Here is a 72,089-nt window from a genome sequence, read left to right as displayed (position 1 = left end):
TCGTTGGATGATGAATCCGACACCTCCTAGCGTCGGGCACTCTTTCGAGTCCCCTTGGCCTTCTTCTTAGCCTACTTCTCCGGCACCACATAGGGTGCCGGAACCAGCAGCTTCGCCAAGCGAGCGTCCGCTGGGCCTTCGAGAAAGGAGCCGGACAGTTGATCTGTCCGGACGTCTCCTGCCAATCCTGTCAAAGGTAAGGGAGCTTAGATCCCGCATGGAGTCAAACTATGAAAAACTAATACCCTGTAAAAGGTGAAAACAGCTTACCACACGAGTGTGACGCTGCGTGCTGAATCCGCGATCCTCGGTAGCGGATGCGGGGGCCTCGGCGCCCTTGAAAAGCACCTTCCAGGCATCTTCGTACGTCATGTCGAAGAGCCTGCTCAGAGTTCGGAGCCACGCCGGGTTGAACTCCCACTGGTTTAAAGCCCGTTGTTGACACGGGAGGATCCAGCGGATGAGCATAATCTGGACTACGTTGACAAGTTTGAGCTTCCTGTCCACCAGGGTTTGGACGCATGTTTGGAGTCCGGTCAGCTCTCCTTTTTTACCCCACGACAGGCCCATCTCTTTCCAGGAGGCGAGCCGCGTAGGGGGTCCGGATCGGAACTCGGGGGCTGCGACCCATTCAGGGTCGCACGGCTCGGTGGTGTAAAACCACCCCGATTGCCATCCCTTTAGGGATTCCACGAAGGAGCCCTCGAACCATAGGATGTTGGGCATCTTGCCCACCATGGTGTCTCCGCACTCCGCTTGGGTGCCACGCACCAGCTTCGGCTTGACATTGAAAGTCTTGAGCCATAGGCCGAAATGGGGGCGGATGCGGAAGAAAGCCTCGCACACGACGATAAACGCCGAGATATTGAGGACAAAGTTTGTGGCCAGATCGTGGAAATCCAGGCCATAGTAGAACATGAGCCCCTAGAAAAATGGGTGGAGAGGGAAGCCCAGTCCACGGAGGAAATGGGGGAGGAACACCACCCTCTCATGGGGCCTAGGGGTGGGGATGAGCTGCCCCTCTTCGGGAAGCCGGTGCGCAATGTCGTTAGACAAGTATCCGGCCTTCCTCAGTCTTTTGATGTGTCCCTCTGTGACGGAGGAGACCATCCACTTGCCTCCCGCTCCGGACATGGCTGGAGAAGGTTGAGGTGGGGTGTGCAGACTTGGGCACTGGAGCTCGAGTGCGCGGAAATGGATAGGTAAAGGAGGAAGAAGGCGTGGATGAAAAGGTGGATCGTTATCCCCTTATATGGGCGGACGCGACTATGCGCCCCCACCAGCCGGGTAAAACTCGCTTATCTCCCAAGCGCCGTAGTCAATGGCGCGGTTGGGTTACCCACACCCGTATTGATGAGAATCCCGGAATAAGGGGACACGATCTCTGCTTTAACAAGACGTGCCAAGGAAACCGCCTCGCTAAACGCGCTGAGGGGGGACAGTAAAATGATTCGAATAAAGACTTGGTCGTGGTGTGATGTCACGCTACAGAATACGTCAGCAGATTAGATTTGTGTAAATATTATTCTCTCTATGGCAATATGTGGAAACTTATTTTGCAGAGCCAGACACTACCTTTGTGTTCAAAATCTTCTATGAAGTACTTGGAGGAGGAACCCGCCTTGCAATGCCGAAGACAATCAGCGCGACAGACTCGTCGTCATTGAAGCCTAGTTCAGGGGCTACTGAGGGAGTCCTGGATTAGGGGGTGTCTGGATGGCCGGACTATACCTTCGGCCGGACTCCTGGACTATGAAGATACAAGATTGAAGACTTCGTCCCGTGTCCGGAAGGGACTTTCCTTGGCGTGGAAGGCAAGCTTGGCGATACGGATATGTAGATCTCCTACCATTGTAACCGACTCTGTGTAACCCTAGCCCTCTCCGATGTCTATATAAACTGGAGAGTTTTAGTCCATAGGATGAACAACAATCATACCATAGGCTAGCTTCTAGGGTTTAGCCTCTCCGATCTCGTGGTAGATCTACTCTTGTACTACCCATATCATCAATATTAATCATGCAGGACGTAGGGTTTTACCTCCATCAAGAGGGCCGAACCTGGGTAAAACATCGTGTCCCCTGCCTCCTGTTACCATCCGGCCTAGACGCATAGTTCGGGACCCCCTACCCGAGATCCGCCGGTTTTGACACCGACAACAGTCATAAGAAAATTTTATTTATTTAATCTTGAATGCCATAAATAATTAAAGAAAATTACCATGCTGTTTTGTAGGACTCTAAAAATAATCTAAGTGAAGCATGAGAGAACAATGGTTTCTATAAAATAAATCCACCGACGCGCTCTAAAAGATATAAGTGAAGCACTAGAGCAAAAACTATATAATTCAAAAGATATAAGTGAAGCACATAGAGTATTATAATAATTTCTGAATCATGTGTGTCTCTCTCAAAAATATGTGTGCAGCAAGGATGATTGTGGAAATGTAACAAATAAAGACTCAAATAATACAAGATGCTCCAAGCAAAACACATATCATGTGGTAAATAAAAATATAGCCCCAAGTAAAGTTACCGATAGAAGTAGACGAAAGAGGGGATGCCTTCCGGGGCATCCCCAAGCTTTGGCTTTTAGGTTTCCTTAGATTATCTTGGGGGTGCCATGGGCATCCCCAATCTTAGGCTCTTGCCACTCCTTGTTCCATAATCCATCAAATCTTTACCCAAAACTTGAAAACTTTACAACACAAAACTTAAAGTAGAAAATCTCGTGAGCTCCGTTAGCAAAAGAAAACAAAACACCACTTCAAGGTACTATAATGAAATCATTATTTATTTATATTGGTGTTAAACCTACTGTATTCCAACTTCTCTATGGTTTATAAACTATTTTACTAGCCATAGATTCATCAATATAAGCAAACAATACACGAAAAACAGAATCTGTCAAAAACAGAACAGTCTGTAGTAATCTGTATCTAACGCAAGATCTGGAACCCCAAAAACTCTAAAATAAATTGCTGGACGTTAGGAATTTATCTATTAATCATCTGCAAAAAGAATTAACTAAACAGCACTTTCCAAATAAAAATGGCAGCAGTTCTCGTGAGCGCTAAAGTTTCTGTTTTTTACAGCAAGATTAACAAGACTTTCCCCAAGTCTTCCCAACGGTTCTACTTGGCAAAAACACTAATTAAACACAAAAAACACAAACAAAACAGAGGCTACATAAATTATTTATTACTAAGGCCTCCTTTGGTTTGTAGGATTTTTGTAGGAATTTTATAGGATAGGATTTGCAAAGGAAAAATTCGTTTGAAGCCCTTTGGTTTGTAGGAATGGATTCCTATTCCTATGTAGGATAGGAATAAATCCTTCACGTTTTGGAGGAAAAAAACATTAGCCTAGACTCAATGGAAAAATCCTATCCTATGCACCAAATGACATGTCTTTCTCTATAGGAATTGACATGCATGTCATCTCACTTCCTATGATTTTCCTATTCCTATAAAATCCATATCCAATGAACCAAAGAAGGCCTAAACAGGAGCAAAAAGCAAGGAATAAAAATAAAATTGGGTTGCCTCCCAACAAGCGCTATCATTTAACGCCCCTAGCTAGGCATAAAAAGCAAGGATAGATCTAGGTGTTGCCATCTTTGGTAGGCAATCCATAAGTGGCTCTCATAATAGATTCATAAGGTAATTTAATTTTCTTTCTAGGGAAGTTTTCCATGCCTTTCCTTAACGGAAATTGGAATCTGATATTTCCCTCCTTTATATCAATAATTGCATGAATCGTTCTAAGGAAAGGTCTACTAAGAATAATAGGACATGAAGGATTGCAATCTATGTCAAGAACAATAAAATCTACGGGCACATAATTCCTATTTACAAAAATAAGAACATCGTTAATTCTTCCCATAGGTTTATTAATAGTGGAATCCGCAAGGTACAAGTTTAAAGAGCAATCATCAAAATCACGGAAACCTAACAAATCACACGAAGTCTTTGGAATCGTGGAAACACTCGCACCCAAATCACACAAAGCATAGCATTCATGATTTTTAATTTTAATTTTAATAGTAGGTTCCCACTCATCATAAAGTTTTCTAGGGATAGAAAATTCCAACTCAAGTTTTTCTTCATAAGATTGCATCAAAGAATCGACAATATATTTAGTAAAAGCTTTATTTTGACTATAAGCATGAGGAGAATTTAACACGGATTGCAACAAGGAAATACAATCTATCAAAGAGCAATTGTCATAATTAAATTCCTTGAAATCCAAAATAGTGGGTTCATCAATATTTAAAGTTTTGACTTCTTCAATCCCACTTTCAACAATTTTAGCATCAAGATCTAAAGACTCCGAATTTTGGGAACGCCGTCTAGGTAAAGGTGGATCATATTCAGTCCGATCATTATCAAGATTCATATTGCAAAACAAAAATTTAATAGGGGACACATCAATAACTTTTAGATCTTCATGTTTATTATCATGGAAACTATAAGAACACGCTTTTATAAAGCAATCTTTCTTAGCACGCATCCTAGCGGTTCTTTCTTTGCACTCATCAATGGAAATTCTCATGGTTTTGAGAGACTCATTGATATCATGCTTAGGTGGAATAGATCTAAGTTTCAAAGAATCAACATCAAGAGAAATTCTATCAATGTTCCTAGCCAACTCATCAATCTTAAGCAATTTTTCTTCAATCAAAGCATTGAAATTATTTTGCGAAGTAATAAATTCTTTAATATTAGATTCAAAATCAGAGGGCATCTTATTATAATTTTCATAAGAATTGTTGTAGGAATTACCATAGTTGTTAGAGGAATTACTAGGATACGGCCTAGGGTTAAAGTTTCCTCTATATGCGTTGTTACCAAAATTATTCCTTCCAACAAAATTCACATCCATAGATTCATTATTATTCTCAATCAAAGTAGACAAAGGCATATCATTAGGATCAGAAGAAACACTTCTATTAGCAAATAATTTCATAAGTTCATCAATCTTTCCACTCAAAACATTAATTTCTTCTATCGCATGCACTTTCTTATTAGTAGATCTTTTAGTGTGCCATTGAGAATAATTAACCATAATATTATCTAGGAGTTTAGTAGCTTCTCCTAAAGGGATTTCCATAAAAGTGCCTCCCGCGGCTGAATCTAAAAGATTTCTAGAAGCAAAATTCAATCCGGCATAAAAATTTTGTATAATCATCCACAAATTCAAACCATGCGTAGGGCAATTACGTATCATTAATTTCATCCTCTCCCAAGCTTGTGGAACATGTTCATGATCAAGTTGCTTAAAATTCATAATATCGTTTCTAAGAGAGATGATCTTTGCGGGAGGAAAATACTTAGAGATAAAAGCATCTTTGCACTTATTCCACCAACCAATGCTATTTTTAGGCAAAGACGAAAACCAAGCTTTAGCACGATCTCTAAGCGAAAAAGGAAATAGCTTCAATTCAACAATATCATTATCCACATATTTCTTCTTTTGCATATCACACAAATCAACGAAGCTACTTAGATGGGTAGCGGCATCTTCACTAGGAAGGCCGGAAAACGGATCTTTCATGACAAGACTCAGCAAGGCAGCATTAATTTCACAAGATTCAGCATCGGTAAGAGGAGCAATCGGAGTGCTAATAAAATCATTGTTGTTGGTATTAGTAAAGTCACATAATTTAGTGTTATCTTGAGCCATCGTGACAAGTAAGCAATCCGACACACAAGCAAACGAGGAACGGGCAAAAAGAGGCAAATAGAGAAAGAGAGGGAGGATAGAGAGAGAGGGCGAACAAAACGGCAAGGGTGAAGTGGGGGAGAGGAAAATGAGAGGCAAATGGCAAATAATGAAATGCGGGAGATAAGGGTTGTGATGGGTACTTGGTATGTTGACTTTGGCGCAGACCTCCCTGGCAACGGCGTCAGAAATCCTTCTTGCTACCTCTTGAGCACTTGCGTTGGTTTTCCCCTGAAGAGGAAAGGGTGGTGCAGCAAAGTAGCGTAAGTATTTCCCTAAGTTTTTTGAGAACCAAGGTATCAATTCAGTAGGAGGCCATGCACGAGTCCCTCGTACCTACACAAACAAATAAATCCTCGCAACCAACGCGATAAGGGGTTGTCAATCCCTACACGGTCACTTACGAGAGTGAGATCTGATAGATATGATAAGATAATATTTTTGGTGTTTTTATGATAAAGATGCAAAGTAAAATAAAAGGCAATAAAAATAACTAAGTATTGGAAGATTAATATGATGGAAGATAGACCCGGGGGCCATAGGTTTCACTAGTGGCTTCTCTCCAGAGCATAAGTATTCACGGTGGGTAAAGAAATTACTGTTGAGCAATTGACAGAATTGAGCATAATTGTGAGAATATCTAGGTATGATCATGTATATAGGCATCACGTCCGAAACAAGTAGACCGACTCCTGCCTGCACCTACTACTATTACTCCACACATCGACCACTATCCAGCATGCATCTAGAGTATTAAGTTCAAGAGAATAGAGTAACGCTTTAAGCAAGATGACATGATGTAGAGGGATAAACTCATGCAATATGATGAAAACCCCATCTTGTTATCCTCGATGGCAACAATACAATACATGTCTTGCTACGCCTACTGTCACTGGGAAAGGACACCGCAAGATTGAACCCAAAGCTAAGCACTTCTCCCATTGCAAGAAAGATCAATCTAGTAGGCTAAAACAAAATGATAATTCGAAGAGACTTGCAAAGATAACCAATCATACATAAAAGAATTCAGATAATATTCAAATATTGTTCATAGATAAACTTGATCATAAACCCACAATTCATCGGTCTCAACAAACACACCGCAAAAGAAGATTATATCAAATACATCTCCACAAGAGAGGGGGCGAACTTTGTATTGAGATCCAAAAAGAGAGAAGAAGCCATCTAGCTAATAACTATGGACCCGTAGGTCTGTGGTAAACTACTCACACTTCATCGGAAGGGCTATGGTGTTGATGTAGAAGCCCTACATGATCGATGCCCCCTCCGGCGGACCTCCGAAACAGGCCCCAAGATGGGATCTCATGGATACAGAAAGTTATGGCGGTGGAATTAGGGTTTTGGCTCCATATCTGGTAGTTTGGGGGTACGTAGGTATATATAGGAGGAAGGAGTACGTCGGTGGAGCAACAGGGGGCCCACGAGGGTGGAGGGCGCACTGGGGGGGGGTCTCCTGGTTGATGTCTTGACATAGGGTGCAAGTCCTCTGGATCATGTTCATTCCGAAAATACGTTCCCGAAGGTTTCATTCCGTTTGGACTCTGTTTGATTTTTTTTTCTGCGAAACCCTAAAATAGGCAAAAAAACAGCAATTCTGGGCTGGGCCTTGGGTTAATAGTTTAGTCCCAAAAATAATATAAAAGTGTATAATAAAGCCCAATAATGTCCAAAACAGAATATAATATAGCATGGAACAATAAAAAATTATAGATACATTGGAGACGTATCAAGCACACCTGTCGGGACGATGTAGCGCAGACTAGTCCAATGGACGAGCTAACCCACGACTTCCTCGCCACCGACAACCGTTCATGTGGGTCGTGGGGGCCAACAACGTGGCACAGCTCCAGCACCGCCTCTGAACACGGCGACCGCGGTGAGCGACACGCTCATTGTTGCTAGACACGGTCGGTTTCAGTGTGCCGAGGGTGGCGTTAGTGCGGTGGCACGACCAATAGTATGTTTCATTTATGCCCAAGGTTTCCCAATCAAAGCATTGGGTAGCCAAAATTTTGGTTGAGGTTTTGGTTGCCGATGATTTGGCCGACATTGGCAAGAAAAATGAACTAGAGTTGGCTAGAGTTCATTGGCATACCAAAAAATGGCAACCATCCAAACAAAGAACACTCTTTGGGTCATGACCAAAATTTTGGTAAGGTGCACTTTGGCCACAATCCAAACACACCCCAACAACCGGCTCGTCGAGGATGCACGGGGCGCCGGGAGGCGTCCGCGGAGTGGTGTAGCGCGGCCAACTGCATCCTCAGGACCTGAGACCATGTCGGGTCTTCTTGCTTTTTCAATGACATGCGGGGATCGCATCTGAGAAAAGGGCATCTCCAACGTTTCCACGACCGCAGCTGACTACCCTGGCACACCAAAAACCCTCGTCCCTCACGTCGTCACGCGGTGCGTTCCCAGCCGGGACCAGTTGCCCGCATTCATGCTGTCTGTCCGTATGCCGTCGTTAAGAGGCTCGGTGCCCGAGGAACCAACTCCTGTGATTTAATGACGCACCAGGATGGTTGTCCTCACCGGAATGCGCTACTTAAAGTGGCAATGCCCAGCTAGCCTCCACACCATAGCGCATCGTCCTCCTACCTAGCACCACATCCACCGTGACCGCAAGCGCGAACGCTCTGCGAGAGAGCTTGTCTTCGGGGATGAAGCTCGAGGTCGCCGCCCTCACTCAAGTCGCCTCTTGCGACGCAATAGCGGTGTAGCCGGACGTGGACACGGCTACACAAGCGGTGGCCACGCTGGCGGCCGACGACGGGAGCACCGTCATCCACGCGTCCTACTTGCCGCGCTCCAACGTCCGGCACCGCTGAGGTCGGGGACTCCTTCGAGGATGAGTAGGGCATGGGAGGCGGCATGGCATGGTGTGCCAACTGGCCGGTCCGTATCCCGTGTTCTACTCTTCCTCGCCGGAGACCGCACCTTCACTTCACGGGTCTTGAACCCCGCCTCGTACATAGAGATCGCAGATGGACGACATTGGTCTCCGCCGTAGAATAGGTTTAGGGTCGGGTTTCTTTTATTTTTCTGTCCTATAAAAGTTCGAAATGTAATGAAAATCTACCGTGTTTGCATTAATCTCGGCCGGTGTATATGGACTTTCACAATAATATAGTATATAGTAGGAGTACTAGCAAGATGCCCGTGCGTTGCACGGAAGATCAAGATCTTGTGGGAGAAAAGGATGAACGAGGGAAGGCCTTATCTGCAAATGTGGAGAGGAGTGCGGGTAAATTGTCATAGTTTCCTTCCTATCCGTTAGATATAGATCGGGTGGCCTATATTGCAGGATGACAGGCACACCATCATCACCAACTCTGCTTTTTATTGAACCGATACAAAGCTAACTTGCGTAGTAAAATAAGCACATAGGGTCTATACATACACAATTTATCTTAGGCACTCCAATAGTACGTCCACTACACATTCACGCATTTCACATCTTTCTACATCTACGGGAACCTACGAAAGGGTTAACGTAAATTGCCTCTATCTCTCTTCCCCTGATTTTCATGGTGGTGGGCCCCTCCCTCCCCCCAATCTACAATCAATAGCTCACACGTTTCACATTACGTTAATTACATAACTGGGATTACGTAGGTGTAGCATTACTCGTCCTAAAAAACATAACTAAGCCAACCTCCCAGCATATTGCGCGGGAAAAGACCCGGTCGCGCCGTTTTAGTCGGGATTACCGGATTACTAGTAGTAGTATTGATGGATCACGCGAAGCAACACGTTTTTTTAGGGGGTGAAGCAACTAGTTTAAAACGAAAAAAGGCGGTACACTTACAGCACCCCTGTCGCGGTCGCATTGCACCCCACACACAGCTCACACAAACGGAACGCGCTTTTGGCTTGCCTCTGCAGTGACACGTGGGACTGCACTTGGAGAAACCGACCATGCACCAAATTCCCCCACCCACCGCGCGAAAATCCTCCCCCCCACCCAAAAATTCCCCCAAATCCTAGATTCAACCGCCCTTCGGCCAACTAGCCAATAATATTCCCAAAACCCCCTCCCCCCATCCCCCTTCACTCCATTCGCTCCGCCAAAGCCGCCCTCCCCGCCGCGCCGATACGCCGGTGCCGTGGTTCGTCGAGGGGATGCATGGCGATCCTCTCGCTCCCACAGTACGCTCTCATAGACTGCCGTTCTCTAGCCGCGCCGCCACCGCTGGCGACGTTCTTGTGGAGGCGCACGACGGTCAGCGCTGCCACCGCTGGCGACGTTCGTGTGGAGACGCACGGCGGTCAGCTTCTCCCACGGTACGCGCATTCTAGACTGAGGCACCGTGCATGTCAGTGTAGCGCTGAATATTAGCTGATAGACGTTGTTAATCTCACTGTTTGCCGAAGTAGTTTACAGTCAATATGCTCTACTTAAGAAGCTTCCTTGCCCTGTTATGCACTCAATCTGCTTAGCTGAGATGGCATGCCAAGGCTGATTAGTTGCTAAAATATCATGCCATATATTTATTGTGATGTAGATTTCCATGGTCTAGTAGCCAATCTGTTAGGTGAAATAGCTCTGCACCGTTTTATACTCGATCTTTGTTGCTGCGATGGCCTTCGATAGTTCGATGGCTGTGTGCTCGGCCTCATTGACTGCTGAAACAACCTGCCAAAATTTAGCACTCAAATCTGTTTGCTGAATTAGCTTTACATATATTTCGTTACTTAGATCTGCTCGTCGAAATATCTTGCCATAGCTCTAGACATCGACCTAGGTATTTTTTCTGGACTTCATAAAAAAGCATATATGTTTTTCCTGTAATATCTAGTAGAAGAACTAATTTGTATGTCTAACAGATGGACAGGACTTGGATAGCTTCTGCTCAAAGATTCTCTGCTGCATATGTCGAGGGGGTTGAAAACTTCATGAACTTTATCAGAGCAGAGTACGATGGTCCGAAATCAGATGTGCTCTGCCCGTGTAGCAGTTGTATGAATTCAGTTACAAGACCCCAGTCAACTGTGCAAAATCATCTACACTTGTATGGGATGTCGGTCACATATACTAGGTGGGTTCATCATGGTGAAGCTGTGAACGTCAATGTTATTGACTACGTGGAAGCAGTAGATCACCATCTTGATCTGCCTGATGCTCAGGTGGAAGAGAAGGAGGAGGAGGAGGAGGTGGCGGAGCCAATGATTTTGACCAACATTGGAACAATGCTACGAAATGCTCGTGCATTCCATGAACTTTCACCTGCAGAAGAAAAATGGTGGGCCCGCATGTTGGAACAATGCAACGTGGCTGTCACCCCAGGAAATAAGCTGTCAGTATTCTCAGCTATGGTCACCTTTCTTCAAGTGAAGACATGCGGATGACCAACAAATCATTCGATGCGATGTTGGCTTCTTTCCGCAAAACTTTCCTAGATGCGTCTAAGCTGCCACACACCTACAGTAAAATCAAGAATTTCCTTCGTGCAGTTGGAATTGGATATGATATGATCCATGTTTGTAAGAATAATTGTGTTCTGTTCCAGAAAGATTATGCCAACTTAAGTGAATGCACAAAATGCAAATCATCAAGATGGAAATATGGCGATGCTATGAAGAGGATTCCTCGTAATGTTCTGAGACATTTTACAATTACACCAAGATTGCAGAGGTTGTTTCATGATGCTGAAACAAGAGAGGATGTACTGTGGCATTCTAGGAACCAGGAGTACAGATATCAGAATGTAATGAGCCATCCATCACATGGTAGTGAGTGGAAAAGCTTCAATTAGAAACACAAAAAGTTTGCTGCTGACCCGAGAAACATTAGACTTGGCTTAGCTTTAGATGGATTTAACCCATTTGGCCACCAGAGCGCCACATATAGCATGTGGCCAGTGCTTGTTATCCCTTGCAACATGCCTCCAAATGTCTGCACCAAAGAATCAACTACATGATGGCCTTGCTCACCCCAGGTCCAAAAATTCATGGAAAGGATTTTGATTTGTTCATGGAGCCTCTTGTGGAGGAACTTCAACAGCTATGGAGGGGTGTTCTCACTCGAGACCTATATACCAGCCCACTAGCTGATTTCTTTCTGTGTGCTATTATAATTTGGTGCATCCATGATTATCCGGCTTTGGGCACTATGTCAGGGTGAACGACACATGGTTACCATGCATGTGTTCGCTGTGACAGGAATCCGCTGTCATACGCAATACTTAGCAAAATCTGTTACATTGGACACCATTGTTTCCTTGCCAAGGAGAAGCTGCATCCTAGAAAATACCGAAGACATGTGTTCAATGCAAAGCATGAAAACCGTGATGCGCCAAAGAGTCTCACCGCCGATGAGTTGCAAGTGGAATTAGAGAAGGTCATGCTTATTACACCAGGAAACCATCCTAGTAATGGTAGTGGGGAAAGGAAGCATGGCAGGGCAGAAGAGAGATTATTGTTTACCCGCAGGTTCACTTTGTGGGACTTGGAGTATTGGAAAGATTTGGATCTGCGGCATAATCTTGATGTGATGCACATCGAGAAAAATATATGTGACAGCATTATCGGCACACTTCTTAATATTGAAGGCAAGACGAAAGATACCTTATAATCTAGGATTGATTTGACACACCTGGGTATCAGACAGGATTTGCAGGTGCAAGATGAAGGTAAACCACGGGATATGCCACCAGCTGTGTACGTCTTGGACAAGGTAAAAAGAAAAGAAATCTGCGAGGTCCTATCACGTGTGAGATTCCCACATGGATTAGCTTCCAACCCTGAAAGGAGAGTTAGTGCAGATGGAAACATGGTACAAGGGTTGAAAACTCATGACTGCCACGTCCTACTTCAATGGGTTTTACCTGTTATCCTTAGAGGCTTGGGCTGCCCTGACTTATACAGAGCAGTTACAGAGTTGGGACAATTCTTCAAGGAACTCTGCAGTAGAAATATCAGGATAGATGCTTTGGAGCGTCTTAGAGACAAGATACCAACTATCCTATGCGACCATAAGAAGATATATCCTCTAGCCTTGTTTGATGTGATGGTGCATTTGGCTGTTCATCTACCTGATGAGGCACTACTTAGAGGTCCAGTACAGTATGGCTGGATGTACCCTATTGAAAGGCAGCTAGGCACTTTCAAGAGCTATGTTAGGAACAGAGCTAGACCCGAGGGTTCCATTGCAGAGGACTACATTGCAACAGAAGTGTTGACATTCTGCTCAAAATACATTGAAATAGTTGATCAACTTAGCAAAGAGGTGGGTGAAGACAATCTCGGGCTCAATATTTTCGATTATTCTGTTCGAGTTACAGGGAAGAGTCGACAAGAGGACAAACCTAAAGATTTGGACAAAATGGTTTGGTATGTGTTGAATAACTGTCCTGAGATACTACCTTATATCAAGTAAGTGCTAAGTACTGCATCTTATACATCGTAATCTACTAAACTTGCAACACATTCTTATATATTTAGATGTTTGACGCGATCACTATGTTGTGCAGCATCTACAAAAAGGAGTTACTGCCGCAAAATCCAAGAAACATTGACAAACTTGTTATGGCAGGATTTCCGATACGGTTCAAGAGCCATGTAAGATTTTGAATTGCACTGTTAGTTTTTTTTAATATATTGAGTACATAAGATGATTAGCTTGTCTATTTTCTAACCATAGGTTAAGAAGATGCGGGAGGATGGGTAGGCAGTTGATGATGCCCTTTACTCACTAGCAATGGGTCCTGATACTCGGGTAAGACATTATGAATCTTGCGTTATTGGAGATGTGCGCTACAACACCCTTGCACGAGACGAAGGTAGGAAGACACAGAATAGTGCCATCATGAGCACGGATACGTATGACAAAGAGATAACTGAAATGTATGCTAACATAACAGACATTGTTCAGTTGTAGTATATCTCCAGTTTCGAGGATCATCGGTGTGTGGTTCTGTTGTGCTGTCGTTGGTATAACCTGTTTTCCAAGATCGCAAAACCCAGAGCTGATGATTATTTCAAATCCATCAATGTCAAGGCGGCGTACCAGACCAACGAGCCTTTTATTTTGGCAAATCAAGCAACACATATATTTTTCTTGTAGGACTCATTTGCTCGTAGCGATGACTGGAGAGTATTGCAAAGGTTTGAGCAGAGGAATTCGTTTAATGAAGTTGCACAACAAGATGATGCTTACACTACTCCTGATGTACAAGACAACACAGATGTTCCTAATATCTTTGAGAACTATGGACGCCGGCGAAAAGATTGCCTGTCGTGCTATGGACATACAAGAGTTGACCAAGAAGAAGCCAACGTTCGAGGATGTTGAGGACGAAGAAAAAGATGACACCATGGGGAATTATGATTCAGACTTATACACATGGCGAAGATGTTGACGCTGCTGCTACGGATGATGAATACATTGCTTTTGTCGTATTTGCCTGTCAGAAGACGTTTTTTATCTACTATGTGAAATTGTGTTTGCCATGACAACTGAAACCTGATGAACATGTTGTTTAGTATTTTCCTGTGAGAACATCACTTGTTATGTATGCTGATTTGTGTTAGGTGATTGTATGACAACTAAAACATGATGACATTGTTATTTAGTTGTACTCATATTTGGCTGTGAAACTTGAATTTGATGACATAGTTTGATGTTGGACTGCAATTTGCTCGACGTCTTCGAATGAGAACAAAGCTGACCCGGCAGGGCCTCTGCTAATTTATTTATTTATTACCAAAAGGGCCTCTGCTATTTATTTATTTATGAGCAAAAGGGGATACCCCCTGATTTCCGTTAATAGAAATCATTAGATGTTCAGAACACTACGCCCAGCCTGCTACACAGGTTTCATTCATTACTAGTTTCAACAAAGTGCTCATTTCATAGCCACTGAATACATCACGAGTGCTACATACACTGCAAATAAAGAGACAATACTCCTACAGAGCACATCAATTTTTCCCATTATCTTCACAAGCTCTTTCATCTCCTCATTGTTGTCAAGGTCGTTCAGCAGATGTTGCTTGGCCATGATCAAAGGAACTGCATCTTTAACCTTCTGCTCTGCATCTTCCTCTTCTGTCGTTCCTTCAGTTACTTGTCCAACACCCCTACCTGCTGGTATTGGGATTCCTCGGCTAACCAAATAATCCGCGTAGTTGCGCTCCCCCACATCAGCAACTTCCCAAAAATACAAATCACACGAATCTTCCCTTTTCTGCATGAATAAAATTGGAAGATCATCAACCAAACTATTAAAAAAATCAGCAACTGAAAGCAGCAGAACAACACTTAAGCATATTATTACCCCATGATTCGGGCATTTGTAGAAGACTCGACCAGGGTTGAGGATTGTGGTTGAGACGCGATGGATGACTCTGCGTGATTTGCAGCAGTGGCACCACACCAACGGCAGCGGGTTGCGATGAGCAACCGGCCGCTGCGGTGCGCGTGCCAGCGGGGTGTGATGAGACCCACAGGTGATGGTACGGGTGGCGACTTGGCGCATATTTGGTTGTTGCCTGCTGAAGAGGAGGTGGACGAGCAGCCAGCGGACATGGTTGCTGCGGCCAGAGCTTCTGATGCTAAGCAGAGTAAGTAGAGAAGAGGAGAAGTGAACGTTGGATATGTCAGTTTCATTACTTGTAGAGTAGCATAGCACCATATATAGTCATAGTCTAGGTTTGGATTCGAACCAGCTACAGGAGCACGTCTCTCTTTTTTCTAAAACTCAGCAACCTCTCTTTACGGGTACACTATCTTGTTCTATACGCCTTCTCAAGCCTTTAATTCCTCTAGCTAACATCTGGGACCCACCAGAAGGGCCTCTATATTTTGCGAAAAAAACATGCCCCCCGCTGACAGGTCGGACCCACCAGCTACCTTCGCACGCAAGGAAGTGCCTCATTATTACGCACAAAAAATGAATACACCCCCTGCCAGCTGGGACGCGTGCATCCTGTCCACCTCACAGGCTCGACGGGACACGTGCGAGTAGCAAGGCCGCCTATGCTCACCGGGAAGCGAGCTCTTTGACCTCCATGTACCAGCCGCCGCCCGCCTCGTTCACAACTTCTCCATTAATGGGTTAATTAAAGCACCTGGATGGAGAGGGTTTGCTTGTGATCCCATGGCAACATCTGCTTTCTTCGTGTTTTCAACTCGTATTCCGCCCTAATTTAAATTGCCACATAGGGCAACGGATAATATGACCACAAATAAAATGGCAACAGATAATACGACGACAAATTTACAATGGCGAAGATAATAATTGTCTTACATATTCCGGATAATTTAAAATGCCACATGTGGAAAAGCCCGGAAGACACGGGGGCAAGAGAAGAAGGAAATTGTAGACAATGATCTGGGTCACTACTGTCTCTACTCGTCGGTGGATCACCGGACGATGAAATCCTTTAGCTCCTTCTTCAATTCCTCACGACTTTGCTTGAAAGCAGTCACGGATTCCTCCACCTCCTACTCGCGCTCGATCCGGAGCTTCCTCAAGCCACCCATCAGCTCCTCGACGACCGCTTTCAGCGTCATCTCCGAGGCACTGCTTTGCTCATGAAGCATCTTCCAGCCGGCGGCCTCCTCCTCCTTCTCTGCGACCAACTTGAGGAGCTTCGCATTGTCATCCATGAGTTGCTCGACGAGGCCGATCGCCTTGTCAATCGAGGCATCGCTGATCTTGAGCAGCTTCATCAAGCCGTCGACCAGCTCCTACTGCGTATTGACGCCAGCGAGAAGGTCGTCGTCGCTGGTGAAGGACTTCAGGAATGCTGGCTCGTCGCGATGGCCGACGCCGCGAAAGCGCTTGTGAGAGCCCTCGCGTGCCTGTGAGAGCTCTTTCGAGGGCTCCGCAGCACACCGGGACATCTCTGTTGCGGCTGCGGCTTCGCAGCGGGACCTCTCTAGTGCTTCCGCGGCCTTGGTCTTTGTTGCATGGTTACATGTCCACCCTAAACTCCTCCTACCGGTTATGGCGAAATGACTTGACAGGAAAGACCAGTTTTGTGGGTGATAAGGAGAGGAACTGTCAAGTAATTTTTGAGTGGGCAGTTTCTATAGCCCGGTGCTAAGTGTGAACACATATTAGTTTGATAGGTGTGAACAGATTTGCAATTACTTATTGTGTCGTAATCTGTAATGTGACGAGAAACAAGGTCAAAATTTATTGATGGCACAAGGTTGACCATGTGGTTGCTCGCCGTTGAGGCGGCCGCGGCACGCTCTGCTCACGTCCGTCTGCGCGTTTTGCTCACAATTGAGGCGGCCACGGCGCGCTCCGCTCTGGCGTCCCGTCACGCGCTCTACTTGCTGTTGAGGCAAATTTACAATGGCAATGGTTAATAATTCTTAATAATTATCTTACATATTCAGGATAATTCAAAATGCCACATGCGGCAAGGCCCAGAACACTCACGACCTACACATGCATGCAATTATAATAAAATATAAGCTAAAAGGCTGAGTTGGCGGCCTTCCGACGATGGTCTTCTCGGACTCCAAGCATAGCACCCTTGCGGTCGTTCACTCCAAGTGTCCCGACCTGCCTCCGCCTACGGAGCTGCTGGCGCTGGGAGGCTCTTGGGGCTGCTGGGCCTCTTCCACAAGAGCTTGACAGAGTGCAATCACATGCATGACAACTCCACGGAACCGCTCCATTTCCATGTCTCTGGCCTAGTAGCAAATTCCTGCCTTCACCTGCATCCTCAAGATATCACGTTGGCGATGTTCTACTTCATCGGGGACGTCAACTCCGCTAAGGATGCGCTCAAGCCTAGCCACCACATCATCGGGATCGAGGTTGACACGGCTGCCGCAGGCAATGATGAAGCCGCAGGCTGCCTGTGTCTTGACTGAATCACAGAGGTCCTCTGCCCATTCCTTATGGGGCGTCAGGCTCTCGTTGAGCACCGGTGACGGCGGCTCTTCGGGTTGGTCATCGACCATCCTGCCGAGGAGCTCTGGATCTTTTGCACGATGGATAGCAAACTGCTCATCACACCTCCTCTGCAATATGTCGATTGTGCTCCCAAGGACTGTCACGCCGATATCGCTGCCGATGGGCCATGGTGCCTGCACCGGCCGATGAAGCTCTTCCTCCCCGACCTACTCCAGCTTGTTCTCCTAGTCGAAGATGTAATGCAGGTAGGCGTTGACGTCGAAGCTTTGGTCGTTGCCTGGCATGTTTGGAATAACTAATGGTAGATGGGTGAGGACTAGATCTGCACAGAGTGTCACGATGGTGCGTTGCCGCCTAGGTTATATGCAGCAAGCCGTTAGCTGGTGGAGGCAAACCGGCGAGGGAAGAGGCGTGGATTTTACAATTCACCCATGTGAAGCGCGGGAAGCATTTGCTGGAGTGCGGGAAGACTAAGTGGAGCACACACACAACCCGAATATCATATCTGGTGCCACGTGTTATTTATCACACAAGTGTTAACATAAGGAAACGTATGTGTAACTTACTAATCATCACACACGAGTACTCATAGACGCATCGTGTGCGATACTCCTAGCCACCGCAAGCAACTAGTTTGCATTTTTCAATTTTTTATACACACAGAATCGCACATGAACAAACTATATTAACCGTCTGTGTTGTAATTTCTCATCGCAAATAGTTCATCCGAGTCGGCTGTTTGCCACGTATCACACACATCTTGTTAAGTTGAACCTTTCTGTTTTGTTCGCTAATCGAAAATAGTTCGTCCGAGTGAACTGTATGCCCTATATCACACACACCTTGATCTGGCTAACCGTTTCTGTTGCACTGCCTAATAGCAAACAGTTCATCGGAGCAAACTGTATGTTGTATATCGCACACACATTGATATGGATGCCCGTTTCTGTTGTTCTACCTCAACGAAAACAATTCGAATGGGTTAACCGTGTGCCCTGAATCGCACACGCAACTATAATCTAAACCGTGTTTGATGCATCCTCCATCGCAAACGTTTTGCACCTTTTTGACGGGTTTTTTACACCACCTTTTGCGGTTAATGCATCACACATAGTTTTTTCGAAGGGTCTCTAATTGTAGTGTCGCGTTAGCAGCAACCTGCAGTAGTGAACTACAACCAAAAGAAAGAACAAATGCAGCCTTTGTGATTCAATTGACCACAATGCTCAAAGGTGCACTGAGAAATTGAAGTGACGTGGAACAGAGGAAATGACCCCCCCCCCCCTTGGTCTAGGTGACATACACTGGAAGCAACTAGTGAGCTTATTTTTGAGCAGATGATCAGGAAATTTAAAGCAACTGTGCCACTGGTTTTAGGTCAAAAAGTTGTCGATCAATTTGGAGAAGCTTGTAATAATCTATATCTGTTTCTATCTTCGCTATAAATTCATAATTGCAGACATATCCCCCAAATGGTGTTTGGTTGAAACAACATGTGCCAATCTATATGCTTATCATTCTGTGGTTTTGATTCTTCTTGCCAAATAGTTATAAGCAGTGGTGAATAAAAAAAGCAACTGGTGAGCAGTTTTTGGGAAAACAATGGGGCAATATGAAGCAACTTGTGAGCTGATTTTGGGCAGGTGATGTGAAATAATTAATACCTACTTCTTTGCTTTAAGTTCATAACTAGATCCATGTAGCTCAATGATAATAAATCAAAAATTGATTGATTCACAGAAAGAAAAACAAGTTCACTACACTTATTTCATTTCCATTTCACACATCTGATGTTAGGTTGTTTCACTTGATGTACTGGAAAAAAGAAGAAGTATGTACCGCTCTCCTTTCACTTTTTGACTGGTTTGAGAATCTCCTGCCACAACTCCTTGTTCAGGTGACACTTGATCATGGAGATGGTCATTCGCTTACTGATATTCTGTATGTCAGCTTGTCTGTAGTTTGGAAGCCATGTCCCATTCCACAATAGTATGTTCATCAGCGCAAAAATCCCACAGTCACCTCTGCATAACAAATAAAAAACAAAAAGAGAATCCTTTATGCCAGAAGAACACTTGAAAAAAAACATATCTCCTATAAACAAACATCTCTGCAAGTAAGTAGTTCTTTAAGTAGTGCTTATGCTATGATTTGCTTTGGTGCATCAATATCAACTAGTGGGAATTTCTCCATCAATTTTGCCTGCCCTAGATAATGTGTATCCCACAATGTCCGAACATATGCTACAATGCACCTTGCTACCGCATCCAACCTTTTGCTTTTCTTGATGAGTCTCAGCGAGTCAAACACCTCAAACATTTCATCCCTCAAATTTATGTTGAAAACCCAGTAGTGGCCTATGCCATTAGGTTTCTCTGGTTCTAGGTTTTCAAGCACAGGGATCATGACCTGTAGAAAAAAATGGTTATAATCAACAAAACTTGAGGCAACTCTGAGACTGGTTATAGGCAACTTTAATATTAAAAAGAGCAAGTGATAAACAAAAAATGCAGCAAATCCTATGAAACTTACATTGATTGTGCTTAGAATTTGAGTGTGGTTATAAGCAACTAGCAAAAAATCTTTTGAGTGTGGTTGTAAGCAACTCTAGAGGTAGCTGTGGCCAGTTACTAATTTTCTTTGAGTCTAGTTTTGAGCAACTCTGCCTGTGGGTGTAGGCAACTGTAACATCCCAAATTTTCAATTTGGAATGTTATACATTAGATCATCATTGCATATCATATATTTTTTAATTTTATTTGCATTTTGGTTAATCCTAGAAGTTCTACGCAACTCAATGACCCACGGAGAGAGTTGGGGATTTCGTTATTTTCATATTTGAGTTTTCTCAAATTTTGAGAATAGGATCATTTGATTTTATTTATTTTATCATCAATTATTTCTATTACAAAAATATGAGAGAGGGAATAAAATAACTTTCACAAAATAAATAAATATTGAGGATCAAATAATAAAATCAATTAAGATTTTATTTCGGAGTTTTTTGGTGTTTTATTTGAATTTAGGAAAAATGTGCGTTTTTCAAAATTGCATTTAGGTCCCAAATAAATGTTCACATTGTGCGGCTTGATTTTAGAAGCCCGTGAAAATTTATTTTGGAATTTTTGGAGTCCGTTTAGTATTTCTTCTTATTTTTCTTCTGCGCATAATAATAATAATTAAAAAAACGCGCACCGACCTAACCAGGCCGTGTCTGACTAGGACTCCGGCCCGGCAGGCTTTATAAGCTGGGGCAGCCCACCCGGGGCAAACCCTAGCTGCCAGCCCCGCCTCGAGCCCCGTGCCCCGACGCCACCCGCGCTGCCGCCGCACGCTCGCCGAGGTTCGCCGCCGCCTCGATTTTCGTGCCGCCATTTTTTTCGAAAAAACCGTTCGGTTTTTCCGCCGGTTTTTAGTTTCGGTTATTTAAAATAGATCGGTTTTTCCGGTCTATTTAAATAGCGAGCGTTCATCCATTCATTCGTTCTAGCGAACGTTCGTCGTTTTTCTTTTTCTCGGATTAAATCCGCGATTTTTCTGATTGCGATTCCTGATCCGATTTTCGTTTTAGTATAACTTTTTGCTCGTTTATCGGAATCAGGTGATTCAAGCGCCTAGAGTTTCGTCTCGAAACCCTATATCCGTTTAATCAACTTAAACAAGATTTTGCTACTGTAAAATTTTCCCTAGATCCAGATTAGTAGAACAAAGTTGTTTTCTTTCGCCGTTTGACTTTCGTTGCTTCGTTCGGTTTGATTCTTTTTGCTAACCGGAGTTCTTAAGTTGAACCTTTTGGTTAGATCTCTTATTTGAGTTTTACCTGTGCATTAGATGAGTACTTATTGTATGATTGTTTGTTTGTTTGCGATAGAATACCCGGAGTGCGCCGCCTGTTACTTCATATCGCTAGGTTTCCTGGATCATCAGCAAGGCAAGTAACACTTTGATCATACCTTTTCTACTACCCAGTTTTATTGCATTAGATCAATCCACACACATTGCATGATTAGAATGTAATTAAATTGTGGGATGGGAAGTAGGTGAGGTAGTACCTATTACCTGTTTAGTATCAAACCTTTGGGAGTTACTTCTACGTTTGCTTATTATGCCATGCTATGCCAGTAGACGTGGATTGGGTGAGTGATATCCATGACAGATGTGAGTTTGTTAATTAATGGTTTATCTAAGGTGGCAACTTAAACACACATCTGGGTGGATTGAGGCACCTGGGTATTCCAGGACTTGCCTGTTTTCTTTTGGACCACCACCCAGGCTCAAAGGGATCATGAGACTATTCATACTAGAAACTTCCGTGTGCAGCCACAAGCTATTATGGGCTCTAGCATAGTTGACTAAGTCGTGCGAACTCTTAAAGTGGTAGACTAGCAGATGTAGGGGATGTAGGAGGTACGGTCTACCCGATCGTAAGGTGCTAGCGCTTCTGAAAGACTATGTCTCGGTCATCCGTCTTCTCAAACACCTTGTAGTGCGAGAAACCAAACAGAGGCGACCGAGTCTTGTGGGGAAAAGTGCGCAAACCTCTACAGAGTGTAATAAACTAATCATGGTTAGCCGTGTCCCCGGTTATGGACATCTTGAGTATCTAGTACCTGTATTATCATGTGAATCTCGACATGTTACTCTAAATTAATTTTGTTGGGTTATGTTTAATGATGATTCTTAATTGGGATTGAGAATGCTGTCAACCATTCTCAATATTTAACAACTACCATGATAGTTAAATAAAATTTATTCCTTTGAAGTAGGGAAAAATTGGCTTTACGCAAAACTGTAACCATAGAGCTTTCCACCAGCCAAATATGCATATAGTATAGTTGTTTCATTCCATTACTCTCTATGTGTTACCTTGCCAGCATATTCCATGTGCTGACCCGTTTCGGGCTGCAACGTTAATGTTGCAGACTTTTCAGACGACGATTAAGGAGTTTTTAGGTCGTGGTTCTATACTCAGTGATGCCGTTGGACTTGATGGACTCACTTATCTTCCAAGCCTTCCGCTGTTATCGTTATTAGATGGCCTTAAGCCATATTTATTGTAATAAGTTCTCTTTTGAGACACTCGATGTAATAAGTGTGTGATTTCTACTCTTCTATAAATCCTCCGAGTACTGTGTGGTGTCAGCATTACTGATCCAGGGATGACACCGGAGCACAGAGATCAGACTTTTTGAGGTCTGGTTGCTACAGCAACTTAGGTACTCCCTCCGTCCCAAAATTCTTGTCTTAGATTTGTCTAGATACGGATGTATCAATTCACGTTTTAGTATTAGATACATCCGTATCTAGACAAATCTAAGACAAGAATTTTGGGATAGAGGGAGTATTTAACAAAAGCAATGCTAGATATAGTTGAAATAAACTTAGATATCTAAAAAATAGTAGTTGTTGTTGTGGTGGTAAGCAACTCTATGTGGAAACATACCATGTCTTGCTCATCCAGAAGGTTTTCTGCCTTAAACCTGTTCGTCAACTCAGCCCCGCTCAAATTAGCATTTTGAAGCGCAATCTGGGTAGAACAAGGAGCAATAAAATATCAGTGCCAAAATAAAAAAATCAAAGAAAAACAATTTGAAAAAATATACTAGAAGTTTATTATTCTTACCGCTTGGACCCCAGCCGTCTGTTAAACATGATTGCCTCGATCGCTAACTCGAAGACATGGGTCTTCAGCCACCCATTCCTCCTCATTGATTGAGCTAGCTCTTCATTATGCAAAAATAGTCACGGTAATTTATGATATGTGTTATGTAGAAACAGAAAAAGGTTGTATTTCAGAAAGACCAACAGAGAAGATAGTGTGATGCCAAAACATGTTGTTACTGAAAAAAGGAAAACGTATGTTTTATCCTCCCCACTTGATGTCCTTGTTGTCCCCGTTCCTGCTCCTTCAAGCAACAGAACCAATGATACAACATGTTTACTTCTGCTGAACAATTGAAGTCCTTTTTTACTTCTAAGTTCACATATGGTGACCTTTGTGATGGAGGTGGTTTTAGTATTCTCCTCTCAGGCTTCTGGACAATGGGCTCACCATGGTTGCTGGCACCACCTTGGCTAGACTCCCCTTCACTAGAATTTTTTGCCTCCGGTTGGCGTGCAAAATCCGAAAGATGAAATGTGCCCCGACCCCTCATCTGCAACACTTTTCACTGCCCCTTCAACAACTCCATCAAAATCCAAGTTGGCCCAATCAATTCCCCACTCAAAGTCAGCAGTGGCAGGTTCGTTTGCCGCCCCTTTGTCCTTTGACATCTCCTTGTCCTCCTCCACTTTGTTTTCTGGCATTTCATCTATTCCAAGATCGAAAGGTGGGGTTGGGCAATAATTATCGCAAACAGCGCTTCCATACTTTGATATTTGGAGTGATTGTGGTGCTTCGCCTGAATCAGAAACTTCTTTGCTTGCTGCGTGATTAAGATCGGGAGACGCCTGTATTACTGGTATAGTGTTGGCAGACTTACTTCTCATGAGTGGTGGCCTTGACCCTGGAGTCACACACTTCTCCAGCAGGTCGTTGATGCCCCTGATATCAGCAAATGCTATTTCTTTCCTTTGTCCAAAGCACGCTTGCCTGGTGGGAACAACATGATGCTTCTTTGTTAACTGGGCTGCAACTTCCTCAGAAGTTGCCTGGTTTAATACAGGAGTTGCTTCCTTCAGCACATCAGTTGCTTCCCCCTTGATATCCTCTTCGGCACTGCCGGTGACTCCTGGTTGTTTTGACTGCTCACAAGTCTGTGTTGGCCATGTTTTGCCGGGTTCTGCTGGTTCCGAACCTTTCTCTCCATGCTTGTCTTGTCCAGATACAAGTGCACTCTTTGCCGCTGACTCTATATGTTGCTTGCGAGGGGCTTCTGCTTGCATGCTGACCATAGTTGCTTGAGATGTAGCTGTAGTTGCTTGCAAAGTGTCAACAGTTCCTTTTTTGCTTGTTTGCTGCTTTTTTCTGACACACCTTGTGTTTTGGAGCTGCCGTGACTGTCTGATTGTCTGAATCGGCTGCCAAGCTCTACACATGTGTGGAATCTTGCTGCTTAGTTGTATGGCTTGCTTCCGGGGATGCAACGCTAACCTTCACCGTCATGTGGGTTACTTTCTTGACCTTCTTCCCACCCCCCACCCCCCACAGCTCCTTTTGCAAACTGTGTGCAACTACCCTCTTTTGGGACATCGATAAAATGTTTCAACCCATCTTCCACAATCATTTCTTCACAGCAAAAGTTCGTACGTGGCAAGAAATCTTCATGTGGCAGCACGGGCAGTGGGAATAAAGGGATATCTCGCATCTCAGGCACTCTCTTCTTCATCTTGAAAGCTAAATCTCCAATTCGACCACCCCTGCAGCAGTCACAACGGGCGCGTTGTCTACCTCGAATGGTTCCTTTTGAATGTCCATCTTAACAAACTCGCTGCGAAAAAAATTACCAGCACTTTGCATGCTCCCCTGTGTTCCACTGGTGGACATGCACGGTTGTGATTGCTCCTGATCCTTGGCAGCACGCTTCAGCTTCTCCATGATAGTTCTCAGCGAGACCTCATCATCATCACTGCCATTTCGCCACCCCGGTATTTTTGCACCTCCATCGTGGCCGCTCCTCCCAGTGGTGTTGTGCTACCTCTTGAGCACTGCCTTGGATTTCCCCGAAGAGGAAAGGATGATGCAGCAAAGTAGCGTAAGTATTTCCCTCAGTTTTTGAGAACCAAGGTATCAGTCCAGTAGGGTCTACGCGCGAGTCCCTCGTACCTGCACAAAGCAAATAACTCCTCGCAAACAACATGATAAGGGGTTGTCAATCCCTTCACGGTCACTTACGAGAGTGAGATCTGATAGATATGATAAGATAATATTTTTGGTATTTTTATGATAAAGATGCAAAGTAAAATAAAAGCAAAGTAAAAGCAAAGGAAATAACTAAGTATTGGAAGATTAATATGATGAAGATAGACCCGGGGGCCATAGGTTTCACTAGTGGCTTCTCTCAAGCGCATAAGTATTTTATGGTGGGTGAATGAATTACTGTTGAGCAATTGACAGAATTGAGCATAGTTATGAGAATATCTAGGTATGATCATGTATATAGGCATCACGTCCAAGACAAGTAGACCGACCCCTGCCTGCATCTACTACTATTACTCCACTCATCGACCGCTATCCAGCATGCATCTAGAGTATTAAGTTCATGAAAACAGAGTAACGCCTTAAGCAAGATGACATGATGTAGAGGGATAAACTCATGCAATATGATGAAAACCCCATCTTGTTATCCTCGATGGCAACAATACAACACGTGCCTTGCTGCCCCTACTGTCACTGGGAAAGGACACCGCAAGATTGAACCCAAAGCTAAGCACTTCTCCCATTGCGAGAAAGATCAATCTAGTAGGCCAAACCAAACTGATAATTCGAAGAGACTTGCAAAGATAACCAATCATACATAAAAGAATTCAGAGAAGATTCAAATATTGTTCATAGATAGACTTGATCATAAATCCACTATTCATCGGTCTCAACAAACACACCGCAAAGAGAAGATTACATCGAATAGATCTCCACAAGAGAGGGGGAGAAAATTGTATTGAGATCCAAAAAGAGAGAAGAAGCCATCTAGCTAATAACTATGTGCCGGGGTTTTTGATCCACGGGCACCTATGGGACCGGCGAACCGGGTCCCGTTTGGTTCGGCGGGGGGCAGAGGTTGCGCAAAGAGCAGATCGAGGCGAAGCAAGCGGGCGGTTGGTCGTGCCAGGGGTAAATCGAGGCGAAGCACGCGAGCGATTTACCCAGGTTCGGGCCGCAAGGATGCGTAAAACCCTACTCCTGCTTTGTGGATTGGTATTGATTTCTAGCTCCGGAGCGAGCGTGGGTGTGTGGAATTGCTGAACCTCGCGAGAGCTCTCGAGGTGGCCGACCCCCTCTACGTTGCACACGGGCCTCCTTTTATACTCAAGGGGTTACCGACATAGAGCAACGGGGGCCAAGGGCAAAAATGGAAAGGGTGCCGTGGGTAGGCACAGCTAGGTGCTGTAGTAGGCACAGCTAGCTGCTACAGTGTTATCATACCTAACCCTGAAGGCAGGGGACAAGGGCATTAAATGCCCGTCTGTGTCGCCTAGACGGCACCGAAAGGGACCGCTAGGGACGCCACCGTCTCGCCACAATAGTTGTCTTGTCAGCGCCTGCGTGCCACCGCACACCCCTAGCTGCACAGCCTCCTGCCACGTGCGCTCGGGAGGGGCCCCGGAGCGACACGTGGGCGGATGTGCTGGAGCGCGGGCGTGGAGTGGGGGCTTGTCGCAGCAAGCGCCTTGCCGCGGCCGTCGGCTTGCCGCTTCCGGGAGCTTGTCGCTCACCGGGCCTTGTCGGGGCGCGTAGCGTGCCGCGGCAAGTTCCTTGGAATGCCTCGGACGGCCTTCCCGGCAAGCGCCTCTTGCCGGGGTCTTGGGACGCTTCTGATGGCCTTCCCGGCAAGCTCCTCTTGCCGGGGTCTTGCCTCCTTCCCGGCGAGCTCCTCTTGCCGGGGTCTTGCCTTGAGTACTTTGTTCTTGAATGGTCTTCCGAGGGACCACAAGGAATCTTGGCGGTGACCTGGCAGGCCTTGCCGCGGGACGCTGCGACTGCCCGTGCACAAGTTCGGGGTACAAGGGTACCCCTACTCTAGTACACCGATAGGAGCCCCCGGGCCTGGGCCAGACACGGTGCCGAGCGCTGTTGGGCCAGGCCCAAAACAGTGCACGGGCACGCGCGGCCTAGGTCGCGCCGTACCTTCCTCCGCTTCCATCGCGCACGCCCGTAACGGCGCGCGTCGAACGCAGCGTCGTGGGTGACGCGGGCGGCGCGCGCGCGTGGGGCTGAGCCCCGTGAGCATGCGTCAAGCCATGATGAAGGTGAACGGCCCACGCCCTCTTCTCCACACGGAGGTAGGCATGGGGGCGTGGCGCATTTACTGGACGGGGCCGGGACGCGATTTCCGAAGCGCCCACTCCCCGAGATCTCGGGGTAGGGTGAGGCCACCCCATCCATCGCCTCAGTTCTGCATCTCCGCCACGCGGCTCCCATGCATTTGGGATCGCGGACGGCGGGAGCGGGGACCTGGGCCGTTGCGAGCAGAGGGGACGGGTTGGCCCGCCTCCCTGCTCTTCCTGTGCCTTGATTCGCTGAGCGGGGCGGCTGGGCTCCCACTTCGCTCCTTTATAAGGAGCGGGAAGGGAGCACCGAAGCCTGCACTCTCCCGTCTCCTCCTTTCTTCAGCTTCTGCTCCCCTTTCTCTCATTCGCCATGGAGAAAGGGAATTCTGGGCCTTCATCGGTGGCGGCGAGGGTCGCCGCCAGACAGTGCACCCTCCCCTTTTCCTCGCTCGTGGTGGCAGAGCCAGCCGTAAGGGGGAGAGGGAGGGGGCGAGGTCGTGGACGAGGTCGAGGACGAGGTCGAGGCGCTCCGGGAAGAGGCGGACGGGGCGACGCGCTAGCTTCGCCCCCGCCGGCGGCTCCTCCCCCCGCGGCGGTCCATATAGGGGACAACCCTTGCGAGTTCTTCGTCAAGCTGCGCCGGGCGCCTCGTCGTCGCCTCCGGCTTCCGGCTCCGTTCGCGGGCGCGATGGAGTCGGACCCGCCCGAGACTCTGAGATTACACATGAGGGGTTGTGGGATCAGCGCCACGCGAGTCCGCGTGGCGTTCCCAGCCCCTGGTGTGATGTATCTCGATCGAGGGTGGAAGACGTTCGCCCGCATCCACAGCTTGACAGGGGGACTCACCCTCCATTTTAAGCTGGTGGAGGGCGATCTCCTTTCCGTCAAGGTCTTCGGGTGCTTCGGCACCCGGGCGAAGTGCTGCGTGGACAGCTCCTCCGATAGCGAAGGCTCCTCCTCGAGCGAGAGTGACGAGGAGGAGAGCGGCAGTGATGGTGAGGGTGGCGGGCGGCAGGACGACGGCTCCGACTAGGTGTCGGGCGCCGTCTCGTGCGGCACCGGCGACCCTATCATCCGCGGCGCCGGCTTCTTGAACTCCCCGGGGGCGTCTCCTTGGGCGGCTGGCGTAGGGAGGTCGCGGAAGGGGAAGAGGGTTGGCGACAAGGCCGTCAGGTCGGAGTACGAGGGCGTGGTGCCCTCGACAGCGTGCTGACGTCCTGCCGCCCCTCCTTCGCACCCTTCTCCCGGCGTCGCCATCACCGTCTGGCCCCCGGATGTTCTCTTGGTGTCTTCTGGCACCTGTAGCTCGCCTTGGCGCCCCTTTCCCCTTTTCGCCTGCTTGTTCTACCTCCTGAAGAGAGGGACAGGAAAAGGATTACGGGCACCTTATCTTTTTAATTGTAAGCCTTCGGGCCTTTAGCTGTATCTTGTAATCCTCTCTTTCATGTTTTTCATCCTCTATGGACTGTACCTGTATGGGATGTTTTTTGATGAAAAAAGGGGACGTTTGCCGGGTTATTTGCCTCGCGGGTCGAACCCACGCCAAGGAGCAAATCCTTGGTATCTCTCGGACAGGCATTCCATTCCCCGACAACAAGCCCCGCCGCCTTCCCACGCCGCTCGACCTTTCTCACGCCTTTGACGGAGGTGGGAACGAGGTGGGCGCGGCCTCCTCGTTTCATCCCTTCTGCTGCCGCGACTACGACCAAACTTGGCCCCGGGAACGCGCTCCAGGGCCTAGAGTCGGGGGAGCACGGCAGTTTCTGGGAAGAAACGAGGTTTCGCGTTCCCCAGTCCATAAGAGGATGCATGAAGTGGGATAAAAGACTTATCTGATATTGTAGCCACCTGCAACTCTGGCTTGCCGGGGGTGACATCTTGGCATTCGCAGCCCCCGGCGTTCTTGCCGGGGCCCAGATGCCGGCACGCCCTTCTTCTCCTTTTCGCCTCCAGGTGGCCTGGCCAGGACGTGCGAGCCCTGCGAACGAAGGAAAAGCAAAGGGACGGACACTCGACCTCTAAGCTAGGGGTTAGCCGCTGTTAGGGACTATCGACCCTAACCAAGGACGAGACTCAGACTCAATCTAGCATGCATGCTATAGCCCCTGGGGTATGCAGCGCTTCATTTTCTGGTGCCAGGGTCTGCCCCTGGCTCTGTACAGAGGTTTACATGCAACAGCGGCAAGACTCGCACAGAGAGGTGGTTGCCGGACGGGGTCCGACAACCGCGCCTTACGAACGAAACTTGCGAAGAGGCTCGATGTTCCAGGAGTTGCTCACTAGAAAGCCATCTTCGGTCTCAAGGTGGACAGCGCCAGGCCTTGTGACTCGTTTCACCCGGTAAGGGCCTTCCCACTTCGGCGTCGACTTGTTTGGATCTTGGCCGACTGAACGCGCCGAAGAACAAGGTCGCCTTCCTCGAAGCTTCTGGCACGGGCTGGGAGCGACGGCTCGCACAGCGGCCTGAAGACGATCTTCCTCGAGGAGCAGTGCGTCATCTTGCCGCAGCCGCTCTTGCTCAAGCTCATCATGAGCGAGCACTCGAGGTGACCCGTATACGAGTTCCGTGAGGATATCTGTTCCTGCGCCAGGGTCTGCGCCTGGCTCTGTACAAAGGATTACATGCAGCAGCGGCAAGACTTGCACAGAGAGGTGGTTGCCGGACGGGGTCCGACAACCGCGCCTTACGGGTAAAACTTGCGAAGATGCTCGATGTTCCAGGAGTTGCTCACTGGAATACCGTCTTCGGTCTCCAGGCGGACAGCGCCAGGCCTGGTGACTCGTCTCACCCGGTAAGGGCCTTCCCACTTCGGCGTCAACTTGTTGGAATTCTTGACTCTGCGGCTGTGGTAGCGGCGCAGAGCTTGCTGGTAGCGAGCAGCTCGCACAGCATCCTGGAGACGGTCTTCCTCAAGGAGCAGCGCGTCCTCTTGCCGCAGCCGCTCTTTCTCAAGCTCATCATAAGCGAGCACTTGAGGTGACCTGTATACAAGTTTCGTGGGGGTAACTGCCTCTGCTCCATAGACTAGAGCAAAGGGTGTCTGTCCAGTGGCTCGATTTGGCGTCGTTCTGATCGACCAAAGAACCACCGGTAGCTCCTCGATCCAGTTTCTTCCACACTTGTGCAGCCTGTCGAAAGTTCTGGTCTTGAGCCCGCGCAGCACCTCGGCGTTTGCCCTCTCCGCTTGACCATTGCTCCTTGGGTGAGCAACAGAGGCGAAGCAGACTTTGGCGCCGAGATCTTGGATGTATTGCATGAAGGCGCGGCTCGTGAACTGTGTGCCGTTGTCGGTGATTATCCGGTTAGGGATCCCGAAGCGGCAAACAATCGACCTGAAGAACTTGACGGCTGACTGTGCGGTCACCTTCCTCACTGGTTCCACTTCCGGCCACTTTGTGAACTTGTCGATTGCGACGTACAAGTACTCAAAGCCCCCGACAGCTCGGGGGAAGGGGCCGAGGATGTCGAGCCCCCAGACCGAAAATGGCCAGGATAAAGGGATCGTCTGGAGAGCTTGACCTGGCTGGTGTATCTGCTTGGAATGGAACTGGCACGCTTCACACTTGGTTACTTGTGCAGTTGCATCCTGGAGGGCTGTTGGCCAGAAGAAACCTTGCCGGAATGCTTTGCCGACGAGTGCTCTTGCGCCAATGTGGTGACCACATATGCCTCCGTGTATCTCTGCCAACAGCTTCTGTCCGTCTTCCCGGGAATGCACCTCAATTTCACACCGTTGAGTCTTCTTCTGTACAGCGTCTTGTCGACGAACTGGTACATACTTGACTGCCAGGCTACTCTTTCGGCTTCTTCTTGCTCTTCGGGAAGTTCTCCCGTCTGAAGGAAATGGACAATCTGCTGCGCCCATGCTGGAGCCTGTGGCTCGACAACAAGGACTAAAGGCAACTCTGCTGCTGCGGGAACGTCCGCTTCTACGGCGAGAAGCTGTGTCTCTGCCGGAGCTTGACGTTCCGCGACAAGCTTGCCGGGAGCTTCAGCTTCAACGGAACAAACCCTAGGGCTTGCCGGAGCATCTGGCTAACCGGTGCTCTTGGCGTTGATCCTGGAGGTTGCTGCGGGAATATCTGCTTCGACAGCGAGAAGCTGTGTCTCTGCCGGAGCGTGACATCCCGCGACAAGCTTGCCGGGAGCTTCAGCTTCAATGGAACAAACCCTAGGGCTTGTCGGAGCATCTGGCTCACCAGCGCCTTCGGTGTTGATCTTGGGGACCTTCTTGGTGGCGGCTTCGGGAAGCTCTGCGGGCAGGTAGTCACCAGGAATCAACTTCCTCTTCTTGCTTTGTCCAGTTGATGGTGTTACGGACGGTTGAGTTAGCTTGAGCACAAAGGTCCCTGGTTCCACAGGTAACTTAAGTGCGGCACACTTTGACAGGCCATCAGCAATGGCGTTCTGAGTTCTCGGAACGTGCTCCATTTGTAAGCCGTCAAAGCGCTCTTCTAGCTTTCTCACTTCGGTGACGTAAGCTTCCATCAACGGACTCTGATAATTCTTGTTTACTTGGCGGACGACAAGCTGTGAGTCACCCCTGACAATGAGCTTCTTAATCCCAAGGTCTGCCGCGATCCTGAGACCGGCAAGCAATCCTTCATACTCTGCAGTATTGTTTGTTGCTTGCTCCTTGGGAAAGTGCATCTGGACTATGTACTTGAGGTGCTCTCCGGTGGGCGCGATAAGCAGCACACCGGCGCCGGCGCCTTGCAGCGAGAAAGCACCATCAAAGTACATCAGCCACTCTTTGCTTGCTTCTTTGTCAGGGATGCTCGTCTCCGGGATTTCTTCGTCCGGAGTTGGCGTCCATTCCGCTATGAACTCTGCCAATGCTCTGCTCTAGATAGTTGAAGTGCTTTCAAACTTGAGACCAAAGCTTGACAGTTCCAGTGCCCACTCAACAATCCTGCCTGTCGCTTCAGGATTCTGCAGTATCCTCTTCAGCGGAAAGCGAGTGACCACTGTGATCTCATGTGCTTGGAAGTAATGGCGCAGCTTTCTCGAGGCCATGAGAAGGCCGAAAAGCAGTTTCTGCACACCAGAGTACCTTGACCTAGCCCCCTGCAAGAGGGAACTGACAAAGTAAACTGGGCGCTGCACCGTTTTCTTCCGTATCTCCTCGTGTATCAGCGCGGGTTCATCTTTGTCGGGACTAGAGCTTGTCGGGGAAGCCCCCTGCTTGTCGCTGGATGCGCTTGCCGCGGTTGCTGGCTCATCATCCGCCTCTCTCTCTGCTACTAACGCAGCACTAACCACTTGATTGGTTGCCGCTATGTACAGCAGCAACTTCTCTTGTGGCTTAGGCGCGACAAGTATTGGAAGGGAGGACAGGTATCTCTTCAGGTCTTGCAGCGCAGCCTCCGCGTCCGGAGTCCATTTCATTGGACCTGCCTTTTTCAATAGTTTGAAAAATGGCAGGGCGCGCTCAGCAGACCGAGAGATAAACCTGCTGAGAGCAGCCACGCAACCAGCAAGTTTCTGAACATCTTTGACGCGCTTCGGGGCTTCAATCTGCTCAACGGCCCTGATCTTGTCGGGGTTGGCTTCAATTCCCCGCCGAGACACGAAGAACCCGAGAAGCTTGCCGGAAGGAACTCCGAACACGCACTTCTCTGGGTTGAGCTTGAGGCTGATCTTGCGCAGATTTGCAAAAGTCTCGTCCAAGTCTTGGATCAGGGTTGCTCTGTCCTTGCTCTTGACCACTATATCATCCATGTAGGCTTCCACATTTCTGTGTATTTGTGGCTCAAGAGCAATATGGACTACTCTTGCAAATGTTGAACCGGCATTTTTTAATCCGAAAGGCATTCGTACAAAGCAGTACGTGCCACATGGAGTAATAAATGTGGTCTTCTCTTCATCCTCCTCTGCCATGAAGATCTGATGATACCCGGAGTATGCATTAAGAAATGAAAACAAATCACACCCAGCCGTGGAGTCAACAATCTGGTCAATGCGCGGCAAGGGAAATGGGTCTTTGGGACAAGCTTTGTTAACATCGGTGAAATCGATGCAAAGCCTCCATTTCCCGTTTGCCTTGCGCACGACTACAGGATTGGCCAACCACGTGGGATGGAGCACTCCTCTGACGAGGCCTGCTGCTTCCAGTTTCTTGATTTCCTCCGCAATGAATTCTTGGCGCTCCACCGCCTGCTTCCGGACTTTCTGCTTGACGGGCCGCGCATGAGGATAGACGGCAAGGTGGTGCTCAATCACTTTCCTGGGAACACCGGGGATGTCAGACGGTTGCCGTGCAAACACGTCGACGTTCGCCCGCAGGAAAGCAACGAGCGCCCTTTCCTATTTAGGGTCAAGCGTGGCACTGATGGTGAAGGTACCACCAGTGCCATCCTCCTTGGCGGACACCTTCTTCGTCTCTGGCGGAGCCGCCATCGTCTTCTTGTGCTCGCCGGCGGAGCTCGATGGTGCGTCCTCGACGGCAGCGCAGCACTCCGAAGAGGCGCGCTTTCCGGAGTGGGCACCAGAGCTTTTGCCGGACTCGGTCTTCTTGCCGGTGGAGCTCGATGGTGCGTCCTCGACGGCAGCGCAGCGCTCCGAAGAGGTGCGCTTGCCGGAGAGGGCACCAGAGTCCCTGCCGGACTTGGTCTTCTTGCCGGTGGAGCTCGATGGTGCGTCCTCGACGGCAGCGCAGCGCTCCGAAGAGGTGCGCGCACCGGAGTAGGCACCAGAACTCTTGCCGGACTTGGTCTTCTTGGTCCCGGGAGCTTCAGCGGCAAGTGGATCGCGGTCTGCCATGGCTGCTGCTTCCCGGTAGATCTTGTCGGCACAGACAAGAGCGTCCTTCTTGTCGCCAGGGACAGAAATGATGCTTATCGGGCCTGGCATCTTCAGCACGTTATACGCGTAGTGAGAGGCCGCCATGAACTTGGCGAGTGCTGGATGGCCAAGTATCCCGTTGTAAGGCAACGGGATATCGGCAACGTCGAACGTGACCCTCTCAGTCCTGAAGTTTAGCTCGCTGCCGAATGTTACCGGCAGCGTGACCTTCCCCTTCGGCTTGCTCCTTCCCGGATTGATTCCTTGGAATGTGCCGGTTTCTTCGAGCTCGCCGTCAGGGATCTGGAGTTTTCGGAGCACAGCGGAGGAGATCAGGTTTAAGCCGGCCCCGCCGTCGACTAGCATCTTGGTGACCTTGAGGTTGCGGATGGTTGGTGAAACCAACATCGGCAGACACCCGACCGCGGTTGTGCGATCAGGGTGGTCCTCAATGTCAAAGATGATAGGCGTGCTGGACCACTTCAGAAGCTTGCGCGATTCGATGGGTGGCTCCGCTGCATTGACTTCCCGCACCCACTGTTTGAGTTGGCGGTGCGAGGTATGCAGGGAAGCACCCCCGTCAACGCACAAGACCTCTGTGGCTTTCTGAAACTCCTGCTCACTGGTCTCAACGTCATCCATGTCTTCATCCTCGCCGTCGTCGTCGTCGTTGTCGCGACCGCGGGGAGGTCTGTCTGCTTGCCGCTGCTTGGCCTTTCCGCGGCATCCTTCCTGGCCGGTGCGCTTCTGGCCAGGTTTCTCGGCACCCCCTTGGGCTCTCTCTTTGTCACGCCGCTCGTACTCAGCCCTCTGTTGCTGGACGAGCTGCTCGACCTTCTTGCAGTTCTGGAGGTCATGGCCCTTGGTGCGGTGAATCTTACAGTACCTCTTGCTGGAGCCGTCCCGCTTGTCGGCGACCGCCACAGCCTGACAGTTGGTGCACGCGGCAACTTCCTTGCCGGAGCTACCAACTGTAGCCTTCGTGGCGTCACCTTCATTGCCGGACTGCTCAACGACCAGCACCTCGTTGTTCTGCTTCTTCCTGTTGTTGCGCCGCCGGCTTCTCTTTGCCGGGGCGGCATCCTCACTGTCAGATCCTCCTGCTCCAGTGCTTTCCCCAGGGAATTTCCTCCCCTCCTCAGCGCGTGCACATCTGTCGGCCAGGGCATAAAGCTCGCTGACGTCCCGAATCTTGCACATCGCCAGCTCCTCCCGCATCCTGCGGTTACGCATGTTCTGATGGAACGCGCTGATTACCGTGGTAGGGTGGATATTTGGGATGTTGTGGTGTACACGGCTGAACCTCTGGGTATACTGGCGCAGGGGCTCTCCTTCCTTCTGGACGAGCAGATGAAGATCGCTCTCTTGGCCATGAGGTTTGTGGCCGCCTATGAAGGCGCCAACAAACTGATGGCATAGCTCAGCCCAGGAGGATATGGAGTTGTCCGACAAGTGCATGAGCCAGGACCTGACGTTGGGCTTGAGTACCAACGGGAAGTAGTTGGCAAGGATCTTGTCGTCCCGCCCCCCAGCAGCCTGCACCGCGATGGTGTAGATGCTGAGGAACTCCGACGGATGCAACTTGCCGTCGTACTTCTCTGGTACGTCGGGCTTTAAGTTCTTCGTACTGGGCCACTGGACTTGCCGCAGCTCACGAGTGAACGCAGGGCAACCTACCGGGTACGGCAGGTCGCCTGGTTCCCCTGGCGCATGCACATCGACAGAGGGCCCAGCGCGCTGGTCTGACTGACGCCGCGCTTCTCTCTAGCGCTCGATGCGTGTACGAGCATCTTCCCGCTGCCGTTCTTGAAGAACTTGTCGTTGGTCGCGACGAGCTCGCGGATCCGACGACGCGGTGGAGTCGCTGTCGTGGCGGATCCGGTGGGTCGGCGATCTTGGCCTTCGGGGTGGGGAGTGCACGGTGGTTGCGCCCCCACCAGTCTTGTCTCCACCGGTTTGCGCCTGGCTGACTCGCTGCGGCTGCAACGTGCTCGGCTGTCGAGGAGTGTCGCCGTTGGTGAAGCGGATGAGACTTTGGATAGTGGCCCTCCAGTCGTCGATCTTGTCCGCCGCTGGAGGGTAGTCTAGGAGCAGCTGAGCTCGTGCCAGAGCTTCCGCTGCGGTGGCGGGCGGCGGTAGCGAACGTTGCGAGGAGCGGGATACGCTCAGACTCCTAACCACGTTAGAAGGAGCAGTATCCCGTCCAGGCGACCGTGTCTCGCTCGCTCCGGCTTGTTGACGCGCATGGTGGTCCTGGGCGCTCCGAGATCCACCACCTCGATCTTGATCCAGCGAGCGCATGGTACCGTGAGTACCATGACGCTGCCGGTCCCGCGCCTCCTGAGATGGGCGCGGTGCATGCACGGACGCCGAGGTCTTGGAGTGCGCCCGGTCGTTGTGGGAGCCGGCCACGCCGCCGATGGGCAGCGCAACCTTGCCCTGGGACCTGGCAGCACCAAGAGTTCCCTCGTCGATGCGTGCCCTTCCGCCGGCGCCTGCCCCACCGTCCGTTTGCTCCGGCGGTGGGTGGCTCGGCGCGGACGGAGCAGCTGCCTCCGAAACTTTCTTCTTCGGCGGCATGTTGATGAAGATGGTGAAGATCGATGAAGAAGATGAAGATCTAGCCCGCAAGAACGCCGGATCTGATTCGCACAACTTCGACGCCCCCTACCTGGCGCGCCAGAGATGCCGGGGTTTCTGATCCACGGGCACCTATGGGACCGGCGAACCGGGTCCTTTTTGGTTCGGCGGGGGGAGGAGGTTGCGCAAAGAGCAGATCGAGGCGAAGCAAGCGGGCAGTTGGTCGTGCCAGGGGTAAATCGAGGCGAAGCACGCGAGCGATTTACCCAGGTTCGGGCCGCAAGGATGCGTAAAACCCTACTCCTGCTTTGTGGATTGGTATTGATTTCTAGCTCCGGAGCGAGCGTGGGTGTGTGGAATTGCTGAACCTCGCGAGAGCTCTCGAGGTGGCCGACCCCCTCTACGTTGCACACGGGCCTCCTTTTATACTCAAGGGGTTACCGACATAGAGCAACGGGGGCCAAGGGCAAAAATGGAAAGGGTGCCGTGGGTAGGCACAGCTAGGTGCTGTAGTAGGCACAGCTAGCTGCTACAGTGTTATCATACCTAACCCTGATGGCAGGGGACAAGGGCATTAAATGCCCGTCTGTGTTGCCTAGACGGCACCGAAAGGGACCGCTAGGGACGCCACCGTCTTGCCACGATGGTTGTCTTGTCAGCGCCTGCGTGCCACCGCACGCCCCTAGCTGCACAGCCTCCTGCCACGTGCGCTCGGGAGGGGCCCCGGAGCGACACGTGGGCGGATGTGCTGGAGCGCGGGCGTGGAGTGGGGGCTTGTCGCAGCAAGCGCCTTGCCGCGGCCGTCGGCTTGCCGCTTCCAGGAGCTTGTCGCTCACCGGGCCTTGTCGGGGCGCGTAGCGTGCCGCGGCAAGTTCCTTGGAATGCCTCGGACGGCCTTCCCGGCAAGCGCCTCTTGCCGGGGTCTTGGGACGCTTCTAATGGCCTTCCCAGCAAGCTCCTCTTGCCGGGGTCTTGCCTCCTTCCTGGAGAGCTCCTCTTGCCGGGGTCTTGCCTTGAGTACTTTGTTCTTGAATGGTCTTCAGAGGGACCACAAGGAATCTTGGCGGTGACCTGGCAGGCCTTGCCGCGGGACGCTGCGACTGCCCGTGCACAAGTTCGGGGTACAAGGGTACCCCTACTCTAGTACACCGACACTATGGACCCGTAGGTCTGAGGTGAACTACTCACACTTCATCGGAGGGGCTATGGTGTTGATGTAGAAGCCCTCCGTGATGGATACCCCCTCCGGCGGAGCTCTGGAACAGGCCCCAAGATGGGATCTCGTGGATACAGAAAGTTGTAGTGGTGGAATTAGGGTTTTGGCTCCGTCTCTGATCGTTTGGGGGTACATAGGTATATATAGGAGGAAGGAGTATGTCGGTGGAGCAATAGGGGGCCCACGAGGGTGGAGGGCGGTCCTGGGGGGGTAGGCGCGCCCCCCTACCTCGTGGTATCCTCCTTTGTTTCTTGATGTAGGGTCCAAGTCTCCTGGATCATGTTCGGTGAGAAAATCACGTTCCCGAAGGTTTCATTCCGTTTGGACTCTGTTTGATATTCCTTTTCTTCGAAACCCTAAAATAGGCAAAAAAACAACAATTCTGGGCTGGGCCTCCGGTTAATAGGTTAGTCCAAAAAATAATATAAAATTGGATAATAAAGCCCAATAATGTCCAAAACAGTAGATAATATAGCATGGAACAATCAAAAATTATAGATACGTTGGAGACGTATCAAGCATCCCCAAGCTTAATTCCTGCTCGTCCTCAAGTAGGTAAATGATAAAAACAGAGTTTTTGATGCGGAGTGCTACTTGGCATAATTTTAGTGTAAGTCTTCTTAATTGTGGTATGAATATTCAGATCCGAAAGATTCAAGATAAAAGTTCATATTGACATAAAAATAATACTTCAAGCATACTAACTAAGCAATTATGTCTTCTCAAAATAACATGGCCAAAGAAAGTCCATCCCTACAAAATCATATAGTTTAGTCATGCTCCATTTTCGTCACACAAGAATGTTCTCATCGTGCACAACCCCAATGACAAGCCAAGCAATTGTTTCATACTTTAGTAATCTCAAACCTATAAACTTTCACGCAATATATGAGCGCGAGCCATGGATATAGCACTATGGGTGGAATAGAATATAATGAGGGGGTTATGTGGAGAAGACAAAAAAGGAGAAAGTCTCACATCAACGAGGCTAATCAATGGGCTATGGAGATGCCCATCGATTGATGTTAATGCAAGGAGTAGGGATTGCCATGCAACGGATGCACTAGAGCTATAACTGTATGAAAGCTCAACAAAAAAACTAAGTGGGTGTGCATCCAACTTGCTTGCTCACGAAGACCTAGGGCACTTGAGCAGGCCCATTGTTGGAATATACAAGCCAAGTTCTATAATGAAAATTTCCCACTAGTATATGAAAGTGACAAAACAAAAGACTCTCTATCATGAAGATTATGGTGCTACTTTGAAGCACAAGTGTGGCAAAGGATAGTAACATTGTCCCTTCTCTCTTTTTCTCTCATTTTTTCTTTTGGGCCTTTCTCTTTTTTATGGCATTTCTCCCTTTTTTCCTCACTTGGGACAATGCTCTAGAAAATGATGATCATCACACTTCTGTTGATTTGCAACTCAATGATTACAACTCGATGCTAGAACAAAAGATGACTATATGAATGCCTCCGGCGTTGTACCGGGATATGCAATGAACCAAGAGTGACATGTATGAAAGAATTATGATCGGTGGCTTTGCCACAAATACTATGTCAACTACATGATCATGCTAAGCAATATGACAATGATGAATGTGTCATGATAAACGAAATGGTGGAAAGTTGCATGGCAATATATCTCGGAATGGCTATGGAAATGCCATAATAGGTAGGTATGGTAGCTGTTTTGAGGAAGATATAAGGAGGTTTATGTGTGAAAGAGTGTATCATATCACGGGGTTTGGATGCACCGGCGAAGTTTGCACCAACTCTCAATGTGAGAAAGGGCAATGCACGGTACCAAAGAGGCTAGCAATGATGGAAGGGTGAGGGTGTGTATAATCCATGGACTCAACATTAGTCATAAAGAACTCACATACTTATTGCAAAAATCTACAAGTCATCAAAAACCAAGCACTACGCGCATGCTCCTAGGGGGATAGATTGGTAGGAAAAGACCATCGCTCGTCCCCGACTGCCACTCATAAGGAGGACAATCAAATAACACCTCATGTTTCAAATTTGCTACATAATGTTTACCATACGTGCATGCTACGGGACTTGCAAACTTCAACACAAGCATTTCTCAAATTCACAACTACTCAACTAGCACGACTTTGATATTATTACCTCCATATCTCAAAACAATCATCAAGCACCAAACTTCTCTTAGTATTCAAAACACTCATAAGAAAAAATTTACTAATCTTGAACACCTAGCATATTAGGATTATTTAAGCAAATTACCATGCTATTTAAGACTCTCAAAATAATCTAAGTGAAGCAGGATAGATCAATAGTTTCTATAAAACAAATCCACCACCGTGCTCTAAAAGATATAAGTGAAGTACTACAGCAAAATTATATTACTCAAAAAGATATAAGTGAAGCACATAGAGTATTCTAACAAATTCCAAATCATGTATGGCTCTCTCAAAAGTTTTGTACAGCAAGGATGATTGTGGTAAACTAAAAAGTAAAGACTCAAATCATACAAGACGCACCAAGCAAAACACATATCATGTGGTGAATAAAAATATAGCTCCAAGTAAAGTTACCGACAGAAGTAGACGAAAAGAGTTAGGTGTCCTTAGATTATCTTGGGGGTGCCATGGGCATCCCCAATCTTAGGCTCTTGCCACTCCTTGTTCCATAATCCATCAAATCTTTACCCAAAACTTGAAAACTTCACAACACAAAACTTAAAGTAGAAAATCTCGTAAGCTTCGTTAGCGAAAGAAAACAAAAGACCACGTCAAGTATTGTAATGAACTCATTCTTTATTTATATTGGTGTTAAACCTACTGTATTCCAACTTCTCTATGGTTTATAAACTATTTTACTAGCCATAGATTCATCAAAATAAGCAAACAACACACGGAAAACAGAATCTGTCAAAAACAGAACAGTCTGTAGTAATCTGTAGCTAGCGCAAGATATGGAACCCCAAAAATTCTAAAATAAAATTCTGGACGTGAGGAATTTATCTATTAATCACCTTCAAAAATAATTAACTAAATATCACTTTCCAAATAAAAATGGCAGCAGTTCTCGTGAGCGCTAAAGTTTCTGTTTTTTACAGCAAGATATTAAGACTTTCCCCAAGTCTTCCCAACGGTTCTACTTGGCACAAACACTAATTAAACACAAAAAACACAACTTAAATAGAGGCTAGATAAATTATTTATTACTAAACAGGAGCAAAAGGCAAGGAATAAAAAAATTGGGTTGCCTCCCAACAAGCGCTATCGTTTAACGCCCCTAGCTAGGAATAAAAAGCAAGGATAGATCTAGGTATTGCCATCTTTGGTTGGCAATTCTTCAATGAGGCATCTACCATTTTTAGGAATTTATTTCTTTTTAGTTATCAAACTTTTAGGCACAAGATTGAAAAATTCATTTGTAACAAATGGTTCCTTAATGATAGCAAAAAGATTGCGATGAATACTTACAGATTTGAGATCCACAGTATCCTTACTAGAGGATTCACCCTTATTTTTAGGAACATACATAAGTTTGGCAATTTTAGTGGGAGGACTTGGAGTATTCTTTACGGAAGAAAAAGAGGTTCCCAAGTTGGTAATAATATCCTCAAGTTTATCGATTCTAGTGGAATCGTGATTTATTTTCTCATTAACTATGGGTTCCTTCTCTCTAATATTTTTCAAAGTGACTCCTACTTTAGATCCATATTGAGAGATTCGGTTGTGGATCTTTTTATCCAAATTTTCAATTAACTCTACGGTGACAACCTTATTTTCAATGATTTCGAGCCTTTGCATTACATGCTCCAAAGTTAATACAGTCCCATTAACCAAAAGAGGGGGTGAGCCAAACAAATCTACCATAGCATTATAAGAATCAAAAGTATGGCTACCCAAGAAGTTCCCTCCGGTAATAGTATCAAGGACATATCTGTGCCAAGGAGTAGCGCCTACATAAAAATTGCGAAGAAGAACGGAAGTAGATTGCTTCCTGGTAGATCTATTTTGAGCATTGCAAATTCTATACCAGGCGTCTTTTAGAGTTTCTCCCTCCCTTTGCTTAAAATTTAGAATTTCATTCTCGGGAGACAACGGAGAAGATAAGGGACTAGCCATAACGACAAGCAAACGGAAAAGAGGCGAATAGAGCAAGAGAGGGAGGATAGAGAGAGAGCGAGGGCGAATAAAACGACAAGGGTGAAGTGGGGGAGAGGAAAACGAGAGGCAAATGGCAAATAATGTAATGCGGGAGATAAGGATTGTGATGGGTACTTGGTACATTGACTTTTGCGTAGACTCCCCGGCAACGGCGCCAGAAATCCTTCTTGCTACCTCTTGAGCAATACGTTGGATTTCCCCGAAGAGGAAAGGATGATGCAGCAACGTAGCGTAAGTATTTCCCTCAGTTTTTGAGAACCAAGGTATCAATCCAGTAGGAGGCTACGCGCGAGTCCCTCGTACCTGCACAAAGCAAATAACTCCTCGCAACCAACGCGATAAGGGGTTGTCAATCCCTTCAGGTCACTTACGAGAGTGAGATCTGATAGATATGATAAGATAATATTTTTGGTATTTTTATGATAAAGATGCAAAGTAAAATAAAAGCAAAGTAAAAGCAAAGGAAATAACTAAGTATTGGAAGATTAATATGATGAAGATAGACCCGGGGGCCATAGGTTTCACTAGTGGCTTCTCTCAAGAGCATAATTATTTTACGGTGGGTGAACGAATTACTTTTGAGCAATTGACATAATTGAGCATAGTTATGAGAATATCTAGGTATGATCATGTATATAGGCATCACGTCCAAGACAAGTAGACCGACTCCTGCCTGCATCTACTACTATTACTCCACTCATCGACCGCTATCCAGCATCCATCTAGAATATTAATTTCATGAAAACAGAGTAACGCCTTAAGCAAGATGACATGATGTAGAGGGATAAACTCATGCAATATGATGAAAACCCCATCTTGTTATCCTCGATGGCAACAATACAATACGTGCCTTGTTGCCCCTACTGTCACTGGGAAAGGACACCGCAAGGTTGAACCCAAAGCTAAGCACTTCTCCCATTACAAGAAAGATCAATCTAGTAGGCCAAACCAAACTGATAATTCGAAGAGACTTGCAAAGATAACCAATCATACATAAAAGAATTCATAGAAGATTCAAATATTGTTCATAGATAGACTTGATCATAAACCCATAATTCAACGGTCTCAACAAACACACCCCAAAAAGAAGATTACATCGAATAGATCTCCACAAGAGAGGGGCAGAACATTGTATTGAGATCCAAAAAGAGAGAAGAAGCCATCTAGCTAATAACTATGGACCCGTAGATCTGAGGTGAACTACTCACACTTCATCGGAGGGGCTATGGTGTTGATGTAGAAGCCCTCCGTGATGGATACCCCCTCCGGCGGAGCTCCGGAAAAGGCCCCAAGATGGGATCTCATGGATACAGAAAGTTGCAGTGGTAGAATTATGGTTTTGGCTCCATATCTGATCGTTTGGGGGTACATAGGTATATATAGGAGGAAGGAGTACGTCGGTGGAGCAACAGGGGGCCCACGAGGGTGGAGGGCGGTCCTGGGGGGGTAGGCGTGCCCCCCTACCTCGTGGCCTCCTCCTTTGTTTCTTAACGTAGGGTCCAAGTCTCCTGGATCATGTTCGGTGAGAAAATCGCGTTCCCGAAGGTTTCATTCCGTTTGATATTCCTTTTCTTCGAAACCCTAAAATAGGCAAAAAAAACAGCAATTCTGGGCTGGGCCTCCGGTTAATAGGTTAGTCTCAAAAATAATATAAAGGTGGATAATGAAGCCCAATAATGTCCAAAACAGTAGATAATATAGCATGGATCAATCAAAAATAATAGATACGTTAGAGACGTATCATGTTGTCAGCACTAGCATTGCCGCCCATCCCACCATCATCCTTGTCGTCTTCCCTCTTCTTCCCTCCCACACCACCTTCTTCCTCCTCATCCTTCTCTTCTTCATCTTCACATTCGTCCTTCTGAGCTCATCCTTCTCTTCCTTCTCGTCCTCCTTCTTTTCATCCTCCTATTTCTCCTCTTTTTCAACCTCTTCCTTCTCTTGTTCCTCATTTCCCTTATTGTGTTCCTCATTTTTGTCCTTGTCTTCATTATTTGCCTCTTCCTCCTCCTCCTCCTCCTCCTCCTCATCCTCCGCGTCATCCTCCTCTTCCTCCTCCTTGTCTTCCTCCTCTTCCTCCTCCTCCTCATCATCTTCTTCCTCCTCATCATCACCCCCCTCTTCCCCTTCCTCCTCAACCCCCTCTCCCTCCTTTTCATTCTCGTCGACATCCATGCGCTCATTGTCACCAGGTTCTGTTTTTGTTGGTGGGCTGCTCTACAAACTGTCATCATCATCATCTTCTTCAATGACGTTGTCATCATCACCTTCCCCATCAGATGCGTCCTCATCTCCAGATTTTTCGTCGTAATCTCCTTCCTCCTCTTCCTCTTCATCTGAAAGTCCTAGTTCCTCTTCCTCCATTTCCTCCTCATCATCATCAGACAACAAAAGCCTCTCCTCATCACGAGTTCTGTTGCCCTTTCCTTTCTTCTTCCTTGCAACATCTTTCACTTTAGGAGTTGCCACTGCTCTTCTATGCCTTTCCTTCATAATTGGTTGACGTGCATCTGGAACCCTGGAAGCACTCGTGGCCGCACATCATCCCCCTCATCCAGCTTGCCAACACCTAGCACAAACTTCCCCACTTGGGAAGATATTTCATAGCACGTGTTGTGTACCAACACCGGCCACTTCTTCTGTTTCTGCAAAACAACAAAACAAGAGCAGTAGAAATGATGAGTACATAGAAAAACATACATTTCATTATCAACTTCGCATAAAAAAGTGTCGGATACTAGAAAGCAAAAGAAAAGAACATACATTGATCTCGTAATTCTAGGGCAACTTGGCAGCAACAAACTTCTGGATATGATCCATGCTCCCAAACAGGCTATCTTGAGCACACCTTGAGAACTCAGTTTTCAACTATTTGTGTTCATGGGCAGGTGTCAGAAATCAACAGCCAGGAAAAAAGTGGGAACATTTAAAATCAACAAATAAAAAAATGATCTTTATTGTGAGGTTTAGCAATTGCCTGACTAAATTAGGGCAATAGCATGCATATTGTTGGGCAACTCCAAGGAAACTTGGTACATGGACAAGGACACTAACAACTGGAAAACCCCATAAGTAACTCTTTGGACCGAACAACATACAACTCCAAATGTATCCTGCTGATGAGCAACTACAAAAAATAGGGCAACTACAACTATGCAGATGGGCAACTCCCAACCGTAATTAGAGCAAGTCCACCTCTGATTATGGGAAACTACAAAACCTACTAGTGAGCAAGTCCACCTCCAAAACTACATGCCTACTTGATAAACATGAGGCTCTACATGCTGAACAACCATGAAAAAATGTGCATGGGAAAAAACAGGAAAAAACTTACTCGCAGCTTTCCATATACACCCTTTCTGATCATGTCCTTCTTCATGACTGCCCTGATGAGACCCTCGTTCCATGCTTTAACCCATGGATGAATATTCGGTGTGCTCTCATCCACAAAGTCCTTGGAAATGGACCTGTAGTCCACATCTAGCGAGTCGAGGTAAATGAGTTGTCTCACAGACCAAAACACAAACAAAAGAAAAGAAGGACACATGTTAGTTTCTTGAAACTATTGAAGAATAAAAACAATGAAAAGAAAGGCAATTAACCAGAAAAAAACGGGGGATCCAGATCATTTTACCACTAGGTGGAATAGGCAACAACATATAGTATCCTTCTTGTCTAGAAAACCCATGAAAGTAATTCTAAGCTGGTCAACAACGAACTGGTAAACATCTAAATTCACAATGTCACGTGGGTTCAACGCAGCTGAATAGGCAGGCGGTGACACCTTCAAGCTGGTTGTCGGTGCAAGAAAACAACTGAAAACAATGACAAGCCAGGCGATTAAGAACGTGTCATCATGAGAAACTCCCATCTCCTTTATCATCTCCACCCACTTGGTCATTGTTGGCGCAGGCCCTGAAGGAATGTTGAACATCCCATTGAAAAACTTTACTATCTGGATCGATTTCATATCCAACCTTGTTCCGCCCCCTTGGCAGACCCCATATCCTTTCAACACTGTCTATGTCGACCGGGATCTTACCCCTCTCAGGTATAACAAGCTGGGACAACTCCAGGTCATAAGAATCCATGACAAACTTCACGATATCTCCTTTCATTGTTATCGTGCCGATATCAAGTACGCCGCCAAAACTTATATCACATATGGCTCCCCTTTGAAGGTCTTCGAGGGAAGCCTTTAGAGTGAATAGTCTTGAAAAGGTGATGCCATGTTCCTTGGTGGCGGCGCACTAGTACCAATCTGTGGAGAAAAACAGAAGAATTCAAAACTAAAAATAAGGCAAGGTTGTTGTGCCTGGTAAACTGAGCAACTACATCTACATTAAAAAGCAACTGGTACTACTATACTAGGCAACTGGTACTACTATACTAGGCATCTGGTGGTGAAAAAATACATGAAAATTGATTGTTTTTTATATAAAGCGGAAATAATAACAAAAGAACAAAAATAGCAAACCCAGTATTCAAAAAACCTAGCAAGCGTTGAGCAATACATATTCAAGGAAAAGACATACCTAATGTCCCTGCCTTGAGATAAACTACAACAAAAACATCCCCCCTAGCCCCCCTACCGAATTCAAGTTTTTTTAATAAAATACCTCGTCTCTGCTTTTCTTCACATGTTTCATCTGCCTCCCTTCTTCATCACGAGGAACGGAATCAGTGGCCCGTTTCCCAGCCCGTCCACCCCGGACAGGATTCTCATTCGTTCGCTCGCGCTTGCGTCGAACATTGCTTGTTGTTTGGACCAGCTCCTCGTTTCCCTCATTTCCAGCTTCGCCATCAGTCCTCCCCGCAATCCTCTTGCTTTTTTCGGGCCATTCTGTAAAACAAAATGTGCAACACCCAAAAAATAAAAAAATTGTCATTTGGGTGGAAAAAATACAAGACCTAGAAGAACAATTATACTTGCACATAAAAAAATGAGTGAATTCAACAATATCATTGGTGAGTACAGAAAAATGTGCCTCTGTTTAACATCACCTAACTTCATTCACCATGACTATTGCAAAACAAATGCCTATTATTCCTAATGACATCTCGTCTGCTATTCGGGCCAACTAGGTGGTGAATCTAGGCAACTGCAGGATGTTGGGTAGGCAACTTATAGCAACAAGACAATAAAAATAACTAATTACCCAAAAAAAGCAACTAATGTTATATTTCCTTGCAAAATGAGTAGTAAAATTGAGCAACTACTATCATATACATATACAACTACCCCTGCAGATCCAAGCAACCCCAAAAAGCAGCCAAAAACCGATAAGCAACTTTAAAAATATATTGTAACCAACTATTTTAACAAAAAGATTGAGCAACTACTGTCTCATGGCTACACAAAGCTGCCATCAGATCCAGGCGACTCAAAACAGCGCCCGATGGGGTGAGAAAAAACAGCAACAGTTGTGCAAAAAATTCATGGCAACTTGTGAGAAAAAGAATGAGCAACTACTTCGCCTAGCTACACAATGCCCCCATTAGGTTCAATCCAGGCACTCAAAACAGCACCCGATAGGTGTGAGAAAAATACAGCAACTGTTGCACAAATTCATGGCGACTATGTGAGAAAAATTGAGCAACTACTGTCGCCTGGCTACACAATGCCCCCATTAGATCCAGGCAACTCAACGTCGCCGATGGCTGAGACAAAAATCAGCAACTGCTTCGCAAAATCATGGCAACTATGTGACAATAATTGAGCAACTATTGTCGCCTGACTATACAAATCCCCTCGTAGATCCACGCGCTCAAACAGCACCGAAAACACCCTAAATCTCGACGGGGTCTCAACCCCCAACCTCCCTCACCATATCGCCAACCTCAACATTCAGATCTCGACCCCCCTACAGAAACACGACCGTTGTAGATGCAATGCACAGGCCCCGCAGATGCCATGGACAACCCGTGCCCGCCCTCCTCGCCCTCTGTGCTCACCCCGACACCTCACCCAAACCCTAGCCCTCGCCCTCACCAAGCCAAACCAGGAAAAAAGCAAGGACGAGATGCGGGACTACCTCCGCCTGTAGCCGCAGCCGCCCCGTGCCGACGAATGGCCTCCCACGCCGGCGAATCCACGACCGCAGTCCCCTGCAGGTCGTCGTCGGGAGAGGAAGAGGCAGGGGCAGAGGCCGTTTCGAAAATGGAGGGGCAGAGGATTTCAAATGGAAAGGGAAGGGGAGAGCATGCGAGCAGCGGTTTCGCCTGAATTAATGAGGCAGGGCCCATCACTATGCCCCGGTTGGAACCGTTACAAACAGGCGGTCGCGATCTCGCGCATTGTACGATCGAGCGGCCGAATCGTGCGATTGCACGATTAAGCGATTTAGGAAATAAGAAATAGAAGGAAAGAAACGTACGTACGTGAGGCAACTAATTGTGCCAAGGTTCTTGGCTACACCCAACAGCAGGCCTAGCACTCATTCTTTAACCCTTGCCTAATAAAAACACGCAGCCGAACGTGGCCATAAAATGCTGGAGCATGCTGGTAAATTTACGCTTATACGCGTGACAGCTCACAGGCAGAGAATACCGAATAATACCTCCTTGCCAATCATGAGTTGTCAACGTTAGGGCAAGCGATTCCTCGATCCTCATCCAGTCATCCTCCTCTCACCACTGCTATATATATAAGCACATACGACCCCGAGGCCAAGACGTAGCCAGAACCAGACACACATCTACCTCCTCTCCCCTTCCTTTCTCCGAGCCACCGAGCGAGCGACGAGGGAACAATGGTCGGGCGAGCGGCGGCGCCAAAGCGGAGGGCCGGCAATGGGCGGACGAAGATCGCCATCCGGCGGATCGAGAAGAAGGGCGCCCGACAGGTATGCTTCGCCAAGCGCCGGCAGGGCCTGTTTAACAAGGCCAACGAGCTGGCGGTGATGTGCGGCGCCCAGGTGGCCGCCGTCACCTTCTCGGACGGCGGAAAGGCCTTCTCCTTTGGGCACCCCTCCGCCGAGGCCGTCGTCGACCGCTTCCTGGCGGGGGGAGGCGCGTTGGTCCAGGGCGCCGCCGCCGACGACGACGAGCTGAAGAAGCTGCACCAGCTGCACGGCGAGCTGCGCACGCGGTTGAAGGAGGTGAAGGCGCGGAAAGGGCGCGTGGTGGAGGCCATGGCAAAGGAGCGCGCCGCGGGGGATCAATTTGCGGTGTGGCTCGACCCCGAGTTGGGCGACATTGGGGAGGAGGAGCTGATGGCCTTCGCCGCCGAGCTGATGGTGGCGCGGGCCGCCGTCTCGGACCGCGCATACCAGGTGCTCTTGGAGGCGCAGAACGTCAGCCGCATGCTGCAGGCGCCCCCGCCGCCACAGCAGCAGCTCTTCGGTTGTAGCACCTTTGAGTTTGGTGGCAGCAGCAGTGGCAACGCCGGGATGGGGATGCAACAGATGCAGATGGTGATGCCTTCGACGCAGGGGTTCGCCGTCGGGATGCATATGCACCAGATGTCAATGGCAATGCCTCCGCCGCCGGGCTTGGCCTACGGGGTGGATTTGCAGCAGATGCATATGTCGGTTCCTCCATCGCCCGTTTTTGGCGCCGGGACGGAGATGCAGCAGATGATTATGGCGATGCAGCCGCAACCAGTGTTCGCCGCCGACACGGAGATGCAGCAGGCGGCTATGGCGATGCCGCCGCCGCCGGAGTTTCCTGTTGGGATGGCGATGCCTCCGCCGCCGGGGGTCGCCGCCGGGATGAAGATGGTGCAGCAGGGGCCCGGGATGAACATGGGCTTCCCCTACTGAGGAGAAGAAGACAAGATCCATACCAAGTCTGAGTCTGTGAGAGTCAGACTCTATGACACCGATCTCTTAGTTCGTTATCAATCTATTTATATTATACACCGATCTCTTAGTTCGTTATCAATCTATTTATATGATCCTGAGTGCAAGATTCATTATCCTAGTAGTATCAATTAAATTAACGGCTTTGCTAGAACTCATCTAGTTGAGTTTTAGTTATGTCTCATTCACTTTTATAGCCATTGGATTGATACTGTAAGATGCGTGTGTGCTGATGTGGTTTGTAGTACTATTTTTATCTGTTTTTGTTTTCAGGTGAATGGAACCAAATTACATCTCATCTAGATGAGTCCTAGGCACTCCCTTAAATTAATGGCTTGTAATCTATTTGTATCAGTGGCACCGAGACAGAAAATTAAAGAATGAAATACTGTTAGTAGGCATTTCCTTTGGTTCTCTCTGGTGGCAACAGAACAAAAGATTTATGCGTCTTAATTGTTCAAAAATCCTATGGAAATTTGTGGGCTGGACCATGCCTTTAACGGGAGAGCGCCATCCAACAGCTAGCCTATGGATCGGCGCCTATCTAATGAGCCATCAGCATCTAACATTTTTTAGGAAAATACATATGGCTAAATGTTGATCTCCAATGTTACTTCATAGTAGCCTTTGTTCTAAGCAAAATATGCTTATTAGTATTATGTTATTTTGCAGGCTTTTTCTCAACTTTGTTCTCGGGGCCTTGCTCATGGTTTTGTTTAAACAAGGTATTTCATCAGAAATCATATGGCATGCATGGATTAAATCTTGAATTTTGCTAGCACTAAATATTGGTACTAAACATGGTGTACGTAGCTTGTCAGTTTTACCTCATAATCCTTTTTTTAGATAAAAGGCCTTGGCCCGTCTTTATAAATAAAGCCACACGGCAGCGTCACAGACCCGAACACCCAAACAGATAACAAGAACCGCGAATGCATCGATCAAAGCCTACAGCAGGCGAAAGAAGATCCAGAGCGATACATGGCACCCTGCCATACACGGTGAAAGAAATATGCCCTAGAGGCAATAATAAAGTTATTATTTATTTCCTTATATCATGATAAATGTTTATTATTCATGCTAGAATTGTATTAACCGGAAACATAATACATGTGTGAATACATAGGAAAACAGAGTGTCACTAGTATGCCTCTACTTGACTAGCTCGTTAATCAAAGATGGTTATGTTTCCTAACCATAAACAAAGAGTTGTTATTTGATTAACGGGATCACATCATTAGGTGAATGATCTGATTGACATGACCCATTCCATTAGCTTAGCACCCGATCATTTAGTATGTTGCTATTGCTTTCTTCATGACTTATACATGTTCCTATGACTATGAGATTATGCAACTCCCGTTTGCCGGAGGAACACTTTGTGTGCTACCAAACGTCACAACGTAAATGGGTGATTATAAAGGTGCTCTACAGGTGTCTCCAAAGGTACATGTTGGGTTGGCGTATTTCGAGATTAGGATTTGTCACTCTGATTGTCGGAGAGGTATCTCTGGGCCCTCTCGGTAATACACATCACATAAGCCTTGCAAGCATTGCAACTAATGAGTTAGTTGTGAGATGATGTATTACGGAACGAGTAAAGAGACTTGCCGGTAACAAGATTGAACTAGGTATGGGATACCGACGATCGAATCTCGGGCAAGTAACATACCGATGACAAAGGGAACAACGTATGTTGTTATGCGGTCTGACCGATAAAAGATCTTCGTAGAATATGTAGGAGCCAATATGAGCATCCAGGTTCCGCTATTGGTTATTTATCGGAGACGTGTCTCGGTCATGTCTACATTGTTCTCGAACCCATAGGGTCCGCACGCTTAAGGTTTCGATGACAGTTATATTATGAGTTTATGAGTTTTGATGTACCGAAGTTAGTTTGAAGTCCCGGATGTGATCACGGACATGACGAGGAGTCTCGAAATGGTCGAGACATAAAGATTGATATATTGGACGGCTATATTCGAACACCGGAAGTGTTCCGGGGAAGTTTCGGATAAAACCGGAGCACCGGGGGGTTACCGGAACCCCCCCGGGGGGTTAATGGGCCTCATGGGCCTAAAGTGGAGAAGAGGAGGGGCTGCCAGGGCAGGCCGCGCGCCCCATCTCCCCCTAGTCCGAATTGGACAACGAGGGAGGGGCGGCGCCCCCCCTTTTCCTTCTCTCCTTCCCCCTCTCCTACTTGGACAAGGAAAGGGAGGGGAGTCCTACTCCCGGTAGGAGTAGGACTCCTCCTGCGCGCCTCCTACTAGGGCCGGCCGCACCCCCCCCCCTTGGATCCTTTATATACGGAGGCAAGGGGCACCCCTAGACACACAAGTTGATCCACGTGATCATATTCTTAGCCGTGTGCGGTGCCCCCTTCCACCATAGTCCTCGATAATATTGTAGCGGTGCTTAGGCGAAGCCCTGCGACGGTAGTGCATCAAGATCGTCACCACGCCGTCGTGCTAACAGAACTCTTCCCCGACACTTTGCTGGATCGGAGTCCGGGGATCGTCATCGAGCTGAACGTGTGCTAGAACTCGGAGGTGTCGTAGTTTCGGTGCTTGATCGGTCGGGCCGTGAAGACGTACGACTACATCAACCAAGTTAACGCTTCCGTTGTCGATCTACAAGGGTACGTAGATCACTCTCCCCCTCTCGTTGCTATGCATCACCATGATCTTGCGTGTGCGTAGGAAATTTTTTGAAATTACTACGTTCCCCAATAGTGGCATCCGAGCCTAGGTTTTATATGTTGATGTTATATGCACGAGTAGAACACAAGTGAGTTGTGGGCGATATAAGTCATACTGCTTACCAGCATGTCATACTTTGGTTCGGCGGTATTGTTGGACGAAGCGGCCCGGACCGACATTACGCGTACGCTTACGCGAGACCGGTTCTCCCGACGTGCTTTGCACATAGGTGGCTTGCGGGTGACAGTTTCTCCAACTTTAGTTGAACCGAGTGTGGCTACGCCCGGTCCTTGCGAAGGTTATAATAGCACCAACATGACAAACTATCATTGTGGTTTTGATGCGTAGGTAAGATTGGTTCTTGCTTAAGCCCGTAGCAGCCACGTAAAACTTGCAACAACAAAGTAGAGGACGTCTAACTTGGTTTTGCAGGGCATGTTGTGATGTGATATGGTCAAGACATGATGCTAAATTTTATTGTATGAGATGATCATGTTTTGTAACCGAGTTATCGGCAACTGGCAGGAGCCATATGGTTGTCGCTTTATTGTATGCAATGCAATCGCGCTGTAATGCTTTACTTTATCACTAAGCGGTAGCGATAGTCGTGGAAGCATAAGATTGGCGAGACGACAACGATGCTACGATGGAGATCAAGGTGTCGCGCCGGTGATGATGGTGATCACGACGGTGCTTCGAAGATGGAGATCACAAGCACAAGATGATGATGGCCATATCATATCACTTATATTGATTGCATGTGATGATTATCTTTTATGCATCTTATCTTGCTTTGATTGACGGTAGCATTATAAGATGATCTCTCACTAATTATCAAGAAGTGTTCTCCCTGAGTATGCACCGTTGCGAAAGTTCTTCGTGCTGAGACACCACGTGATGATCGGGTGTGATAGGCTCTACGTTCAAATACAACGGGTGCAAAACAGTTGCACACGCGGAATACTCAGGTTATACTTGACGAGCCAAGCATATACAGATATGGCCTCGGAACACGGAGACCGAAAGGTCGAGCGTGAATCATATAGTAGATATGATCAACATAGTGATGTTCACCAATGAAACTACTCCATCTCACGTGATGATCGGACATGGTTTAGTTGATTTGGATCACGTAATCACTTAGAGGATTAGAGGGATGTCTATCTAAGTGGGAGTTCTTTAAGTAAATTAATTGAACCTAAATTTATCATGAAACTTAGTACCTGATAGTATCTTGCTTGTTTATGCTTGATTGTAGATAGATGGCTCGTGCTGTTGTTCCGTTGAATTTTAATGCATTCCTTAGAAAGCAAAGTTGAAAGGTGATGGTAGCAATTACACGGACTGGGTCCGTAACTTGAGGATTATCCTCATTGCTGCACAGAAGAATTACGTCCTGGAAGCACCGCTGGGTGCTAGGCCTGCTGCTGGAGCAACACCAGATGTTATGAACGTCTGGCAGAGCAAAGCTCTGCTGCTGGAGCAACACCAGATGTTATGAACGTCTGGCAGAGCAAAGCTGATCACTACTCGATAGTTCAGTGTGCCATGCTTTACGGCTTAGAATCGGGACTTCAACGACGTTTTGAACGTCATGGAGCATATGAGATGTTTCAGGAGTTGAAGTTAATATTTCAAGCAAATGCCCGGATTGAGAGATATGAAGTCTCCAATAAGTTCTATAGCTGCAAGATGGAGGAGAACAGTTTTGTCAATGAGCATATACTCAAAATGTCTGGGTATAATAATCACTTGATTCAATTGGGAGTTAATCTTCCAGATGATTGCGTCATTGACAGAATTCTCCAATCACTGCCACCAAGCTACAAGAGCTTCGTGATGAACTATAATATGCAAGGGATGAATAAGACTATTCCCGAGATCTTCGCAATGCTGAAAGCTGCGGAGGTAGAAATCAAGAAGGAGCATCAAGTGTTGATGGTCAACAAGACCACTAGTTTCAAGAAAAAGGGCAAAGGGAAGAAGAAGGGGAACTTCAAAAAGAACGGTAAGCAAGTTGCTGCTCAAGAGAAGAAACCCAAACCTGGACCTAAGCCTGAAACTGAGTGCTTCTACTGCAAGCAGACTGGTCACTGGAAGCGGAACTGCCCCAAGTATTTGGCGGATAAGAAGGATGGCAAGGTGAACAAAGGTCTATGTGATATACATGTTATTGATGTGTACCTTACTAATGCTCGCAGTAGCACCTGGGTATTTGATACTGGTTCTGTTGCTAATATTTGCAACTCGAAACAGGGACTACGGATTAAGCGAAGATTGGCTAAGGACGAGGTGACGATGCGCGTGGGAAACGGTTCCAAAGTCGATGTGATCGCAGTCGGCACGCTACCTCTACATCTACCTTCGGGATTAATATTAGACCTAAATAATTGTTATTTGGTGCCAGCGTTAAGCATGAACATTATATCTGGATCTTGTTTGATACGAGACGGTTATTCATTTAAATCTGAGAATAATGGTTGTGCTATTTATATGAGTAATATCTTTTATGGTCATGCACCCTTAAAGAGTGGTCTATTTTTGTTGAATCTCGATAGTAGTGACACACATATTCATAGTGTTGAAGCCAAAAGATGCAGAGTTGATAATGATAGTGCAACTTATTTGTGGCACTGCCGTTTAGGTCATATCGGTGTAAAGCGCATGAAGAAACTCCATACTGATGGACTTTTGAAACCACTTGATTATGAATCACTTGGTACTTGCGAACCGTGCCTCATGGGCAAGATGACTAAAACACCGTTCTCCGGTACTATGGAGAGAGCAACAGATTTGTTGGAAATCATACATACAGATGTATGTGGTCCGATGAATATTGAGGCTCGTGGCGGATATCGTTATTTTCCCACCTTCACAGATGACTTAAGCAGATATGGGTATATCTACTTAATGAAACATAAGTCTGAAACGTTTGAAAAGTTCAAAGAATTTCAGAGTGAAGTTGAAAATCATCGTAAAAAGAAAATAAAGTTTCTACGATCTGATCGTGGAGGAGAATATTTGAGTTACGAGTTTGGTGTACATTTGAAACAATGCGGAATAGTTTCGCGACTCACGCCACCCGGAACACCACAGCGCAATGGTGTGTCTGAACGTCGTAATCGTACTTTACTAGATATGGTGCGATCTATGATGTCTCTTACTGATTTACCGCTATCGTTTTGGGGATACACTCTAGAGACGGCCGCATTCACGTTAAATAGGGCACCATCAAACTCCGTTGAGACGACGCCTTATGAACTGTGGTTTGGCAAGAAACCAAAGTTGTCGTTTCTGAAAGTTTGGGGCTGCGATGCTTATGTGAAAAAGCTTCAACCTGATAAGCTCGAACCCAAATCGGAGAAATATGTCTTCATAGGATATCCAAAGGAAACTATTGGATACACCTTCTATCACAGATCCGAAGGCAAGACTTTTGTTGCTAAATTCGGAAACTTTCTGGAGAAGGAGTTTCTCTCGAAAGAAGTGAGTGGGAGGAAAGTAGAACTTGACGAGGTAACTGTACCTGCTCCCTTATTGGAAAGTAGTGCACCACAGAAAACTATTTCAGTGACACCTACACCAGTTAGTGAGGAAGCTAATGATGATGATCATGAAACTTCAGAACAAGATACTACTGAACCTCGTAGATCAACCAGAGTGAGATCCGCGCTAGAGTGGTACGGTAATCCTGTTCTGGAAGTCATGCTACTAGATCATGATGAACCTACGAACTATGAAGAAGCGATGGTGAGCCCAGATTCCGCAAAATGGCTTGAAGCCATGAAATCTGAGATGGGATCCATGTATGAGAACAAAGTATGGACTTTTGTTGACTTGCCCGATGATCGGCAAGCAATTGAGAATAAATGGATCTTCAAGAAGAAGACTGACGCTGACGGTAATATTACTGTCTACAAAGCTCGACTTGTCGCAAAAGGTTTTCGGCAAGTTCAAGGGATTAACTATGATGAGACCTTCTCACCCGTAGCAATGCTTAAGTCTGTCCAAATCATGTTAGCAATTGCCGCATTTCATGATTATGAAATTTGGCAAATGGATGTCAAAACTGCATTCCTGAATGGATTTCTGGAAGAAGAGTTGTATATGATGCAACCAGAAGGTTTTGTCGATCCAAAGGGAGCTAACAAAGTGTGCAAGCTCCAGCGATCCATTTATGGACTGGTGCAAGCCTCTCGGAGTTGGAACAAACGCTTTGATAGTGTGATCAAAGCATTTGGTTTTATACAGACTTTTGGAGAAGCCTGTATTTACAAGAAAGTGAGTGGGAGCTCTGTAGCATTTCTGACATTATATGTGGATGACATATTACTAATTGGAAATGATATAGAATTTCTGGATAGCATAAAGGGATACTTGAATAAGAGTTTTTCAATGAAAGACCTCGGTGAGGCTGCTTACATATTAGGCATTAAGATCTATAGAGATAGATCAAGACGCTTAATTGGACTTTCACAAAGCACATACCTTGACAAAGTTTTGAAGAAGTTCAAAATGGATCAAGCAAAGAAAGGGTTCTTGCCTGTGTTACAAGGTGTGAAGTTGAGTAAGACTCAATGCCCAACCACTGCAGAAGATAGAGAGAAAGTGAAAGATGTTCCCTATGCTTCAGCCATAGGCTCTATCATGTATGCAATGCTGTGTACCAGACCTGATGTGTGCCTTGCTATAAGTCTAGCAGGGAGGTACCAAAGTGATCTAGGAGTGGATCACTGGACAGCGCTCAAGAACATCCTGAAATACCTAAAAAGGACTAAGGATATATTTCTCATATATGGAGGTGACAAAGAGCTCATCATAAAAGGTTACGTTGATGCAAGCTTTGACACTGATCCGGACGATTCTAAATCGCAAACCGGATACGTGTTTACATTAAACGGTGGAGCTGTCAGTTGGTGCAGTTCTAAACAAAGCGTTGTAGTGGGATCTACATGTGAAGCGGAGTACATAGCTGCTTCAGAAGCAGCAAATGAAGGAGTCTGGATGAAGGAGTTCATATCCGATCTAGGTGTCATACCTAGTGCATCCGGTCCAATGAAAATCTTTTGTGACAATACTGGTGCAATTGCCTTGGCAAAGGAATCTAGATTTCACAAGAGAACCAAGCACATCAAAAGACGCTTCAATTCCATTCGGGATCTAGTCCAGGTGGGAGACATAGAGATTTGCAAGATACATACGGATCTGAATGTTGCAGACCCGTTGACTAAGCCTTTTCCACGAGCAAAACATGATCAGCACCAAGGCTCCATGGGTGTTAGAATCATTAATGTGTAATCTAGATTATTGACTCTAGTGCAAGTGGGAGACTGAAGGAAATATGCCCTAGAGGCAATAATAAAGTTATTATTTATTTCCTTATATCATGATAAATGTTTATTATTCATGCTAGAATTGTATTAACCGGAAACATAATACATGTGTGAATACATAGACAAATAGAGTGTCACTAGTATGCCTCTACTTGACTAGCTCGTTAATCAAAGATGGTTATGTTTCCTAACCATAAACAAAGAGTTGTTATTTGATTAACGGGATCACATCATTAGGTGAATGATCTGATTGACATGACCCATTCCATTAGCTTAGCACCCGATCGTTTAGTATGTTGCTATTGCTTTCTTCATGACTTATACATGTTCCTATGACTATGAGATTATGCAACTCCCGTTTGCCGGAGGAACACTTTGTGTGCTACCAAACGTCACAACGTAAATGGGTGATTATAAAGGTGCTCTACAGGTGTCTCCAAAAGTACATGTTGGGTTGGCGTATTTCGAGATTAGGATTTGTCACTCCGATTGTCGGAGAGGTATCTCTGGGCCCTCTCGGTAATACACATCACATAAGCCTTGCAAGCATTGCAACTAATGAGTTAGTTGTGAGATGATGTATTATCGAACGAGTAAAGAGACTTGCCGGTAACGAGATTGAACTAGGTATGTGATACCAACGATCGAATCTCGGGTAAGTAACATACCGATGACAAAGGGAACAACGTATGTTGTTATGCGGTCTGACCGATAAAAGATCTTCGTAGAATATGTAGGAGCCAATATGAGCATCCAGGTTCCGCTATTGGTTATTGACCGGAGACGTGTCTCGGTCATGTCTACATTGTTCTCGAACCCGTAGGGTCCGCACGCTTAAGGTTTCGATGACAGTTATATTATGAGTTTATGAGTTTTGATGTACCGAAGTTAGTTCGGAGTCCCGGATGTGATCACGGACATGACGAGGAGTCTCGAAATGGTCGAGACATAAAGATTGATATATTGGACGGCTATATTCGGACACCGGAAGTGTTCCCGGGGAAGTTTCGGATAAAACTGGAGCACCGGGGGGTTAGCAGAACCCCCCGGGGGGTTAATGGGCCTCATGGGCCTAAAGTGGAGAAGAGGAGGGGCTGCCAGGGCAGGCCGCGCGCCCCCTCTCCCCCTAGTCCAAATTGGACAAGGAGGGAGGGGCGGCGCCCCCCCTTTTCCTTCTCTCCTTCCCCCTCTCCTACTTGGACAAGGAAAGGGAGGGGAGTCCTACTCCCGGTAGGAGTAGGACTCCTCCTGCGCGCCTCCTACTAGGGCCGGCCGCACCCCCCCTTGGATCCTTTATATACGGAGGCAAGGGGCACCCCTAGACACACAAGTTGATCCACGTGATCATATTCTTAGCCGTGTGCGGTGCCCCCTTCCACCATAGTCCTCGATAATATTGTAGCGGTGCTTAGGCGAAGCCCTGCGACGGTAGTGCATCAAGATTGTCACCACGCCGTCGTGCTGACAGAACTCTTCCCTGACACTTTGCTGGATCGGAGTCCGGGGATCGTCATCGAGCTGAACGTGTGCTAGAACTCGGAGGTGCCGTAGTTTCGGTGCTTGATCGGTCGGGCCGTGAAGACGTACGACTACATCAACCAAGTTAACGCTTCCGTTGTCGATCTACAAGGGTACGTAGATCACACTCTCCCCCTCTCGTTGCTATGCATCACCATGATCTTGCATGTGCATAGGAAATTTTTTGAAATTACTACGTTCCCCAACACACGGCGCGCAGGCCGGAGGGGAAAGACGACTACGACCAAACCGATAAAACCACCGCAACAGAGATCAGGCGTTAGGTCCCAGCCCGGAGAAGAAGGATGCCGAAGCCCGAATTTTGGCGATGAGCGCGTCCAGGGCATCCCGATCGTCTTCTTTAGTCAATAATCTCCACTGCTGCAATAAGATACAAGATTTGAAAAGAACGTCAACAGGTTTAGATGGAAAGATATGCTCGATAGTAAATATATTCCTAGTAGTCCAAAGGGACCAACATAAGGCACCCAAGCCAACCCAGAACACCCTCTTGGTGACCCCAACAAAAACCTTGGCAAGGGTTCTAAGCTCAGAGAAGGACGAGGGATTCCAAGAGACCTGAAGCCAAGATCTGACGCAACTCCAAACGAACTTAGCCAAGACACAATGGAAAAAGATGTGGTCCGTGTTTTCCAAAGCACCACAAAGGAGACAGAACTCTGATCCCGGACCATTGCGCTTGCGAATCTGATCAGCCGCAGGAAGGCGGCCTCTGAAGGCTTGCCAAAGAAATATCTTAATCTTAGGAGGCACTTTAGACTTCCAGATGTTAGTAAATCTATTCGAGGGGGTACCTCCGATAAGCCTAGAGTAAAAAGACTTGACCGAAAACCTGCCAAAAGACGAATGAGGCCAAATTACAGAATCCGGAGCCTCCGAGAGCACGGGGAAGAGGGCAGAAAGATTTTGCCAATCCTCCAACTCTTCAGGAGACAGGGAACGGCGAAAAGCCAGGTCCCAGTTATTATCCGCCACCTCCGCGATGGAGATGTCCGGCTTAGGACAGTAGGAAAACAAAACCGGGAATTGAGTAGCCAGAGGAGCATCTCCACACCACCAATCCCGCCAAAAACAAACAGAACTGCCATTGCCCACGATAAACTTAACATGCTCCAAAAAATTGGTCTAACTTTGACAAGGTTCTTCCAGAATTGAGACCCACGTCTAGCAGAAGCAAACAGGGGGCTAGATTGAGGGAAATACTTGGCCTTGAGGATAGAATACCAAAGAGAGTCGGCCCCAGTAGTCATAATTTTCCACCACCATTTAATTAATAAGCATTTGTTCATCACCAGCATATTAATAATGCCTAAACCCCCAAGGTTCTTAGGCCGACACATAAGCTGCCACTTGACTAATCTATATTTCCGCTTATTATCCGCCGCATTCCAATAGAAGGCACCCCTGTGTTTGTCAAAGCCGGCGTGAATACCAGCCGAAAGGAGATAGAAACCCATAAGGAACATCGGTAGGGCTGAGAGACAGGAGTTGATTAAGGCCACCTTGCCAGCATTAGTATTGTATCTACCGCACCATGGAAGGACCCTGTTACCCACTTTAGCTATAGCCGGGGCAAAATCCTTAGCAAGAAGTTTAAAAGGAGAAATTGGGAGGCCCGGATATTTGAATGGAAAGGAACCTAAAGAGCGGTTAAGAAGCCTGGCCACACGCAGGGCTTCCGCATCATTCACACCAGTAACTAGAACCTCACTCTTGGAGAAGTTAATCTTCAATCCAGAGACCGCTTCGAAGCAAAGAAGGATGAATTTCAAATTGGCAATACACGCATCATCCAATTCAACCATAATGATCGTATCGTCGGCATACTGAAGGTGAGAGACCCCTTCCGGAATGAGATGAGAGACCACCGGACTAATGTGACCACATTGAGTCGCCCTCACGAGAATACAGGAAAAGGCATCGGCCACAAAATTGAAAAGGACAGGGGAAGCCGGATCCCCTTGACAAAGTCCCCTGCCATTGGCAAAAAAATTACTAATATGCCTATTCACCGAAACGGCAGTGTGGCCCCCAGTGACCAACTGCATGATACGATGCACGTAAGCTCCATCAAAACCTTTCGCGAGCAAGACCTGCTTAAGAAAAGACCAGCTGACCGAGTCGTATGCTTTTTCAAAGTCTAACTTAAGAATAACTGCTTTAGAGCCCCGAGAATTTAGGTCATGCACAATTTCATGCAAAGAGAGGATACCATCTAAAATAAACCGACCCTTAATGAAAGCAGATTGGAAGGGACTAATAACTCTATGAGCAACCGGAGAAAGGCGGTTCGCGAAGCCCTTAGCCGGGAATTTGGCAAAATTATTAATCAGAGCAATAGGACGAAATTGAGAGATTAGTTCAGCCGCCTTGACCTTGGGAATCAGAGAAATGACAGCATAGTTCAAGCAGGAAATATCGATATAGCCAAGGCAAAATCCCTGTATGACATTGCAAACCAGCTGCTTTAACTGAGGCCAAAATTTTCGAAAAAAAGGAATAGAAAAGCCGTCAGGCCTAGAGGCCGCATTAGGGTTAGCGGAGTTAACTATTTCCCAGACTTCCTGATCAGACAGGGGGATCATCAACGCGGCGTTGTCCTCGACCAAAACTTTTAAACCCATGTTCCAGAGAGAAGGGGAGATCAAGAGGCCCGAAGGAGGTTTCGCGTCAAGCAAAGTAGAGAAGAAGTCCTGCACGTGATTCATAATAACAGATTGGTCTGAAGACCGCACCCCATTGATGATCAGATTGTTGATACCACAACGCCTCCTCCGACCGTTCGCAATGGCAAAAAAATATGCAGTGGGGGAATCGCCCTTTAGCGTCCAATTAAGCGTGCCCCGCTGTCGCCAATACATCTCAGCCTGATGGTGCAGCTGCAGTAAGGCAGCCTCGAGGTTATACCTCACAGACCAACCATCCTCGGAAAGCCCAGCAGAGTCAGCAGTCAAGTCTAGTGCCAAGATTTGGGTCTCAAGGAAATCTTTGGAGCGACGATCCTCCGCCACATGGTTGCGGGACCAGCCTCTAAGGAACTTACGCAGGTTGTAGGAGCAAGAATGCCAGTCATCCAGAGGACCTAAAGAGCGCGAATTAGAGGAGAGCAGATGAGATATCTTCACAGCAATCATATCACAAAAACCATCCACGAGCAACCAGGAGGCATCAAACTAAAATCTGGCCGGAGGTCTAAGGTTAACAGAACCGTCGTCAACAATGAGAGGGGTATGGTCAGAGCCAACAATACATTTGGCACCAAGGGAGGCCCTAGGAAAGAGGGAGTCCCACCTAGGACATATGAAAACTCTATCAAGCACAGATCTAATAGGATTAATCTGGTGATTAGACCAAGTAAAGCGGGCTCCAACCCGGGGAAGTTCACGAATAGCATTGAAGCTGATAAACTCATTAAAAGCATTCGCTAAAGGCCAGGAGAAGATATCGTTGCTTTTGTCAGAAGGGTGGCGAAGAAGGTTAAAATCACCCCCGATAACCATCGGGAGGTTACAAGATTCGATCTTCACAGAAAGTTCATTAAGAAACAGAGGAGCAATAGAATGATCAGCAGGCCCACAAACCACTATTACCTCCATTAGAATATTCCGCGCTTTAAAAAAGAGAACAGCACTAACCCAAAAGATCCCATGGTCATAAGCAACAACATCGAAGATGTCCTTATTCGAGCCTATCAAAATCCCACCCGAGTGGCCCGAGGAAGGTAAAACATGCCAATCAAATCTATCCATACCCACGATGGCAGAAAGTTCATTAGGGGAAAAGGACTCCTTAAAAGTTTCAACCAACCCCACGAAGTCAATATGGTTCGAGCGGATCAAATCTTTTATTTGGTCACGACGCCCCCTAGCGCCGAACCCTCTAATATTCCAAAATAAAGCTTTAATTTATAAGAAAGATTCTTAATGCGGAGACTAGACCTGCTAGGAGCCACGCAGGTTTTAACTCTTTTAGAAGTGCCCCTCCTGGAGGGACCAGGCTGGGGCTGGCCACTACCAACACCCAGACCCGCCTCCGGACCCAGAGGGTCAATAGACACAGTAGCGTCGGAGGCAACGGCCTACTTAGCTTTGGCAATGGCCGCCTGAGCAGCCTCGTTAGCCCGAATGATTGCAAGAAGAGAGCTAGGAGAGCCCACATTAGAATCAACCACCACTCCCACATCCGACATGATTTTAAAAAGATGATTATCCGACAAAGTAGGTAGAACCAGATGAACCGGAGAGGAAACATAGGAATGAGTGGGATGCATACCTGGGGTAGGAAGACCCTTCGCAGCAGCCCGTTTTTCCGCCCGTTCCAGAACAGAGCCACCCGAGTTGGCCACCCGCCATCCTTTGTGAGCCGTAGACGCCGGCGACCGAATCGCCTGTGACCGAGGCATGGGGGAAGCCGAAGATGGACCAGAGCGAGACATGGACCCGAGCTCCTTGTCGAGGCGACGGCAAACACCGGCAGTGGATTGTTTAGAGCCCAGAGAATTCCTGCTCTTAGCTGAGAATTTGCGCACCGAGGATTTGTTCTTCCGCATGGACTGGGCACCCACCCCAGCACGCTCAGGGGAGGCAGGGAGATCCTCAATCCTGGAGCGGGTGGGGGAGATCGGGCGGGCTGGGAGGTTGGAGCAGGCACCAGACATGGGGGTAACCGCCACAGACGGAATCTTCAGAGAAGCAGCACCAGGAACATCCGCCATAGGCTCAGTAGGAGGGATCGCCAAAGACTACCGAGGGCCAGCACCAGAGGGAGCTTGAGACTGGAACAATTCCCTTTCAGACTCAGCCAAGCCATCCCATTCAGATTGGGTGAAACGGAGATTGGAGCCACCACTCTGGTTGTTACCGCCCATCGATCCATCCCAATCCTTATCGTGTTTATCCGTGGGATTAGAAGGAGGAGAAGGGGAGGAGGGGGTTGATAGGCCGCCGCCCCCTCCACCCGCACCCTAAGCCTGATACCGTTGGGAGAGGGGAAAACGTCGATCGAACCATGAACACAACTCGGATCCAGGCACCAAATCTTCATCCTAGCGGGGCCAACCTTGGTCAGAGAATCCGAGTCCACCTCCACGGGCTTCCCAATTAGAACCCCCACCGCCATGAGAAAATCGGACGAGCGAAGACCAGCTGGTAAATCATAAATGAGCACCCAGACCTGAGAGAGAGGGCCAACCGCCGTACCATTGCAAGTTGCCGGCTTGACCGAGACAACCAGTTGGTTGAGGGGAAGGGTAAAGCTGGTACAGGAAGCAATCATCCGCAGGCACTCCTTGGAGGGGAACACCAATGAAAACTCATGGTCAGATATCTGGGCCACTTGCCAATCCCATCCAGCCTCATCCCAGATCCGGAGCCCATCGAGTAAGGTCTGGGGAGAGATCTTCTGGTCCCTCACATGAACAATAGCAGCATTCGAAAGCGAGGGGGGCACCTCCAGAGTAGGCAGATCAGAATCAAAAGCAAAAAAGGCACAACCAGGGAGACCCGTGCCAAACTGGAGGAGAGAGGGAGGTTTCAGTCTATTAGTGCAGTTGACCGTGAGGTGACCATCAGATCGGCAGATCAAACAGAAAGGGGGTTTGGTACAGCGAGATTGGAAGTGATTGGGCTTGTGGCAGGCGAAGCAGGTGAGCGCAACAGGGTTGCTATGGGAGGCAGCGGAGGGGCGAGGATGCGGGAGGGGAGGAGGAGGAGGCAGGATCCCATCCCCCATCACCGGAGAGGAGGAAGAGCCAGGTAAAGGACCGGGGGGCGCCGCGCCGGCCCCACGAAGGAATGAGGCGGCGGACGGGATCCCACCCCCGCACCAGCCGGACGAGGAGGAGGAGGGAAACGCCCCGGGGCGGGCGTGCCGCGCCCCGTGCCGGGCACAGGCAGAGAACCCGAGGAAGAAGAACCCCCACCACCAGAGGCCGCCGCCGCCTCCCATGGATCCACCACAGGAGGAGGAGAAGGGCCAAATCCAGGCCGCGGAGGCCCAGAGCCAGGGGCGCGCCCCTGCTCCACGCGCCACGACCAGTCTGGACCAGCAGCCCATGCCGCACGGTCCCGAGCCGCTTGCTCGCGGGCCGCCTGCTCCGACTCCAGCTTGGAGCGGAGCTCAGCCTCGAGCTCCAGGTCCACCGCCGATGAGGGCGACGCCTCGCGCGACCGCTTACAGCCCGACACGGCCTCGCACAACGAGCCCCAAGATTTGTCTATGGAGAGCACCGCGGCAAAGGAGAGGAGAAGGGGAGGAGGAGGGCTAGATCTGACGAGGCGATGGATGGGAAAGCGATGATGGCGCAGATCTGCAGCGGAAGCCGGAAACCCTAACAAAGGGGGAAGGGAGCCACGGGGGATCCATAAGTAGCCGGTCGAGGCCGAGCCCACCTGGGCCCGACGGGTTGAATGGGCCAACGAAGAGGGGGGAGGAGGCGGCACTGCGGGGGACCTAACCAGGCCAAAAGAAATTAGAGGGGGAAAGTCAAAGATAGACGAGAGAGGGGGAGGAGATGGCCCACCTGGAGGGGCAACAGCGAGAGGCCCAACAGGCCCCCAGAAGGTCCATCCAGCGGCCCAATAGCCAACGAAGCGGTTACCAGATCTAGGTCAAGCGGCACCGATGGCACCAACCGCCCCGGGAGCCCCGCCGCCGGTGGCGCAGCAGACGGGGAAGCACCACAGGAGGAAGATGAAGATGGGGAGCCACCAAGCTCCCCATCAGGGGCGGCACCCAGAAACCCAGAACCAGATGAAGCAGCCGAGCACATACCGGCCCTGCCCCGACGGCGAGAAACCCGGATCCAGCCAACACCAGGATCCGCACCAACTAGAGGCCGACCCCTCCCACCAGGAGCAAACTTGCGGGGACGGGGTGCAGGAGGGAGGGCCACTGGCCGTGCCGGAACTGCGGCGAGCAGCAGGGCGAGGGAGGAGCAGAACACAGTTCGTCATCATCGGAAGCGAAAGCCCAAAAACGAGATCCCAACGCGGGTAGAGGAGAGGGGGAAGGGGGGAGAGCACCGGCCCGCAGGCAGGGGAGCGGGGGAGGGGCACAACAGCGAGGGGAGGGGAGGACGCCCGGGCCGCCACCGGCGACGGGGAGGGGGAAGGAGGGGCGGAGAGCGCCACGGGCGGGAGGAGGGGGAGGGAGACAGGAGAGCCATCTCCTCACGAACTCCTTACCTCATAATCCTAGCCCTCATTGGTTGATTTTCATGATGTTGCTTAAATTTTATTGAGGTAGCCCTCCAAATAAAATGGCATGCATGCTTACAGAAGTACAATATGGTGGACAATCATGATTGATGGCAAGAGGTATGGTGTTAGTTAACTACACATTTAGCTTCTGATTATCTTGAACAGCGTGTTTCGAAATAAATTGACATAGTAACACACTATCTCGCCCTTCTCACTAATTCTATGGCCATAGATTATATCTATTTTGCCGGTCAGAATAGGTTGCAGCTATTTCAAAGCATGGTGTTCTATCCTTCATTTATTCTTAATTTTTTGGAATAGATCAAGACGACAATTCATGATGCTCCAGATTAAACATCTTTTATTTATTTGTGCTTACCAGGGAAGCAGGTTATATGTGGCACATAAAGTATTTTTTTTGTTTTAACCATTGGTGAAGTCATTTCTAGATCTTTTCACCCAGCTGGTGGAATCACTACAAGAAAGAAACAAAGGTACTTATTCGTACAAATGATATTATTGGAATGGAAGTGTATAGTAGCAAAACTCAAATTAGTTCTTTAATATTTGGGCACACAGTACAAATGTTCATGTAGAACATCTTGAACGGACGCGGAGTTTCTGCACCCGAGCTCAAATGAGCTCGGGTGAACAGTAAAATCAAAACTAAATCAAAAAAAATTTAAACAAATCCAAATTTTTTTTGAGAAAACATTGACAAAAGTTCTAAGTGCTTGCAAAAATTCGCCATGAAATCACATTTCTAGAAAGCGTGGCAAAAAAACAAAATCAGTACTCTGAAAAAGCTACTTTCAAAAGCATTTTGGAGCACTGAATTTGTTTTTTTGCCACGCTTTACAGGAATGTGATTTCATGATGAATTTTTGCAAGCACTTAGAACTTTTGTCAATGTTTCTCCCAAAAAAAATTTGGAACTTTTTGATTTTTTTTCAATTTTACTGTTCACCGAGCTCAAATGAGCTCGGGAGCAGAAAGGCACTTTCGATCTTGAACCCAAATCTTTTTGTAGAAAGTGGTTTGCTAATTTAACCAACCATTATTCAGGTATGTCCATGCATTTTTTTCATTAGGCTTGGACTTAGACCTGAAATTGAGCTTGGCCAAAGTTACATTAATAGAATGGAGCAAATATGTGATTTAAATATATTGGAAGAACAATTCACTTATTTTTCAGGGGTTAGCAACCTTTTTTTGCTGGTTCGTGTCAACATGGATAAATAGGTTCTTCAGTTGGTGCACTAGCATTTTATTTCAATTGAGATATATAATTTCAGATTGCTAGCTAACGAAAGTAACATGGCTGAATAGGTTCTTGGGTTGGTGCACTAACCATGTCGTATTATATATGAATGTAATCTTGTCTGGCTTTTGTCGTTATAATTTACTTACACTGGCACTAAATACTAAATGTATATGGCAATATCAGACATGCTTGTGAAGCGTCATCTATTATTGTGATTTACTATGAAACTATTGCTCTCCAATGTTGTGTGCAGACCAATGAGCAGCTTAATAACTTCGGAGAACAAAATCTTGGTGAAGACATTTCAGAGTAGATGCAACAGTGTTGTACAAGTGGATTTATTGTTTGGTTTCTGTATCACCTTTCCAGTTTATGATTATCCATTAGCACCTTGTTATAGAAGATATCTCACAATGAGATTTGAAGTGAGTCTAAGTAAGTCAAGAGATGGTTGGCCATTGTTGTCCAAAACATGATGTTCGATTTTCTCAACCACAATTGTCTTTATTTGTAGTCACATGTCTTTTTACCAATCGTTTATGTATTTTAAAATTTTAATACATATAATTCCTGCTCATAGTTTGTTTCACGAGCAAAATATGGACCCTTGGCCGATTGTTGATCTAACAATCGGTACTTTAAATGTATGTTTGTCATGGTTTACTTAGGCATGTGCAAATCAAGACGTGTGTTGCACGTGCAAGCTTACTAGTATATAAAAAAGGCACTTATGCCAAAGGGTATGTAGATGCCACCATGCCTGTGTATCACCTCTCTAAACTTGAAAGAGAAGGAAAGCACAATTCGAAACCTCAGGACAAAAATAACCCTTGCATACGCCAGTACAGAAGATGTATCACTAGTCAAGTAGAAGCAACAAGCATGCAAGGACTGCTCGGGAAGCTTAGCAGATGAAACAATGTATAGCACTATGCAGATGAACTAAAAGAACACCAAGTTACACATTACAGAAGTGAAAACGGCTATGAGCAATAAGAGAGGGGGGTCAAAAATATAATATGGTTGATCGGCAATTCCCTGTGTAGTTCACAAGTACACCCATGGGGTCACATTCTCACACCACAAGCATTTTGAAATTAAAGTTTTGTAAGACAAATTTATTAGGCAGAAATATATCTGTACATTGGCCAAGCGAACATCAACACATTCATAGATTGGCTGAAACAAAGAAAAGTTAAGAACCACACTAAAATATAAAATGATTACTAGACCATAGTAGCGCGCGTTGCCCGCCCGTCTATTTTGGCAATAAATTGATAGTCATTTACATAAATGTATATGCAGAGGCACTGAGTATGAAAGTAAAATTTTATTAAACCAACTTCTTTGTTAGTAGTAAAAAAAGTGTTTTGTTATTGTGCACTGAGAATGGATGGTAAAAATATTCAAGAACATTTGAACAGTATAGTGGACGACATCAGTGTTAAGGAAATTATTTAGATTCAAACCCGATCTGCCGACATGCAAATTCTTTGTATGTAACAAATAATGATGATGTTTCATTGAACCATCTCAAAATAAGAACTCCAATAAGCTTCTCTCCTTCGCTAGCTAGTGAACCCATATACATACATGAATTTCAGCATTTTCAGTATGTAGAATTTAATTGCAGAGCAGTGCTTATTTTGCCCTTCTTTTAGTTTTATCACATAACTCTTGAGCAAGAAGTACATTGTGCAATTTAGCTTCTTTTCCTATATAAGTTAGCAAGCTCTTTTAGTGTGATTAGTAAAAACTAAGCACGTCATCAAGTTGTAAGTGTTGAAATAACTAAGCAGAAGGAATAATATCACATAATAGCATGTTTATCGGAAACAAAATATGTGCCGCCTTGCAACATCATGTCAATATTGTACTTCTTCCTCAAAATGATAAGCATCATATAATTTATACATGCAATCCACTGTTGCTACCAGATCTAAATAACTTCACCTTCTATTGACCTAATTGAAAGCAATAGAAGACCGGGAAGGTGTAACTTGGAGGTTACATGGGATGAATTTTCAGATGTGAAACAATTACACAAATTTTTGCAAGAACCAGGAACAAGCATAAAGAAAATCATGCGCTGACAATGATACTCTCGATACATAATTAGAAAACAAAGACGTAGTAGATAAGTGTTCATACTGTGCTAATCTTTTTTTAAAGGAGGATATACCCCCGGCCTCTGCATCTTGATGATGCATGCAGCCATTTTATCAATTATTCACAAAGACCATACAATGTAATACATCAGTCAACCTGAAGCCACCATCTAGGCAACACCTGTTGCTACTCCTATTCCTTGATGATGGTGTGCCAAATATCCGTGCCAAATACCAAGCAAACATCGCACCAAAACCTAACATCTATAGCCGGATGCCCCAGCCCAGCCACACATCCGGACTGGGTCCCACACCGGTCCGACGCACTTTCAGAGGTTGTCGCCGACATCTTCCATCGGTCCATCTCTAGAGCAGGAACAGGCGCATCGACCTTGCCAGGCCTGTCGTCGACGCCACCACGGTGCCAGAGAACGCCACCATCCTGCGTGTATCCATCCACACGCGCCTGTTGCCGAACCTCTGCAACGCCATGCCGCCGGGATCCAGCGTCGAGCATGCGGTAGATGTAACACCGCTCCTCCTCTTGTCCCATCCAACCAACGCTTGCTCCAAAACCATGCCCCCGGGAGGAAAACAACTCCGAAGGTGCCATCATCGTCCGATCCGGTAGATCCAAATCTAGGGTTTCCCTCGAAGCATCACGAGTGGGATGCCACGACCTGCAACAAGATGCCTCGAGAAGGGAACGACATCATAGATGCTGCCATCATCCGCCATGACCGAAGTCGGCGCTATTTTCAATGAAAGTCGCTCCCCCACCCACCCCCCCACCCCCTCCCCGATATCGCAGTTGGCTGGAACCAAACGGAGCATGCCATGGAGACGAGAGCTGTCGTCAGCACACCGATGACAAGTTGAGCCATTGATCCTACTGTCGACGACACAGTGGAACTCTCAATGAAAGCACCAATGTCGGTGTCAAAACCGGCAGATCTCGGGTAGGGGGTCCTGAACTGTCTGTCTGAGGATTGATGGTAACAAGGGACAAGTGGGACACAATGTTTACCCAGGTTCGAGCCCTCTTAAAGGAGGTAAAACCCTACGTCCTGCTTGATTGTATTCGATGAGTATAGGGGTTACAAGAGTTGATCTACCTCGAGACCGTAATGTCTAAACCCTAGATGTCTACCCTATGAGAATTCTAATAGCCTCTACGGACTAGACCCTCCGGTTTATATATACACCGGAGGGACCTAGGGTTGTACAGAGTCGGTTGATGGGGAAGGAAATAACATATCCGGACACCAATCCTGCCATCCACGCATAGGGGAGTCCTACCCGGACACGGGGGGAAAGTCTTCTGCTTGTATTTTCACGGCCCATCAGTCCGGCCCATATCAAATAGCCCGGACACCCGAGGACCCCCTAATCCAGGACTCCCTCAGTAGCCCCTGAACCAGTCTTCGATGACGATGTGTTCGGCACGCGGATTGTCTTCGGCATTGCAAGGTGGGTTCCTTCTCTCAAACACTTTAGTATAGCTCCCTGCACAAAGGAATTGTATCCGGCTCTGTATAATTAATACAACCCATAGCCACGGGGGCAAGATGTCAAAATAAAACGATGTCTTTTACTAACAACTTTTTTGGTGAAGCGTCGGACTTGGCTCTTTATCATTTCGAACCATTCCCCCTCCCCCTGTTTCGCGTTTCGAGGCTTAGACTCCATCGGTATGTCTTATCAAAACAGAGTTCATGCCCGCCCATTGCGGGATTCTCATCAATACGGTTTTGGGTAATCCAACCACATCTTTCACACAATCCCTCTAGGAACAGGCGAGTTGTAAGGCTTGAGTGGGGGGCGTTTGGTATTTCACTGCCTATAAGAGGGTAAAAGATCCC

The 72,089-nt window shown here is 47.3% G+C and overlaps 1 protein-coding gene across 1 annotated transcript; it reads left to right on the top strand.

The window, feature by feature from the left end:
* The first annotated feature begins 48,974 nt into the window (after window positions 1-48,974).
* On the top strand, window positions 48,975-50,414 carry LOC125548809 (uncharacterized). The gene has a single exon (XM_048712348.2). It carries the CDS (start codon window positions 49,036-49,038, stop codon window positions 50,044-50,046), a length of 1,011 nt encoding a protein of 336 aa, XP_048568305.1. The 5' UTR covers window positions 48,975-49,035; the 3' UTR covers window positions 50,047-50,414.
* The last annotated feature ends 21,675 nt before the right edge of the window (window positions 50,415-72,089 follow it).

Source organism: Triticum urartu, chromosome 3A, assembly GCF_056163025.1.
Source record: "Triticum urartu cultivar PI428250 chromosome 3A, HENAU_Tu73, whole genome shotgun sequence".
Lineage (NCBI taxonomy): Eukaryota > Viridiplantae > Streptophyta > Magnoliopsida > Poales > Poaceae > Triticum > Triticum urartu.
Note: the sequence above shows the minus strand (reverse complement) of the source record. Positions and strands in the feature narration are given on the sequence as shown.

Bases quoted from the DNA above. Each gene is read 5' to 3' on its own strand.
- LOC125548809 (XM_048712348.2), top strand. From the start codon at position 49,036: ATGGTCGGGCGAGCGGCGGCGCCAAAGCGGAGGGCCGGCAATGGGCGG.